Source organism: Neoarius graeffei, chromosome 23 (genome assembly GCF_027579695.1).
Source record: "Neoarius graeffei isolate fNeoGra1 chromosome 23, fNeoGra1.pri, whole genome shotgun sequence".
NCBI lineage: Eukaryota > Metazoa > Chordata > Actinopteri > Siluriformes > Ariidae > Neoarius > Neoarius graeffei.
The window spans coordinates 7,058,457-7,130,545 of NC_083591.1; the positions used below are offsets into that span (position 1 = coordinate 7,058,457).

At 41.5% G+C, this 72,089-nt stretch overlaps 1 protein-coding gene across 2 annotated transcripts; it reads left to right on the plus strand.

The window, feature by feature from the left end:
• The first annotated feature begins 2,427 nt into the window (after positions 1 to 2,427).
• atg5 (ATG5 autophagy related 5 homolog (S. cerevisiae)) lies at positions 2,428 to 58,531 on the plus strand. Of its 2 annotated transcripts, none has more exons than XM_060905240.1 (8): positions 2,428 to 2,653; positions 19,102 to 19,255; positions 19,588 to 19,715; positions 20,682 to 20,760; positions 20,875 to 21,037; positions 23,419 to 23,513; positions 43,911 to 44,028; positions 57,590 to 58,531. In XM_060905240.1, exons 2-8 carry the CDS (start codon positions 19,148 to 19,150, stop codon positions 57,724 to 57,726), a joined length of 828 nt encoding a protein of 275 aa, XP_060761223.1. In that variant the 5' UTR covers positions 2,428 to 2,653; positions 19,102 to 19,147; the 3' UTR covers positions 57,727 to 58,531. The 2 variants fall into 2 exon arrangements, with proteins under 2 accessions (XP_060761223.1, XP_060761224.1); XM_060905241.1 differs by having other exon boundaries at positions 2,431 to 2,540.
• Positions 58,532 to 72,089: the final 13,558 nt, after the last annotated feature.

Below are 72,089 nucleotides of genomic sequence, written 5' to 3' on the forward strand. Positions count from 1 at the left end.
CTTGCAGATGGAGTTTGTGCTCGTCGTAATCACTGTGTGAATCAGTGTGTAACTATGATAAAGGTTGAGAGACAAAAAGACAGATGGAATCTCCACGTAGATGCAGCTAGACATGACTCCATCAGCCAGAGGAAATATCCCGGGGTCATAATCACTGGAGGAGGAGAAAGATTTTGTTGAGTTACAGAATATAATGGCGTCTCTGAGCCAAAATGTGAACTGTCAAGTTTATGGCCAGAAGGTCTAAATATGTAACAAATGAAACACACACACATGCACAGGAAAGCTCATGTTATTTCCACAGCTGGAAAAAAAGGAGAAAATAAATAATTTAAATGAGCCATTATTATTATTATTATTATTATTATTATTATTATTAAAGTACTGCTCTTTTCTCTCATGGTGCCGAGTTCATCCCTCGAACCTGAGGCAGTCATAAGTCTGGTGAATTACTTGATGGCTCTCGTCCTCCTGAGTATGTGAGCAGTTCCAAGGAGAACAATCTTCTGAAGCTCTTCAATTCTGATGTTCCCAGGGATCTTGTTGGTGTATTTTTCAATTCCCTTTTTAACAAGCCCAAGGCACAGTGGTGTGGTTTGTGGTGTCGCCTCAAAGCAAGAAGGTCCTGGGTTCCAGCCCAGTGGCTGACGAGGGCCTTTCTGTATGGAGTTTACATGTTCTCCATGACTGTAGGTGTGAATGTGAGTGCGAATGGTTGTCTGTGTCTATGTGTCAGCCCTGTGATGACCTGGCGACTTGTCCAGGGTGTACCCCGCCTTTCACCCGTAGTCAGCTGGGATAGGCTCCAGCTTGCCTGCGACCCTGTAGAACAGGATAAGCGGCTATGGATGGATGGATGGATGGATGGACAAGCCCAAGGGCATCAATGACCACCGGAATTGTTGTTTTCATGCCCCATATTCTCTCTATTTCTATCTCTCGATCTTTATAATTTGATCATTTTTCTGTTGTCTTCAAAGAGGTGTTCCTTTCTGTGGGGACAGACATGTCAATGAGCAGACAGGTTCTCTCTTTCTTGTCTTTCACTACTGTATCTGGTCTGTTCACCTTGATTTCTTTGTCAGTTTGAATCGGCATATCCCAGAGTATAGAAACTACTTCGTTTTCGGTAACTATTGACGGCTTGTGTTCGTAATATTTGTCTTGCACTTTGATGTCATAGTGCTTACAAATTGCCCAGTGGAGATATGTTGCTACCTTGTTATGCCTTTGTATATACACTACTTTGGCAAGGTCCGGGTATCCTGAGACAAGGTGGTCTACTGTCTCTTGATATTATTATTATTTAATAAACGATGAGAAGAATCAAAGAGATTTACATTTTTTTATTAAATTAAAAAAACTAGGTTAAAACCACGGTGCAGTTTTTGCAGGCTTCTTCTTACAAGAAAAAAACAGCCAGAAGGTTCTGGGTTCAAGCCCAGCGATCGATGGGGGCCTTTCTGTGTGGAGTTTGCATGTTCTCCACGTGTCTGTGTGGGTTTTCTCTGGGTGCTCCGGTTTCTGCTATAGTTCAAAGACGTGTTTAGGTTAACATGGAGCGGCCTTGGGCTGAAGCACCCTTGAGAAAGCCGCCTAACCCCCAACTGCTCCCCGGGCACTGTAGCATAACTGCTCACTGCTCTGGGTATGTGTGTGTGCATGTGTGTGGTCACTGCTTCAGATGGGTTAAATGCAGAGGATGAATTTCACAGTGCTTGAGTGTGCATGTGACAAATAAAGGCTTCTTCTCAGTTTTAGTTTAAGCCTGAAGCGCCCTCTTGTGGACACGCGGTGTAAATGCACATATCATTATCAAGTTTATTTATTATTTGCCCAGCTCAAAATGGAGTAAAAAAAATAAGTACAATATAAATATTATAACCAAAATATAATATAAATTTGAATATGTGTTTTGTGTGGATGAATCAGCATGAAATAGAAGATCCTCTTATTGCATTTTGAAGATATACTGGAAGTGATGATTAGTATAAATATGTTACTAATCTTAATAATGTGCAGAAACAAATCACGTTAATTGCTGTATGCAGCTTTGCAGATTTAACGATTGGTTAAATACATTTTTAGAATTTTTTTTTAGTATTAAGACGTACAGTAAGAATTAATTCGACTATTTCACGCATAGAGCTGAAAGAGTCGACCTCTTGTTGTTGAACCGAGTCAAATGATGTGATTCACTGAATCGAGTCAGAATCACCATCACGACTAGTGGGTGCTGATTCGGACACCGACCTCTAGATGGCGGTATCGTAGCTATCCTTTTTACCGAAGAAGAAGAAGAAAAAAAAATGAAACTGAGGCTGAATCCAAAATCGCTCCTTAGTAGACTACGTAGTGTGTGGTGCACTACGTTCGAACTAGCCTATGTAGTGGACTTGTATAGGGAACGTGGAGCAATTTGGGCGTAATCTTGATCCCTTGCTGCCAATGTGTTATGCTAGCTTTCGTTGCATTCTTTTAGCTTAGCCGAGTTAAATCCTTCTCGATAAACACGGGCATGTTGAGTATTTGTTGTTGAGGTAATTATGTTGTAAATATTTCTAACGAGCTATGTTTCAAGATGGTTGTATTTTTTCGCGTTGTTTGTAATTAAAGCGTTTCCGGGCTCGCGGATAAGAAGAAACGGGTGCAGGTAAGCACGCGAACTAACCGGCCAACGCTAGCTAATTAGCCTAGCTTAGCTTTAATTTTGTTCCGGAGAATAGTGAACTCTAATTGAACAGTTCTAGTTTCCCACAGGATTATCATATATTTATTTAGAAGTTTTAGACAAATAATTAACATTTTACTGATAATTGTGCTTTTGTAATAAGAAATAAAAACACGGCTGTTTATTTATTTATTTATCTAGTTCTCGAGCTCGTAGACTCGGTTTTGTTGTGAGTAACTCGGCTAGCTAGGCTAGCAGTTTTAGCCGGACCTGGCTGTGGCACAGCAAGCTGTTTTACATTAAACAGGGGGGAAAAACTGATAACAATCAGTGTTTTATAAAACGTATAGCCAGATTTATTGTCTGTAATTTACTAGCCTCAGTTCCATGTCATTGTGTTTTAATTATTATTATTATTATTATTATTGAGTGTTTGCTTCGATGAAGCACTTTGTATCCTCTGGAAACTGTTCAACGTGTCTGTAAATCCTTTCATATCAATAATCTTCTGCACTCTTAAATGACTTAAAAGAAATAAGAGTCCAAACACATTAAGTATGTTTATATTAAACGAGTCTAAACTATAAACTAGTTTTCGTTTGCAACCACGTGACCAAAACTGCTTGCGTCATTGACCGCCGCCATATTGGAGGATATACAGTAGACCTGTAGCTGTAGAGTGGAAAGAGTGCACACTGGAAAGTAAAGAGAAGCTTGTAGTTATTTATCAAATCTATTTTAAAAACAATCATTTTGACTGCTTCAAAAAGATATGTAGCGCTCTTTTCCAAAATGCTATAAATCCATTTTGATTGTTTTCAGAAAAATGACATTTATTTACCCAGACCCACAGCCTGGCAAGCCAGACTTATGGCCCTTTTCCACTACCCTTTTTCAGCTCACTTCAGCCCGACACGGCTCGCGTTTTGACTACCAAAAAACAGCACGACTCAGCTCGCTTCAGCCCTGCTTAGCCCCTAAAACTCGCACCGTTTTGGAGTGGGGCTGAAGCGAGCCAAACCGAGCCGAGTGAGGCTGGGGGCGTGAGCAGACACTCCCCTGTGCACTGATTGGTGAGGAGGAGTGTCCTCACATGCCCACACACATGCCCCGCGAGCACGCTGGGATCTGTAAACACCGTAAACCCGGAAGAAGGAGAATTACGAGAATTATGAAGCCTTATGCGCCTCGCCTCATCTATACGCTCTTGCCAGTATCTGTTGGCGTTGTCGGTGACAACAAGCCACAGAACCAAGACCAGCAACACTAACGACTCCATGTCCTCCATGTTTATTGTTTACTATTCGGGTCGTGAGACTACCGCTTAAAAGCTCACTGATGTCACTGTTTGCGCTGCTTAACGACATCACGTGACGTCCACCCACTTTCGCTAACTCCACCCAATGTGTCCACCCACTTCCAGCCAGCACAGTTCAGCGCGGTTGTAGTCGAAATGCAACTCCAACAGCCCCGCTCAGCCCGACTCAGCACCGCACGGCTCAGCCCGACTCAGCCGCGTTTGTAGTGGAAAAGCGGCATAAGGCTACGTTCACACTGCAGGCTGAAGTGACTCAAATCCGATTTTTTCGCCCATATGTGACCTGTGTCCGATCTTTTATTGACAATATGAACGACACAGATCTGATTTTTTTCAAATCCGACCCAGGCCGTTTGGATACGTGGTCCTAATTCCGATTCCTATCCGCTCTTTTCATATGCGACTTCAGTCTGAACCGCCAGGTCGCATTCATCCGACTTACACGTCATCAACAAGCCACAAACGTCACTATTCTGTGCTGAAGTAGGCGGCGGGTCTCTCAAAAAAAGTTACAACAACATGGCGCATAATCACGGGCGCACCAGATTTAAATTCACCTCGTTCGGTCCCCCCTACTTATAGGGAGGAAAAAACGTCTATGCTGTCTTTCTTTGCATAAGGCAAACCTCACGGAAAAATCAAAAGACTAATTACCATTCGGTTTATTGAGGTGCACAGCAGTGTATACATAGTTGCAACAACTCACATAAAACAAAGACTGATATTCGGTTGGTTGAGCTGCGCAGACTGCACAGGTTGCGAGCTCGAGCTTGGTTGCTATGGTAACCCAAAACAAGTTTGACAGGCATATCGGGGTTGGGGTTGGTTTGCTGGCAGCTTTGTCCCCCCCAGTTCAAAAAACGTATCTGCGCCCCTGCGCATGACATCAATGTGAGGGACGCTTCGGGCTGTGAAGGTTCTGAATCTTCTCAATGGAAGGACGCAGAGGTTAGGGAGCTGATTTCCATTTGGGGGGATGCAGCTATTCAAGCTAGATTGGATGGGTCATACCGCAACCGGGCGGTTTTACTTCCGTAAACACTGGCCATGCTCACTGCGTGTGACGTCGTCGTATCCTGCAATGCGCATGCGGAACACTTTTAGGTCGCTTTTCGTTCATACTGAGGATCACATACAAGTCACATATATTTGTTAATGTGAACGACCTCACAAAAAAATCGGAATTGAGCATTAAGCCTTGCAGTGTGAACGTAGCGCAAATGTGAATATTTAGTCTGGCCTCGATCCGTAGACATTTCCGACGGGGGTGGGAGGAACAAACCCAGGGATCCCAGACGTCCGCTATTTAGCGGAACTCCGCTATTTTTCTAGCCAAAGTGGTGGTGTTTTTTTTTTTTTTTTTAAATCTCTTGTATATCCGTTAAAAATATGTTTAAGTAAAATGACCAGCAGAATATGTTCTGATTTGGTTTGCTTGTTTAGTGATGTTTTTGTCAGCTTCGTTTGTTCTCGTTGACATTCGGGAACACTCGGAAGTTAAATTGATGTAAATACCGCGAGACTGTACGCGATAGAACGAGAAAACAATATGGCTGCACCCATTTGCTAGAAAATGTGTTTTAACTCCGTTCGTGCTTTTGTTTCTAAGGCGTTGAACTTAATTTAATATGCAGGGCTGTGAAATTTCCACGGATTCTGTCGCGAAAAATATCATCTTCACAAAACGTCTGTTTTTGCATTAAAAATCATTGGGGGGGGTCTAGTCGGTTTTAATCATAGGTTTTAATCGCCTTGCATGAGACCGGCGGCTCAGCCGGACTCGCGGAGTTTTATGCCAGCTAAGCGTGGAACACGTCTTGACTGCGACTCAGGAGCAGTGTTGCCAGATTGGGCGGTTTCAGGTGCATTTTGGTGGGTTTTGAACATATTTTGGGCTGCAAGATCAGACATAGTTAAGATGCCATCAAAAAGGAAAGCTAAGGAGGTGTTTGAGAGAGATGCAAAGAGGGCTAGAAAAGAACACACAGGCAGACTGAAGGAAAAGATGAAAAAGAACAAGTTTGCAAAACTGAAAGAGATGGTGTTAAAGAAAAGAAAATGAAAAGACTTTCATTAGATGCTGTTTGACAGACTATGAACATTTTGTAAATAGCTTTAATAGAGGAATGCAAATACTATAGAACTAATAACTAATAGCCTTACTGAAAGATGAATTGAAAGAAATAGCCAGAAGTAAAAGAAAAGATGTAAATAATAGAAACATTAGTTTTTTTAACTTTTGCTCTGTAGACAAGAGACATTGTGGCAGATTCTTGGAAAAAGCCAGGACATAATACAAGAATTAAGTGTAATTTGGAAGACAACAGGTATCTCTCACTTAAATATTGAGCATGATTTTTCACAAAGTCATTTTGAAAGGCCTATCAAAGTTTTCTTTTATTAACATTTCTTTAAATTGTTATTTACACTTTTTTTTTTAACTTTTATTTTGATTAAGAGATAAAATACATAGGCACTTATTAGATATTTCAAGGTATTTTACATGGATCTTTCATTTTAAAAGAGAAAACTGTTGATGGGTATTTTATATGGCAAAATGAAGACCAAGACAAATATTTACTTGTTGAGATCAATTTTTTACTTGCAGGAAATGCTCAGAATACACCATATAACACCTAAAATGGCTTGGTGTCTGGCTTATGCTGGGGGGCTGTGCCCCCCAGACCCCCCTTTTCCTTTGATTTCTTATTTACAATTTCACAGCCCTGAATATGTCGTGGAAAAGAAGATATCGTCCATAAAAGAGATAGCGGAACAGTGTCTGGCTTAGAAGTATATTCTTCAAAGCTACATTTTCATCTAATTTTTATAAATAACAATTTTTTTTTGGCACTTATGTCATTGATTACAAAATACGGTATCAAATAGATACACATTATTGTTAAATTCTGTTGCTTTTCTATGATAAATCTATGTAAAAAATGTGTTCTATAGCATATTTAAATGTTAAAATCTCAACAGCTTCAGGGGGCTTGCAGCCCCCTTCACCCCTGCTGATAGTTTCTTACATTCCTCTATTTTTTTCAATTACTGCTGGGATCCCTGCAAACCGTTGTCTTTCAAACTGTCTCTGTGCGTATAGGCCAACGCTCTGACCAATCAGCGCAACAGTGACTGTGACGTAGTCAGAGCGACAGAAAGCAGTGGGGGAGACCTTGAAATAAATAATTTTTCAAAATGCGTATTAATTAATAAACAGGTTCTAGATATTAAGAAGTTTGGAGATAATGACCACAAGTTTGGAGTCTGTACCACATACTTAACATACACTCTTTATTTTTTTCAAGTGTTTTTCAAGGGTTTGCTTAAACTGTTTTTGAGAGTTTTTATTTAGTGGTGTTTGGTGAAATAATTTCCCTTAAATTTAAAATAACGGGAAAATAAGAAACAATCAAAAAGTAATGTTTCAAAGCTGTTTATTAATTCTTCGTACTGCACAAACTAGCCCCATCCTTTTGGCTACGAGCGGAGCCAGCTGGTAGATCAGACTTTTGCCATAGCCGGTCGGCAAAACAGCGAAAACGTCCTTCTTGAAAAGGAATGAGCGGAGAGCCTCTTCCTGCTCATGTTTCAACCAAAACTCCAAGTCTAATTCTTCTAAAACTGATTCCAAAGCGGAGTCAAACGCGCGCTGTTCACTAGCCGTAGCCATCTTTCCTGTTGCGCTTTCTCCAGCGTCGCGCAGCTTTGTCGTCACTCCTGCAAAAGCCCGCCCAAAGAATCCAAACAAAAACCTTGCGTTGTGATTGGCGGGCACGATTTGATGCCCGGGGTGCTTTTGTTTATATGGTGCGAGGCTAGGCAAAAATATTTTTGGCCGCTAGGCGGGTGGGTCTAGTTTACTAGGCTACCAGACCCATACATTTAGCAAATATTTAATTTATCCTGTTGTAACAGATAGTTGGTTCAGCCTGAACATTTTCAACAATAATTGACAAATCTAACAACAGTGTTATTGATTTTTTTTCTTTTCCGTTTCCGGTTGAGAGTACGTCGTGCGCGTTCTGGCTGCCGCTTCTCACCAGAGCTCTTATTTTATTTCTTTTTCTATTTTTTTTTCTGTGTGTTTGTGTAGTTTGATGTTTGAGTGTTTTGTCCGCCGGTTGTGGTGTAGCTCCGGACCCAGTTTTGGGCGTCGGTTCCCTCCAGGCCTTGGTTCGCCGTGGGCGATGCCTGCACTCCCAGCTGTGGACTGCAGTGAGCTCGTTGCTCATTTTACATCGTGGTTGTCCAGTCCTCTGCGCTTTAACGCTTGGCGTGATGTTCCGAGCGATGTTGCTCGGTGGCGTCGCGGCAGCTGTGCAGGCGGTTTGGGACACACCAGTGCTCTGCATGGCGGAGCTTCTCTGCTCACTATGTGGATCCATGGTGTGGTGTTCGAGCGATGTTGCTGACGGCGTCACAGCAGCGGTGCTGGAGATGTGGGACTTGTTTTCATGCGCCTTTTGGTGGGACTGTGGCTGCTACACCTCGGGAATTACATCCTGACCCCTACTTGGTGGACTTTTTATTTTTTATTATATATTTTTTTTCTTTCCTTGTCTATAATTGTAAAGCGTCCTTGGGTTTTTTGAAAGGCACTATATAAATGTAACTTATTATTATAAATCCAAAGTTTATTATATAATTTTTCAAAACGCTATAAATCCATTCATTTTTTCTGTCTTTCTGTTTTAAAACAACAGAACATGCTGTAGATCTATAATGTCAGGAACTTTCATCATACAATTTATCTCATCTCATTATCTGTAGCCGCTTTATCCTGTTCTACAGGGTCGCAGGCAAGCTGGAGCCTATCCCAGCTGACTACGGGCGAAAGGCGGGGTACACCCTGGACAAGTCGCCAGGTCATCACAGGGCTGACACATAGACAACCATTCACACTCACATTCACACCTACGGTCAATTTAGAGTCACCAGTTAACCTAACCTGCATGTCTTTGGACTGTGGGGGAAACCGGAGCACCCGGAGGAAACCCACGCGGACACGGGGAGAACATGCAAACTCCACACAGAAAGGCCCTCGCCGGCCACGGGGCTCGAACCCGGACCTTCTTGCTGTGAGGCGACAGCGCTAACCACTACGCCACCGTGCCGCTTCATACAATTTATAATAAAATTAAAAAAATTATATAAACACTTAAATAATTCATTCATTTATATTTAGTCTTACATTTTAAGACTGTCCACCACAGAAAACAACTAACTAAATAACAAATGGCCAGTTAGTTCAATTCTTCAGAACCATCAAAAGTATTCACAACCACCATTTGCAAAAGTTATTTGTGCTCAAGAAGCTACACAAGCAAACAAAACTCCTCGCTTCAGGGTGCCACCATGTGGGATAGTGTAGAACGCTGACCGAACTCTGATTGGTCTAGAGGAAATGTCGCACTCGGCCAAAAAACAGGTGTAGTGCCTATCGCGTTTTGGAGAGAAACTACAATTTGCAGCACATATAAACAAGGAAATATAGCGATTTGGCATGAAACATTAATGGAGCAGTGAACAGGCTCAGTACACAGCAGAATAGCGCAACAAACTTTTTTTTTTTAATTTGGCGTTTATCACGTTTTGGAAAAGAGCTCTTCATATATAACATCTTCTTTTGGCTGCTCCCTGTCTTCCGCATCCTTCTCTACCACTTTCGTGTCCTCTCTCACCACATCCATGCATCTCCTCGTTTTTGTTTGCCTGGCAGCTCCATCCTCAACATTCTCCTTCCAACATGCTCTGCATCTCTTCTCAGGATGTGCCCAGACCATCTCAGTCTCATCTCTCTTAGCTTCATTCCCAAGCTCTCCACATGTGCTGTCCCTCTGATGTGTTCGTTCCTTATCCTGTCCAACCTCCCATCGCAAACCTTAACATCCTCAACTCCGCCACCTCCAACTTTGCCTCCTGTCTCTTCGTTAAGCGTACGGTCTCCAATCCAAACATCACAGCTGGTCTTACTACCATCTTATACATCTTACCTTTCACTTTTGTTGGGACTTTCTGATCACAAATGACTCCCGAAATCCTTCTCCAACTGCTCCACTCTGCCTGCACACTCTTTCTCACCTCACTATCACAGCCCCCATTTTCCTGCACAGTTGACCCCAGGTACTTGAATTCACAACAAAATCAAAGATGAAAGAAATTGAAAGATATATAATGTATTTAGCTATAAAAGAGCACTGACCGGGCGACGAGGCTGCAGTATTTGGGGTCGGGGATCGACATGACTCTTGTTCGATCGACTCTGTGATTGTTTGGGAATATTCTTCAATCATTTTGCGTTTCTTTCTGTGCTCTGTAAGCCTCGCATTTCAAGCTACCGCTTTAATACCATCTTTGATTTTGTTGTGAGCCATATTTTGTGTTGGAGGCAAGTCTGGATCCATAAAATTCTAGTCAAGTCAAGTTTATTTGTATAGCGCTTTTAACAATAAACACTGTCGCAAAGTGGCTTTACAGAATTTGAACGACTTAAAACATGAGCTAATTTTATCCCTAATCTATGAGCGCGATGGTGGCAAGGCAAAACTCCCTCGGATGACATGATGAAGAAACCTCGAGAGGAACCAGACTCAAAAGGGAACCCGTCCTCATTTAGGCAACAACAGACATGGCTATAACATTAACAGTTTTAACATGAAGTCAGTTTCGTTGATGTTATAAACTCTTCATTGATGGAAACTTGAGTGCAAAACTACCGTAAAATACCAAATAATAGCCCGGGCGATTATTTGTCTCAATCACGTAAGAGACCCGGCGCGTATTAGAGACTAGGCGGCTATTTGGAACAGGCGATTAATTCCTTCTTCACAAATACCTTCCCCAAAATCTACCTCAAAACGGGGAAAAAAATCATTCTCAGATAGGCCTACTTTTAACCAGTATAACTTAGTTTGTTTAGAGTTAGATTACAGATAGCACGGTGCCGACTTCGGGGAATTTTGAAGACGCAGAATGCATCTTCGCATGGCACAGTCGGGGTGGATAAAGGATAAATCACACACCTTTTCCTGTTAATGACTAGTTAAGCGCATGCTTTACAAAATAATCAAGAAACCACACCATTGTCTGTGCGCAGCACTGTGATTTAATTACTCTGCAAAGTTATGGTCACTTGCTATCACCCTCACCCATGCAGCCTCCACCCTTTGCGCTTCGCGATGTCTGTCAATCTGAAATTGCATGGAGGGCGCGACGTTGAAGCAACATAATTAGGGTGCGAAGTGTCAAACCAAAGGGTTTTTTCTTATGCTGAAAAATAAGTGACCTGCAGTGGCTACATACTGTCATCTTGCATTCTCACGTTTCTCTCCAAGACGTCTCCCTATTTGGCCGATATGAGCCTATTCCCCGAGTGAGTTGGTACGGTGGCTCGACCCCGTAGAAAACTTAAAGTTCGGATGAAAGTTAGTTGAATAGGTTACTGACTTGTAGGCCTACATGTTGCCTGCCTGACGCGTGCTTCTGCCCAGCTTGCACGACAGATTACTTGTTGAAAAGGCCCCTTGGATTAGATTGGCCGCGAGCAGACTGAAATGCATGTTAGAACGCTCTCACCTTTTTTGTAAAGCGTCTTCCAGATCCGAATGGGTAAGGGCAAGTGAAATGGTATAAGGTCTTTAATAAAACTCAGTGTGTGCTTTGACGCATGCATTCGGCAATTTAGGTCGTTTAACAGAAGCAGCAGTCCAACCTTGGAAACCCGCAGTCCTCAATGTCCCCACACACGCTGGCTTTCGTTGGGTATACCCAAAGGGGTGGCTAAGACATCTGTCAAAAGTTACGGAGTTGCATTCCTCAAGAAATATTACGGTAGACCAAGATTATAACATTGAAATGGCATGTTTATTATCACGTAACAATGTTGTAAACAGTATTATAGAAATAATTTCATTCATTCATATTGTTTCGGTAGAAAACTATGCAATGCAAAATCGTTTAAACACCAGAAAACCAGAAAAGTGCTGGGCCTCAAGATTCTAGATAGAACGTTCGGACGCTTTTTTTTTTTTTTTTTTTTAGACCCCGGCGAGTATTCGGAACCGGCCTTTATTTGTCACAACACACGCGTACACCCGGCCGTTAAAGGGAACTCGGCGGTTAATTGGAACTCGGCTATTATTTGGTATTTTACGGTATTCATGACAACTGCAGTCCTCAGCCATAAAAGCGTTACTGTAAGAGTCCAGAGCATCTTCCTTCCATGTGCGACTTACGGGGCCGTCCTCCACAGGAGCGATGTGATGAGGCCATTATTAAAAAATGTTCCATTTCCGGTCCACCGGCTGGGTGAGTGCCATTTGTGCGGTTGAAATTTTTTTTTTTAATGCCGTTTTTTTTTTTCGACATTTTTTTTCGGGTTCGTAAATCTAAAATCGAACTTGACATTTACGCATTCCGCGCAGAATATAGAATCGAATCAGCTCTGCGCATGCGCCGTGCGGCACAAAAAAATGGCAGCCACCATGAAGGATGGAGATCCAGAGTTTTCAAACATTTGCTTAAGTGTGAAATCACAAAATGGTATTCTAGCGAACAACAAAATAGTAAAGATTCAGAAAAACAAATCATTCAGTGATCATTTTAGTAGTGTAATTTCATCCGAACTAGGCCTAACGGTCGATTTAGAACTACAGAAAGTCCGTGTGTCGGACCATCACAAACCGTTACTGGAAAATTCGTTTGATCTTGAGCCATCCGAGACGTTACAAACAGCTTTTGAGTTTTATGTGAAATTCATTTCTTATCCATCCATATATATAAAAATCCCTCCCTCCCTACTGAAAATTTTTTTGCTCACCCGGTGGACAGGAAACGGATCAGCTGGTTTCCCTAATGGAAAGAAAAAATAAAATAAAAGCAGCGTCATGAAAAATTGCATACAGCTCTTTTTTTTTTTAATGAAATAAACCTTAAAGTGCTGATGACACGAACATGACTCTATGCAATTTCTTAAATAAACTATACAACATGGCAAACATGTTAGATTTCTGTTATAATTACGTGAAAAGAAGCTGTTGTTACGCAAATATCCAACTTTTAATTGCACAGCGCAAGAAAACTGGGTCCGTGGCTCGCGGCCATGTTGTGACGTCAGCGGGAGAACACGCTGCGGTTCACTGGCTGTTCTACTCTGGTTCTACTCAATGGAAATGGCGCATGAAAACGCCGGTGAACTCTCTAGTGCTAGCTCTTCCTCTTCTGGGAGTCTAGAATTGTGTTGATCTCTTCCGAATAGAATCTATGATAGCCTACCCTCTTTACCCTTTGCCTCTCGTTGCTAGGCGGCAGTTACATGAAAGCCGCAAGCTTTCACAAGCAAATACATGACTGATATCACGCCGACTTTATGATTACATTTATGATTATCATGTAGAATCTATAGCTCTACGTACCTTTATCTTATGTCGTTTCACAACACATGTTCTGACAGGAGGACTGTCTTTGGATCCGGCATAGCTACTAGTAGACCCCCTCCGGAATACTGGCAGTGTTGCCAGATTGGGAGGAATCCCGCCCAGTGGAGCGGTTTCAAGTGCATTTTGGTGGGTTTTGAACATATTTTGGGCTGGAAAACTTCAGCAGTATCTGGCAACAGATACTGCTGACGTTTTCCAGCCCAAAATATGTTCAAAACCCACCAAAATGCACTTGAAACCGCTCAACAGGGCGGGAAACCTCCCAATCTGGCAACACTGTGTAGGCACTGCTGATGGTAGTAACACACGTTTGTGCTGAACTGAACACCCAAGAGATTCTTTTAAGCTGGGAAGGGTGTCAAAACGATCCAAATCGAAGTGTTCAGAGCACAGGACGGATGTTGGTGAGGGCTCCCACTTGTCACGAGTGCGCCTGACTTGCTTCACCCACTTCGCATGCAGCTCGGGATCTCTGGGAAACTTGAATAAACTTACCCCATCCTTGGAGCAAAAGCCGGCAACACAACGCGAAGGCATAATAACTAATATATGTATGTATGTATAATAATAATACTAATAATGACAAACTGAACACCTGTCGCATCAACAACAAACTGGTAAGTTAGGAGGAAGGTTCTTTCGCTGACGTCATATAGCTCCTCCTCCTCTTTCGTCTCCTGGGTGCTGCAGCCCCGTCAAATTTGCCCAAATAGCCGCGTTTTTTATCATAACTTGTAATATAGGCGCCTTCGTGAATTAATATATGGATCATCGGGATTTACTTTTTAAGTTATAAAACATCGCCAAAGATGTCAAAAACGTGTCATCAGCACTTTAAAGCCTTTGATTGTCGGTTCACGTGCTCGATGATCACGGCGAGTTTCTGCACAACCAGGCTCTTCAACCATCCAATGTTTCTTATACAGTGGGCTGCAAAAGTAGGTATACAGTAATGGAAAAACAAAATGTTATTTTACTGATTATACAAATATATCAATCATAAACATATTAATCCCTCAAATGTTCAAACTGTTTGCCCCCGGCATTCTCACACTCCACTAGTCGAGTGTGATCACCCATGCGCACTCTGGCACAAAGGTATTTATCAGCATCAATTTCCTGGCAAGCCGCCCATATGAACTGAATCATGGCATCAACAGAACGTGGCTTGTGTGTGTAAACCCTATCTTTTAATGAATTCTAGTATTAAATGAAACCTAGCACCACTATTATAATACTGGAATAATCCTTACTGTATACCTACTTTTTAGCCCCCTGTATATTGCGATCTTTCATTAATCACTAGTTCGTAGCACTTACCGTTGATAAAATGTTCACTGCAGACTCGTGCGGTTTTTACTTTCTCGTCGCTTAGATCGGCCCGGTTTATGTTGAACAGCCAGTGACGTCTACGCTCCTTGGACAACTCTCTTGTTTCTTCTCCTTGATTATTTATAATTTCTGGAATTCTAAAGAACTTCTAAGTCCCCTTGTCTGGAATAGAGTTGTGCGCACATCCAATTACAGCACAAACAGTAGGCATAGCGAAGAAACAAACGGAATTCTTGACCGTAACAACCTCTCGAGCGTATCTTCTATAGTAAACGTGCGCCACGTGAGTTTGTGTATATCCTCCAACATGGCCCACTTCCGGTTCAAAGCCTCATGCGTAATTAGCTATGACGTCACACGCAAACGAAGAATTGGGATGTGTTCAGTGATTCAGGTGCAGGTTGATGTTGTATTTTTTTGTTGTTGCTGTGAGAAGTGAAGGCTTGTGTGTCGCTTTGACACCAGTGATCTTTAATAAGAGGAAAATTTCTCTCCTAAAACAAAACAAACAAGTTTCGTTTCTCACTTGCCGTTTTCCAGTGATGTCACACTAACAAGAAATCTAACGTAAAAATAGTAGTGGAGACGTCTGACTGAAAGTTTGAGAATGTAATGCAGTTATATGATGTGGTTTCGCTCAGCATGTTTTGTTTCCACTTTGCAGCTTGAACACGCTCAAAAATGACACGCAATCCCCATTTTTTGAGTTTTGTCAAATGTGGCATAAGACTATTTAAAATGGAAATGCTGTGTAGTCAGTTTATCGAATTTTTTTTTTTTTACCTCTAGCGACTAAAATTCGTATCTTTTGGCAAATTTCATGACTTCTTGCAGCTCTTGTTGTCTTGCAAAAATCACAGATTTGTGAATGACACAATCCAGCAACTTTTCACATCATTTCAGAGCCAATAGACCCTTACTTGTACTTGTACTTGGTAAGGTCATCTATAGTCTGCCTGCTCGTGTCGGTTAGAAGGTTCCTCCATTGGATCCTGTTGGAGGCGACTCCCAGAGTGGAACCGATGTCCCAGTGTTCACCCAGTAGATGCTTTATGTCGGAAGCAATAGAACGTAAAACGCTCTGATGAGGTCGTCCAACACTTCGGGCACCGTGTGAGGGAGTCCAGTTAAGAAGGTACTTTGGTAGTCAAGATGGTTCCATTCTTGCGACGCGGCCAAAGTATCGTAGCCTATTTAACTGAGCACGGGTACCAAGTTTGATGCAGGAAGATCTTGCGCGGACCTCTTTATTGGGAATGTAATCATCCCAATGAATATCTAAGATCCGCTGAAGGCAAGACTGTTGGAAGCTTTCCAAACGTTGCACTTGTTTATCTGTTAGGGCCCAGGCCAATAGACCCCTTGCACTGATACCTCTTTTCCACCAAATCAGTTCCAGGGCTGGTGCTGGTTCACAACTCGTTCAACTTGCGAGCCAGCTGAGAACCAGTTTGCTTTTCCATACCTCACGGTGCTAAGGGAACACACGTCAGTTACGTCGCTGTATACGTCAGTTACGTCGCTACGTTTGCATAAACCTTGGCGCGAATATCGAAGCAAAAACAACACGGAAGAAGCATCAGCAGCAACAACAATAATAATAATAATGGATGACTTCGCGTTTGTACAGCTGCTGCTTCTCGTCGCTTAAAAATGGCGATCTTTCGCGGTCTTGTTATTGTTGTTGGTCTTAACAACTCCGCGCCCCCGCTGACGTAAGCGGTTCTTTCCTCTGGCCCAGCAGAGAGTTGGTGCTAGCCTGGAACTGGTTTTTCTGGCCCCAGAGCCAGTTCTTTGTCAGTGGAAACAGAAAACCCGGTTCCAAACTAAGCACTGGCCCCGAACCAGCCCTGGAACTGCTTTGGTGGAAAAGGGGCATGATATCACACTGATGTTAGTAACCGTTGCTACCCTCGTCCTGGGGGACAAACGAACTTTGTTTACATACTGAACACAAGCAATATTGAAGATGGCTGATGTTTGTAGTTCAAAAAAAGTTACAGCCAAAAAAAAAGCTTTACTTCCAGATTACTTGGATAATCTAAGTCAGAAAGAAGCAAAGGACGGATATACGAGAAAATTAGAGTTTATTATTGGTTATGATCCGTACAAAATTCCTCCAAACAAATGGAGTGATGTAGATTAGTGGCTTAGCGTTACCTACATAGATGTTGTACCTTCTCGTTACATTTTTTAAAATTAAAACAGAGGCAACTTATTGTTTGCTGGAAGAGAAGAGCAGGGAGGATCGAGACTCGAGCAGCTACCATTTGTTTACACTTGATATCAATTCTTGTAGTGTCATAGCAACCACCACAAAGACGCATACAAAAAGCCCTCCTTTCCCCGGCAAAAGCGAGCAGGATTTATCTTGTAGTGTCCCGATCACCAGATCTTTAACCCAGCCACATATAAAAAGTTGCACTCCTCCATGCTCTTCCAGGTTTTCATCTGTTAGTCCGTGTAGAGCGATGTCTGCAGCACCAGGTGGTTTGAGATGTCGGGGAACTCACCGAATGGATAATTTTTCAACTCGTAGGAAAAATCCTTCTTGAGTAGCGTGTAAGGATCTACCCCGTCACAAAGACCAATTTTCTGAAGGTATCTTGACCGTGCATTGGCCTCGAAACTACGAAAATAGTCAGAGGCTGTTTCATGAGCGCTTTGAATAACGGCAGCCAAATCGGTTTGTCTGACCACCATTTCATTCACCGGAAGTAAACTCGCAAGCAAAAGTCGCACGACTTCTGGTGAGAATTTTTTGTCAACACTCTACATCCCATATGCAAATCAGATGTGATGTCATCAAACAATCTAGTGAGACTTTGCGTCATTTCAGAGAACCAACAGCGATGACAACTGGTGAGGGTTTTGGTTTTTTTTTTTCCCTTTCCCCCTTTGCAACACTGGAAGCATCTCCAGTCTGACACAGTTCTTTCCCTGGCCGTTATCTGCACACCAAAACATGTTTGGCTCATATTTTTTGACTCTAACATCAGCTTTGGCAAAAACTTAGTGAGAGTTGAAGAAAATGTCCAGTAACCATTAGGGATGTTAACTGATGACCGTTTGACCGGTGGTTGACCGAATCAACGTCAACCGGTTAATTTTTTTTTGGTTGTCGGTTAAAAAAAAAATCAATCGTTTTGAAGCTGCCGATTTTGGAGCGGAGGACTTGGAATTCCATGTTGTAAACGCTTGGGGCATGCCATGCGGTGTAAGGACGACAGCTGACAAATCAGAAACACCCATTCAGTCATGTCCCGCCCCAGTTAAAGACAGCTGACAAATCAGAAACACCCATTCAGTCATGCCCCGCCCTCCCGCTGCTACTCTGCGAAAGTGTAGACACAGGCTTTTTAGCTTACAAATTACTATTTTGGTTTTTTTTTTTAATTATTATTAGAAGGCACATGGAGTTTAGTCCTGCCTTGGCCACTGCATTCTGAAAGTATGTTTCGGTCTGTAGCCAACAATTCATGTTATTGCAGATCACATCTCTCCACACAAACTAAAGGCGCAGATGCCGACTTTTTTTTTTTGAATCGCGCAGATCCTTTTTTTGGGGGGGGGTGTTGGAGTGTCTGAATGTAATTTCAAGGTGGATTCTGTATTAAAATTACTAAATAGGCGGGTGCCGTTGTAGTCCATGAGGTGTGGGGGGTGTGGGAGGAAGGCAGTGGATCGGGGGGCTGCACGCGTTTGCGCGGAAGCTGCGCACATTAAATTTTGCACTGCTTCGGCGCGGGCATGCGCGGCTTTCTGATTTGCTGTTTTCTTCTCGTGCTTGTACTTCCTGTGCTTCGTGGACTGTGGCAGCATTTGCTTATATGCAGAATTTGCTTTGATGAAGTTGTGGTCAGACGCTCCAACACCCCCCCTTGGGAAAGGAAGGTCGGATCTGCGCGATTCAGCCGTGGAGAGGGCGGCATCCACCAAAAGGCGCGCCATTTACATCCCTGTAATAATTCCAATTCTAGAATTTTAAACTCATAGGTTAACCGACTTTAACCGGCTAATGAGGCTCGGTGGTCGGTCAAGATTTTTTTTAGTTTTCGCCATCCCTAGTAACCATGTGTTACAGAATTCACATAACGGTAAAATGAATTATTGAAAGGTTCAGCTGTACACACTTTCCTCTGCGTAAAACTTGAAATATTTGCTGAGTAGCTGTTCATCTGGACTGTTTTACCTTTGTCATTGTGCTGCACTTGTGGAGGAAATTAATCACAGGAAATGGATATGTTTGGATAAGTAGGATATGAACCAATGACCCATGTTTTACTGGTAATTTTTATTTATTTTTTTTTTTAACATAAAGGTTTTTATTTTTTCAACAGTGTTAAACCTGAACGTGTCATATGTGTCACCTGGAGGGCTGCGATAATGGCAGATGACAAAGATGTACTTCGAGATGTGTGGTTCGGCCGGATACCGGCGTGCTTCATGCTTTATCCAGATGAAGTTACAGAGAGAGAAGCAGAACCGTTTTATGTAAGAAGCACAAGCACGGTGTAGAAGTGTATTGTAAGATGTTACAGAAGTGGTGATGTCCAAACCCTGAAAGATAGATAGATAGTTGTCTTGCTTTCACATGTTTAGATTTTGAAATTGTAATATCTTCTGAACATTGCAGTCTAAAGTAATTTTATAGCTAGTTAGTTTTATACAAATGAATTGTGCAAATATTACTATCTGGTGGTGGTGTTTTTTTTTTTTTTTCTTTTCCCTGATTCATCATTAGCTGCTGCTATTATTATTTTTTCTCCCCTGAAATGATCCTCTAGCTAGTATAACTTTTTTTTTTTGTTCCACCCTTTCTGCAGCTTCTCCTTCCGAGGGTCAGTTATCTGACGCTAGTGACCGACAAGGTCAAGAAGCACTTTCTGAAAGTCGTAAAAGCCGAAGAAGTAGAGGAAATGTGGTTTGAATATGAAGGCACACCTCTGAAATGGTAGGAAATCAGAGTTTCTGATTCACTGCATGATATGTTTCGTTTGCTTAGAGGAGTCAGGAAGATATTTGTCAGTTATATGATTATAGATTTATTATAAACACTTTCATACTTGAGTGTGTTATAAAATAGATTTACATAGGCGTATTATATTATTCCATATAACACTCTTTGCAGCATTGTTTTATTATTTAATATTATTTTTCTGTACTGTTGTATTTCGATATTTGTGTGTGCACGTTTTTTTTTTGGTTTTTTTTGGGGGGGGGGGTTCCCCCTATTTAGCATAAGCAACAATTTTCAATTGGGGCGCAAGCCCTGTTATTGTCCCTTGCCACCATGTTTGTTTTGTATTTGGTTATTTAATTCTGGGTTTTTTTGTTTGTTTGTTTGTTTGTTTTGGTTTTTTTTAATCTTTTTGTGGCGAACCATAATAAACGGGCGGCACGGTGGTGTAGTGGTTAGCGCTGTCGCCTCACAGCAAGAAGGTCCGGGTTCGAGCCCCGTGGCCGGCGAGGGCCTTTCTGTGCGGAGTTTGCATGTTCTCCCCGTGTCCGCGTGGGTTTCCTCCGGGTGCTCCGGTTTCCCCCACAGTCCAAAGACATGCAGGTTAGGTTAACTGGTGACTCTAAATTGAGCGTAGGTGTGAATGTGAGTGTGAATGGTTGTCTGTGTCTGTCAGCCCTGTGATGACCTGGCGACTTGTCCAGGGTGTACCCCGCCTTTCGCCCGTAGTCAGCTGGGATAGGCTCCAGCTTGCCTGCGACCCTGTAGAACAGGATAAAGCGGCTACAGATAATGAAATGAGATGAGACCATAATAAACTAAACTGACCTTCCATAAGTCTACCACAAGGTGGCAGCACAGACCAAGTTTTATAATGTTAATGTAATGACTTGTTACACTAATTACATTAATTTTATTCTGGTTATCTTTGTGTGGATTTTTGTTTTTGTTTTTTGGAAGGCACTATCCAATCGGAGTGTTGTTCGATCTCCATGCTTCAAATACGGCTCTCCCCTGGAGTATCACTGTGCACTTTAAGGTACATGATCTGTTAATAGTAGTTAGTAATTGTTTGGGGGTTTTTTTGTTTGTTTTTGTGGGGTTTTTTTTAAGCAATTGCCAAATAACATTTGAACGTTATGATGTCTTGCAGCATTTTCCGGATCGTGACTTGCTCCGCTGCCCCTCGAGTGCAGTGATCGAAGCCCATTTTATGTCCACCATTAAAGAAGCAGACGCATTTAAGCACAAGGGTCAGGTCATCAACGACATGCAGAAAAAAGATCACAAGCAGCTGTGGATGGGCCTGCAGAACGGTGAGTCATGAGCTTTAGTAGTAACATCAGTCACGTTGACTCTGATAGCGTTCAGAGTAGTAATCTGTGTCTTAAAAAGAAGAACAAATAATGAAACAAAGACATGCACGCAGCTGAAACTCCAGTCTGAGACCGGGGGAGCTAAAGCGAGACACGCGAGGGAAAACGGAAACAGCTTGCTATCTAATTTAAGGTGAAAATACCTACTGTGGAAAGTGAAAGGGCTGAATAGAGTTTCAGGATACAACTGTCTTTGTGATGGTTAGCTAGGCAGCATGTCGTAAACACGCTGGCCTTGCACGGCTCCAAAGAACAGGAAGAATAGATAGGGAGGGAAACCGGGACAGGAAAAGGAGTGAAGGCAGGCCTGGGATTGGAGCTTATTTCACCAGCTGAGACCTATCTCCTATATCTTATTTCCTGCATTCACCAGCTGCAGTTTAAAAAATCAGCAAGTTTTAAAAACAAAACCAACAATCAACACATTGTTCTTGATTTCTGGCGTACACCAGTTTTATATCTCTCTAGTATTTTAGACTACAATGTTGACCTTTCAGTTCTGATTGGTCAGGAGGTGCTGTGTGTATATATATTTTTTAAAGGTTTCTGACGCTAGTGCAAGCTGTGTCTACGGTCTACATATATGATGATAACTTTCATAGTATCAATTAATTTATACAGGGATTTATTTAGTGGATGCTCCACATTAACAGGTTTAAGAAAGTGTCATTTTCAGTATGGTGAAAAGACATGTATTGAGGGCCCATTTACACGAGGACGCTGTCGGGTAAAAACGACTAAATATTTTATCGGAAGTGCCTTTCGTCTACACGGGGACGGCGTTTCCGGGGCTGAAAAACGGAAAAAATTGAAAACGCCTTCCAGAGTGGATAAGTTAAAAACAGCCCCCGTTGCATATCCGTCTAAACTACTCAATACGCGAAACTCTGCTCGGATCTGCTCACGTCGGGTACGCGTTTACGTCATATATATGTCATATACTGTACATGCCAGCCCGGGAAGTAAGAAAGTAAGTAAAAAAGTAAGAGCATGTCTGATTACATCGATCCAACGGACCTTCAAGCTGCTCTGGCAGCTTTAATAAACGTCCAGGAGTCCTTCGAACATCTATGCCGTTAATGAACAGAGGCGGGTATAGTATGCTCTTACTTTTTTACTTACTTTCTTACTTACCATAACCAGAGTAGTCAAAGTTTTCACGGCACAGATGTGCAGATCAGACAAGACGGAAGACGTTGCGCATGTGTGCAGACATAGCGGAGGTCTTTCACAGCACCACCTAGCCGCCTGGCATGCACATCCAATTGAATTCCACACATTTATGCGTCACCGTATAGACGCAGATTTCCTCCTTGAAAACGGTCGTGTAGACGCGGAAAAAAGTGAGAACGAAAACGGACTTTTGCGTTTTTGTTTCAGACCGTCCCCGTGTAAAGTGGGCCTTAATCATAATTGAAGGAGTCTCCAGTATCAGTCCGAGGTAAAGTTGTAACTTATGACTTTAGGCGGGTTGGGCATCAACATGACATTTTCTGTCTTAGTAACATTACAAGAGGGGCTGGTGCCGGAAGGCCTGTGTGTAGCTGCTATAACGTAAGCGATAATTAGCTTCGTGGAAATTCCACGGTATTAAACATAACTAAATGGATAAATGCATGCAATTTTTTTTTTTTTTTTCCTTAAAGTTCTCATTATACACAACTGAAAAAAATTTTCCTTCCTTATGCCATTTCGATGTCTTTCTTAGCTGACATCTTGGTCACATCTAACACTTGGCGTCTCTGGCCACCGCCGGATGGTCCACGTGACCTAGAAATCAGCTGATGTATGGCTGAGTTGGTATGTCCTTATGTCCCGATTCATGCAGCCGTCTGTTGCGAACGTTAGATGTGATCAAGATGTCAGCTCAGAAAGACATCGAAACGTCATAAGTAAGGAAAACATTTTTCAGTTGTGTATAATAAGAACTTTTGTAAGCTTAGTGATCAACCAACCGGATGAAACTTTTCAAGATTATGCAATGTAAGGTTTTTTTTTTTTTTAAATTAAAAAAAAAAAAAAAATCAGTCATTGGCAAGTTGCTGTGGTGTCAGGCAAATACAATGCCTCAGGACATGCTGTTATTGGGGAGAAAATGGCCAACTTCGGGGTGGTACGAGTAGATTGGAGGAAACCGTCGGTCATGAACATGAGATGCATCCACATGAACACACATGCAGATGTTCTTTATCCCTGGAATTCTGTGAAATTAAGGCTTTAGGGATTTCTGTTTTTGTTGGTTGGTCGGATTGTTTTTGTTCTTTGCTTTATTGTTTTAGTTCAGCAGCTATATAAATCTGATTACTGTTTTTCTTTTGCAGATAAATTTGACCAGTTCTGGGCCATGAACCGCAAACTGATGGAATATCCACCTGAAGAATGCGGCTTTCGCTATATTCCTTTCAGGATATACCAGGTAATTTGTCTTGTGTGCTGTAGTGTAGGGATCGACCGATATGTTTTTTTTTCAGGGCCGATACCGATTATTATGGAATTGAGAAGCCGATAACCGATATGTGCAACCGATAAATGTAAACATTATAATTCACATGAAATTAAACATAGCACACACTGACACAGACCTTCATATCCATGAAATGTATGTTTAATTGTAAAATTGAACATGAAATTTTGTGCAGGGAGATGCCAGCAGCATTTGTACAATAAAGTCAAACATTAGTTAGAATAAAATGAGAAATAAAAAAATAATAAAATAAATATTCACCAATAAAAAAAATAAATCACTCCCTACTATATTACAGCTCACCATTTTCAGTGGAAAATAAATGAAAATACACTCTGGATTCTTTTACACTAAGAACTAAGTAAGACTTACCAACTTCAAGTAGTTTTTAAATAACAAATCAAGTGTCGGGAGCTGCCTGCAGCATTTTTTAAAAAGTAAAATCAAACAAAGTAGGCTATCACTCCCTATTATGTAACAACTTAACAAGTAACCATCTACATTCTAATGCTTTTAATGCCCAAGCCTAATATTCCCAGGTTAGGGGGATTATATTGTAGTGAAGGAAGCACAGTTGCTCTGCATGTTAAAAGCTCTGGTTAAAAGAAGCGGCTGCTCCTTTAAGAGTATATCGCTTTCCGAATCAGAAGCGCTAGCGAGGAGAATCACTTGCGCAAGAATTATAAATAATAGTGGAGTACATTACAGCGCAATGTGAAGTAGCATAAGAACATTTAAGTCAAGAGTTTAATTGATGTATTTCGTTCATTAGCGTTTATCCAAGCAAGTGTGCATCCACGACACAATTAATTACTGAGCCCATAACAAGCGTCCTGACAAACTCCCTACAGTATTCCATAGCCTACTAGCGCCATATCACACCTGGCTTGTTTAAATGTTCAAATAGCGCTTTATAAAGTTACCTAACATATACAAGTGCAATGCGCTTTTTGAGCACGAGTCTGCTTCTGCCCGGGTGCCCGTATGGCCGCCTTGAAACAGTTCACAGCGGTTAGCTACACGTGTTGATTGGCTACATCTCTTGTGCCAAACAAATCAGATGTTGTGGTGGGCGGGACTGTGTTCTTGAACTCAGAGAGGCGAGTGCAGGAAAGGACGTGCAGTGACAGTCGCGTTAGGAACGAAATGGCTGCAAAAAGGCATGTTATCGGCATATCGGTGGAAATTATGGCCGATACCGATAACCCTAAAAATGCAGAATATCGGCCCGATATATCGGTCAGGCCGATTATCGGTCGACCCCTACTGTAGTGCGTTTTGGGTTGTTTTACAATCAGGGTACGCAAGCTAAAAATCACATTTAACACTTATTATCTTCAATATCAAAAGGCTTGACTAAATAAACTTGGTTGTTTATTGTAGCCCTGTGATAGCTCTATTTACCATGCAAAAAAAAAAAATTTGGTGATAACGTTATTTTTGGTGAATGTATGGCAATATATGTCATATTTAGCAAAATTACTCATGTCATTTAGAAAAAGTGCTTTTTTGACCACAGGTAGCTCCAAAAGGGATGCACTTAAATCATTCTTTATACCATAAAACAAATATTTGGTTCCATATCATTGGAAACATAGTTAAGTTTTAATGTTGAATGCCAGTAAGTTTTCAGACTATTTTGATCAAATGAGTATGTAATTGTGTCAAAAAAAATGTCCTCTCCGAGACAGCTAATTTTTCAATATAAAATAACATGATAATCTAAAATGATTATTTTCATCTGAAAACGTGGTCAAGATATTGGGACATAAATATTAGAGACAACTAACACAAAGCTTACAGCCTTATATTTAAAAGCACTCTGGAAGTAGTGGATTCTGAATTGTCAAAAAAAAAAAGTCCTCTCCGAGAATCACTTCATTTGTTTCTCCCAGCCCTGCTTAAAGCTACACTTAATCTTGTTATAATACAAACTATTACACATGCCTATTTGTTCTTTAAATTGTCCTTCACTTAAAAACTGGTACAAGAACCAGTTTGAATCAATTTGAATTTTGGACCCCTGTGAGACAAATTTTGTACCCTGATTGTAAAACAACCCTTTTAGAACCAGCCTGACGGATTAGCACAGGATTTGCAAACTGCAGTACAAACTTTACCAGTAGATGGGGCTCTCGTTTGTGTTTTTGCAGTTTGCCATGGGGGGGGGGGGGGGAGAGAGAGAAGGAAACTTTTAGTGTTTATTGAACAGGAAATCATCACTGGTGGAATTATTTAGGCCCGGAGTAGACTTCTCTGTCTATAGAAAGCTGGTGTTTTGATTAAAGACTTCTGGTCTGCGTTTATTCTTTGGCGTTTAGGAGTCCCTGGAGAAAACACTAGATGATTGAAGAGCAAATTGCAAACTGCCCTCTCACAATCCTGGAAAGCCTTTAAGATAGCCTTGTGCTTCGGTTATTCATTTCTCAACTTGCGCATAGAGTAGGACCAGAGCACTTGTCCTTGCAGGTGTAGTAGACCAGATGTTTCGGGGTTTAAAATACTTTTCACAGTGATGTTTTATTACAAAGCATCTCATCTCATTATCTCTAGCCGCTTTATCCTGTTCTACAGGGTCGCAGGCAAGCTGGAGCCTATCCCAGTTGACTACGGGCGAAAGGCGGGGTACACCCTGGACAAGTCGCCAGGTCATCACAGGGCTGACACATAGACACAGACAACCATTCACACTCACATTCACACCTACGGTCAATTTAGAGTCACCAGTTAACCTAACCTGCATGTCTTTGGACTGTGGGGGAAACCGGAGCACCCGGAGGAAACCCACACGGACACGGGGAGAACATGCAAACTCCGCACAGAAAGGCCCTCGCCGGCCACGGGGCTCGAACCCAGGACCTTCTTGCTGTGAGGTGACAGCGCTAACCACTACACCACCGTGCCACCCTATTACAAAGTATATGCTAGAATTTTCACAAGGATTATAAATCCACTGATCATTGTCTGTCTTTTTTAAAATAATAAAGTAAATGTGCAGACTTTGTGTTTCTATGAAGCCGACATCATTTAGGTTACCAGTAATCAGTCACTCACTCGCGTAGATGCCTGTAGGTCAAGTTGGTAACTGACAAGCCAACTCTTACGAGGCTGTGTGCGTCTGTCGCGATATCTTGATTACGCTTCATCCACTTCCAGCTCGCTAGGCCTGTCAAACAACCATTCACACACACATCGACACCTTTTAGAGTAGCCAGCTGACATAGTCTGCATGTCTTTGAACTGTTGGAAGAAACCAGAGCACCTGGAGGAAACCCACACAGGCGCAAGAAGAGGTTCGAACCCGGAACCTTCTTGCTGTGAGGCGACAGTGCTAACTCCTGCACCACTGTGCCGCCCCCAATAAAAACGCTCACTGAAAGACCAAAAGCTAAAATGTGGCATCTTGAGTGTTTTCGATCCGAGGAGCTGGTGTTCATTAATGTTTCTATAATTCAAATGGGTTGCCAGTTTACCCATAATCCTCCATATTGTTATGTCCATAATTTTTTTTTTTTTTAACCTGAGATATACAGGTTAAAATAAAAAAATAAAATAAAATTTGATTGGGGTGGCACGGTGGTGTAGTGGTTAGCGCTGTCGCCTCACAGCAAGAAGGTCCTGGGTTCGAGCCCCGGGGCCGGCGAGGGCCTTTCTGTGTGGAGTTTGCATGTTCTCCCCGTGTCCGCGTGGGTTTCCTCTGGGTGCTCCGGTTTCCCCCACAGTCCAAAGACATGCAGGTTAGGCTAACTGGTGACTCTAAATTGACCGTAGGTGTGAATGTGAGTGTGAATGGTTGTCTGTGTCTATGTGTCAGCCCTGTGATGACCTGGCGACTTGTCCAGGGTGTACCCCGCCTTTCGCCCGTAGTCAGCTGGGATAGGCTCCAGCTTGCCTGCGACCCTGTAGAACAGGATAAAGCGGCTACAGATAATGAGATGAGAAAATTTGATTGGACAAACGCGGTCATACAAACGTCCTGATTAATGTCTCTGACTGAATTTGCATCTGTACTGGATCTAGTGGCTGTCTGCCAGCCAAAATTTGTTTACATCACATTACATGGCACTTAGCAGACGCTTTTATCCAGAGTGACGGCCAACGAGTGCAAAAGTCAGGTACGCGAACTGCTGAACTTCTAGACGAGAAAGTTCTAGTACTGACTGAACAACTGATAATACTGAGTGTAATATTCTGTTGAAGTATGAATACTCAAACAGCCAAGGAACCAAACCAACCATATAAAATACAACTAAATAGAGAACTCGAACTCAAACGGCTAGCCCAGGTCTAGACAGTACACAGCCTGGGTTGGTCTAGACCGAAATGCGTTTAAACAAGACACCACCACAGTTTTAATCTGCTATCTTGTTGCGTAAACTGGCTTCCTGTTTGCACCCTGTGTAGGATATAATACATTGGAGCTGAACACCGTAACCGAACGAGTGCACTTATTCATAGTACAGAAATACATTTGAGATTGAGCCACAGGTGCGCGACTCCAAGCGGTTTTGTTTTTGGTGTCTGGATGGGCTTGCACTCAAAACGAGTCTGTATTTTCACCAACAAGCGACGAGTCACACGTCACGTCCAGGTTCTGGATGTCTACCGTATGGCTTTTTTTGATAGTTCATACAGGATGGTAATAGCCAAAATGTATAGAGGATGTGCAGTCACGTGACCCGCACGTGTGTACTCCGCCATATTGGACAGCATCAGGATTGTTTACCTTGCGCGAGCATAATGGATCCAGGCAGTAATCCCCAAGAAAATTCGGAAAATACCCCATCGACATTGCGCGATAACTTGTCTAAGTTTGTTCAGCATCTTGAAGGTGACGTACGTGGAAAAGTGTTCCAGGTTGGGGACTGCAGATCCGTACAACTTGCCGCAATCCTTGTTCAGGGAAATTCGGAGCTGCGGTGCCGGCGATTTGCCCGATAGTTCACGACATTCACGACATTTGCAATTTTCTTGTTAATCGTGAATCGTGTTACACTGGCAAAGCCCTCAAAGCTTACAAGAGCCTGGAAGCTTATAAATATTTTGTTGCGGGATGGGTATCCCAACTGTATCTCTGGAAGGTTCCGAAGAAGAATGTCTACTTGATAACCTCATGGGTAAGTGGCATTGACGTTTATCATAAAGAGACTATGCAGGACGTTTTATCGTAAGAATGTTCGAAATCTAAACTCGGTTCCAGATTAGCCTGGGAAATCCCATGCTGCTTTGCACAATCGTTCCGATCTGAAAAGACAGCATGGAAACTATGGTCTAAAGGCTCGCCTGAGTTAGGGAGCCAATCAGAGGGTGGGGAGGGGTGGAAAGACGGTGACGCGTACTACTCGACAAACGGAAGCTCGTAGTTTATTTGGGACTGTTTACGGATCACATTTAACATGGCGGCGAGCGATACGAACCAAACTTTCGATCAAACTTTAGACACTGTTCTGAATAGTTTAGAGCGAAAGTTTGTTTTAAAAAAAGAACAGTGTTTGGCGTTACAGTCTTTCTTCGTCGCTCTAACTACGTCACCAGGTACAACTGCCATGATTGGCCATGGGCTACGTATACGCCAAATGATAGACATTCGCAACGTCCAATAAACGGCCGCTGACAATCGTAAACCACACCTCCCCTACGAGAAATTCAATAGGCGGATTCCAGACCACGTTTCACTTGTGATATGGTCTGGTGTTAACCAGACTAGTTCCAGATAATGACAGGGTTGTAAATATATATGTTTTTGTCTGAAAAACAGTAAATCAGAAAGCTGCGCATGTTTGCGCAGAAGCTGCGCAAATGTGCGCAGCTTTCTGATTTACTGTTTTCTTCTCATACTTCCTGTTTCATGGACTGTAACGGCATTTGCTCATTTAGTAATTTTAATACAGAATTTACTCTGATGAAATTATTCAGACACTCCAACGCCCCCCCCCCCCCCCCCCCCCCCCCCAAAAAAATCGGATCTGCACGATTCAGCCGTGAAAAAGGCGGCATCCGCCGTTTGCATCCCTGTTTAAACTCATAGGTTAACCGACTTTAACCGGCTAATGAGGCTCGGTGGTCAGTCAAGATTTTTTTTTTAGTTTTCGCCATCCCTACTATGGATTGGCCTTTCAAAGGCATGTATGAGCCAAAAAGATAAAACATTGTCATAGACTAGGCCAAGGTAGTAAGGCTAGGCATAGCCATTTTAAACGTTAGAGATCAAGCGGACTAACGGCCACAAACACTGTTCTGTCTAGTTTCTAAGGCTCCATCCACACGACAACGGCAACGAGATGTTATTTAAAAAAATATCGCGTCCACATGGGCAACGATCAGTAAAATATCAGGTCCATATGGCAACGCAACGCTTGCTGAAAACGATGCAATACACATGCCACACCTCTAGGGGCGCTGTAAGACGGTCCCTTCGGAGACACCAGAACAATAGAAGTAGTAAGGATGCATGCGCATAAACTATTATGCGCGAGACTTCATATTGGCCACAAAGTCAGGAAAATCTGTTCGTAAAATTACATTATAACGACCAAATACAATGAAAAGTATTTTTCCAGTCTCACCTGTGAAAGGTAATCCCATGTGATCTCGTTTGGACGGTAAACCTGTTGGTACAGTTAAACGCAGCACATGAATGAGGCATCTCTATTCTCCGCTTTGACCCATCCAATATGGCGGCGAGGATGACGTATGATTCTACGCGGAAGGCGGGGTCTTTAATGGTCCGGAATAAATTGAGTGCTACACGTTGATGGATTAATTTGCTCTTCTACGCCCTTTTTGAGGAATGTATTGTAGGACTTAAACCAACATCTGAAGAGGTGAGATCGCTCCTTTTTTTCCCTATTTTTGCTGGCGGGATTGACTCTGCCCTAAGGGCTATTCTCTCTCTCTCTCACTTTGCACCATTACACAATAAATATTCACAGTAAAAATATTTTGTAAGCGCGTTTCATGAACCAAGTTATAGGATTTGTTGACAACTCGCATCGAGTTCGTTACACTTCTACCCGGCGTGAAGCACTCAGTCATGTGGTTGTGACGTCATCGTAAACAAATCCGTTCTACTCATCCAGACGACTTCGCAACGGCAACGTTGCCAGATCTTTCCACTCTGGAACCCGTTCTCAAAAGATTTCGTTTTGGGGCACCCAAAACGCCGATGCCGTGTGGACGCCAGGCCGAAACGATAAACAATTGTATCGGATTCACCTGAATCCGTTGCCGTGTGGACAGGGCCCAAGTATGCAGTTATCATTCAATCCGAAAATCAACTTAACAGATGTACTAGGAGTATTGAATTAGAAGATTACACCTACCTGATATGAAGTGTTCACTACAAATTCGGCTGGTAGAACTGGGGTTCCAGTTTTCTCTTCGCACAGCGGACACCCATTTTGCGCGTCTCTCCTCGTCTGCGGGGAATCTATAAAATGACAGGCCCTCCTTTTGGCCCTGTCTATTGGTACAACCAAATGCTGAACAAGATATAACCATTCTCGAAAGATCTGCTCCCACACACTTGATAATTAGAACGGGTTCGTCTAAGTTCTATGCGCGGCCTTGCCGTCCAAGATGGCAGATAAACAAATATCACGTGACCTCATGACGTCACATGCACGCTCTTTATACACCGTATTGTAAAGATGTACGTGACATGAACTCTGTCACTGTACTGAGTCATATGTGATTTGCATAGAATTAAGAGAATTTCAAGTCAGATTTTGCTTGGTAATCTGTGGCTTTGTTGTTGCCAGTATCGTGGCACATTTGCAAAGAAAATGAATGTGTGAATGCAGGGTAACTTTTTTTTTTTTTCCAAACAAAATTGATTATCAACAGTAATTAAATTTTCATCAATTTATATATTGAATAGACTTATAATTGATGATAAAATTCATTTCGGTTGTTGGCAGCGCATCGATCTAAATTGGATCGTTACAACCCATAGTTTACCTTCAGATAAATTAAAAAAAGCTTGTTGCATTTGAAATTTTGTTGAATCAATATTAAAAAAAATTAGACAAATCAGTATTGATACAATTAATACTTTTCTGTTATTTACCTTTTTATAACTTAAAACAATTTTTGCTGGTTTATTTACCCAAACCTTCTGATCTGGTGAGCTTTTCCAAATTGTGACGATATTTATTATATTTAATGATCTGAAACGGCTTCCAGATCTGATTCAAGGTCCACTTCTTATTCTGAGCAGAAAGTTTGTGTGTAGACTAATTGCATGTTGCACATCCAGATTTAGTGTGTGTTTTAAAAAAAAAAATAAAGTGTTTACTGCACTAAGTGGTAACCATCTTGATGTTTACACTACAACCTGGGATCACATGATCAGGGTGCACGAGGTCACAATGTGACTCTCGTTCCACTTCCCTAAGTAAATTTCTACATTCAGACCTCCAAGCCAAACATTGAATCTTGATTTAGGAACAAAAGGTCAGTTTGAAGCGTACCGTTTCCTGCACTGTGCGTTCTGATACGGACAAACAGTGCTTCATTGCCCATGCGGTCCCTTGCCAGCTTATGTGTCTGGGAACTGAAAAGAAAGTGTCTGCACACACAGTATCACACTTCTCATCAGTATTAATAGGCCTCTACGCCGGTATCGGCCTTAATAATTGATCATGGCGTTAAAAATGCATAAAAGTAGCGGTCACTTATCACACTCTCTCTGCTCAGGCCCTACAGTTAATCGCACGCAAGTTGCTGCTAACGCACATGGTGAGTCAGGTTTTCTGGTAAGGCGATCTTGCAACAACTCATCCCGAGCAACCTTCTCTTCCTGGAGCTCGGGGAATTTAGTTACAGCTGCAACACCTGAGCCATCCATGTCGCCGGTTTCCTTTTCACACTATTTCACACCGTTGGCTTGTATTGTTAGTCAGCCTGCTGTTTGACATTGTCGGTCGCTGACTGCATGTGAAACCGGGGCGAAAAACTGAACCTCGTCCAGCACTCGACACCTCAAAGATCAAAAGGCAAAGCCTTGCACGGAATGAGCTTTTTCTTTCCAGCCAGGCTTCTCAATTCATGTTTGATTGCACAGAGTTGTTTTTAATGCAAATAAATACAGGCTGTAATTTGAGCCAGCTGTCAAAGTTCGGTTTAATAACTAGTCCCTCTAACTGAAAAACTAATCAATATGAAAACGTATCCTCTGCCCTCCTGTGTATGCAAATCATCCTTCGAGCTATCATACAAATTTTTATAACTGATGTAAAATTTCCTGACACAGGCTTTTGAAAAGCTCTATTAATTTTTGCTTACGTTTCTGTTCTATGAACTGAAAGTGCACTTCGGGCAGCATTGCATGTTTTTTTATCATATTGTTGCTGTGTGTGTGGGGGGGGGGGGGGTTGTTTTTTTTTTTTTTTTTTCCCACCGTAAAGACATTTCCTTTGAGGATCCCCAATTTGGTTGCAACACAGGATGAATCCGGTTCTCAGACAAATATTGCTAGACACTGTTTAGTCATTGCACATTGCTAGCAAGAAGCTGGATAGCACACACCCAGTCATGATGGTGTGGGGATCCCCGGCTTCCCGCTCAGCCTGCAGCCGGGGGTGGATCTGGCACGTCTGTACATTTACAAATCCACAAATAGTTAATCATTTTCTCCTATAACTTCTTGCCAGATAATGCGGAGCAGCGCACTGTGAAATGGATTTACTGATTTGGAAACTAAATCTAAAGGTGTGAATATGAAACAAAAACAAAAAAAGCATCTGAAGGGTTTCCCCCCCCCTTTTGAAGTGAGAAAGCACTTTTGTATTACATCTGATTAAATGCTACTTAAAGCTGACATTATCAAATATTTGGCAACAAGACCAAAAAGCTCAGAGAACCTCCAGTCTCTCCGGCACCTCAGGCTCTGTCAGGAGTAAACTATTGCCGCTTTTCCACTGCCAACGCGGCTGAGTCGAGCTGAGCGGGGCTGTTGGAGTTGCATTTCGACTACAACCGCGCTGAACCGTGCTGGCTGGAAGTGGGTGGACACATTGGGTGGAGTTAGTGAAAGTGGGTGGACATCACGTGATGTCGTTAGGCGGCGCAAACAGTGACATCAGTGACCTTTTAAGCGGTAGTCTCACGACCCAGATAGTAAACAATAAACATGGAGGACATGGAGTCGTTAGTGTTGCTGGTCTTGGAGCTGTGGCTTGTTGTCACCGACAACGCCAACAGATACTGGCAAGAGCGTATAGATGAGGCGAGGCGCATAAGGCTTCATAATTCTCGTAATTCTTCCGGGTTTACAGATCCCAGCGTGCTCGTGGGGCGTGTGTGGGCATGTGAGGACACTCCTCCTCACCAATCAGTGCACAGGGGAGTGTCTCCTCACGCCCCTAGCCCCACTCGGCTCGGTTTGGCTCGCTTCAGCCCTACTCCAAAACCGTGCGAGTTTTGGGTGCTGAGTAGGGCTGAAGCGAGCTGAGTCGTGCTGCTCTGAGGTAGTCGAAACGCGAGCCGTGTCAGGCTGAAGTGAGCTGAAAAAGGGTAGTGGAAAAGGGCCATATCTGGACTGCCGACATCTATTCAATCAGGACAAAGACGCGTCTTTACTCTACTCTCCTGTCAGTCACGTTGCTCCTTCTGTATTTCTCATTTTGAGTTTCAAACCGGTTAGGGTTAATTAACTTGCGACAAAGTCAACAAAACACCATCGTGAACGGTCTGTATTTCCACTGAGTGATGTGATGTGATTTGATTCGAAGCTGGGTTTTCTCCTCTCAAGATAGTCATTCCAATTAAACATGGCAACGGATCTCCAAGATCTGATAAATGTTGGTACGGTGGTTTCGATTGCAACCACTGCATGGTAGTGTTTAATCGAAGCCGATGACGGGATGTGATTCACGCAGTGACGGAAAGATAAATCTTTTATACCCGGCAGTGGTCACGTATCAGGGATTTCTGGGCGGTCGTTATCCACAATGATTTTACAGAGCTCGTGTGGATACAAAAAAAAAATCAGAATGGCCTGTTTAAACTTGACCCCTTGTGGTGCCTGTTGTGTCATGCCCAAGGGAGCCAGTTCCTACTTAAAAGCGCATAGTCATTGGTGTTTTTTTGTTTTTGTTTTTTTAAATATATATGTAGATGACTGCCTGGCTTGATTACAGAGTGGTAGCTGAGACTTCTGGTGTGAGCAAAACCATTGGTCATGTCATGTGACTTAAATGCGAAAAATGTATTTCCATTTCAATTCTTTTTTTTTTTTAATTTAAAAAAAATGTACTTATACTCTCTCATAAGGCAATACTCTTCTTGCTACTTTTATTTAATTGATTAGATTAGTTTTCACATGCGAACAGCTTCTACAACATCAACTGCTTTGATAGCATTTGAACAACATAAATGAGCAAACATAAATAAAGAACAGGACTGTGTTAAGTTTTAAGGGATTAAACAGTTATAGATGAGTCTTCCGGATTTACCCGGAAATCCGAATATTTGACAAAACTCTTGAAAATCTCCGGTTTCCCAAATGGAGAAATTTATTTTTCGGATTTTTCGCGTTCCTAGATGCGGCATAATACTTCGCATCATCCTTGCCTGGGCGCAGTCCTTAAATAGCCCAAACATAGTTCATTGATTAAAGACAGGTGTTCTTTGTTAACGCCGCGCGTGCTGGAGCTTATTAGGCGCGCACGCCCAAGGCGCGCCTTCAGGTGCACGAGCTAAGGTGCGTAGGACTGACACCGTTCTGCGCAAGCACAACACAATCGCACTAGAAAGCATGTTCAAGCTGCCAGTGTAGCTGCAGTCTTTTTAGTATTTCCTCTTGTTAATAATTGGCCATGTCAAAACAAGCAAAACTTTCCTCCTTCTTTTGATGTGAAGAGAGGTAAGCAATTTATTATATATTTTTTTTCCATCAAAGTTGCATTTTGTGGCTTGGAAGCTAAGTTTTAGTGCCGTTTCTAGAACACAACATCAAGAAAACGTGGAAGAAACAGCAATAATGGAAGAGCCGGTTTCTAAGCTACCTAAAACTAGCAATGGGAATTTATTTTTTGTTACATAATGCACTCAGGCTGCCAGTCAGTGTGTGACACACACACACACACACCCTGAAAAATCCTCGCTACGCCCCTGATTTACATGAGAAATTTGGTATTCATTGCTGCGTTTAAATTTACAGACAACACGAACTAATGTAAACTATAGAGATCTTGCAGTCACGTGACCGGAAAGTACACAACCGCCATCTTGTCGGTCAAAAACACCGCTGAATACTGCTGCACTCGTGTACAGAATGGATCAATTTCAACCGACGGACTACACGGCTCATTTTTCTAATGAACAGATAACTAGATATATGTCTAAAATAAACGATCTACAGATTTGTGACCCTTATGGCTTACCGGACGGAGTTTTCACGACCGGATTTTGAACTGCCAGCGGAATACCCGGACGTGTATAATTACCTCATTAACTTTCCCTCGCTGTTCAGTGGTGAAGCACTGCGTGCTTATAAATCTCTGGACAGTTATCTTTACAGAAATTCAGGATTTGTCAGCGACTCATGTGGCATCTTGTAAACAAGAATCCTCATTGGACGGGTAAGTCACTTAAGTATTGAGTATAGCACTGACCAGCTGATAATAGAATAAAGTAATTCCAGCTATAATTCCAAATCGTCCGTGTTGTTTACATGGATCTGGCGTTGGAGAGGTAGAGGCTTAGCAGTGGAGGTTTGAGTGGCTGTTTTCTGAGCTTAGTCAACAGGCCGGCTCTGCAGCCTTGCTTTTGCTTCCGTTCCCGGCGCCGCCTCCTTCGCTTTGCTTCCAATAACAATCCACGGAGACCCCGCTGGTCTCGCTATCTCGTCCGGGAATGTTGTTTTTTTTTTTTCTCGTCCGGAATGTTGTGCATGCGATGGAAATCGCTACAAACCGTCATTTTCTGCTGGAAACCAATGTCCAGTAAGTCCATACGGTTGTAGTGGATATTGAAGTCCGGTACAGACAAACAACACGCAAAAATACACACAAAAAACATAAAAACCGTGCACAGGTAGGGAGAGCTTGTAGCCGCAGCCGTTGTAGTAGAATTGTATATAGTAGGGTTTTCCAGAAGAAAAGGTAGAAGTAAAAGCAGAAGTAGAACCAGAAGTAGAAGGCGGAATATGGCGTTTGACCGACAAGATGGCGTCTGTCACAATCTGGATCGGCTGTGACGTCACATGCAAGTGCTCCATTGGCTTCAACTCGCATAAATCTGAATTGGAAATGTTTTTAGTTCACTGTAGCTTCTGCAAACGCACAACTCTACTAAAAGATTGATAAACGAGGCTCAACGTCCCCAACATTGAAACCTGAAAGCTTTAGAAACTCTAAAGCCCCATCTACACGATCATACATTTGTCCATGGACACAAATGTATGATGTTGTTCATGGACAAATGTATAATCGTGTGGACAGTTTTCCCAACAAACTTGAACAACGTCATACTTGTATGACGTTGTAGTATGATGTTCAAATTTTTAGAATCGTGTTTCTACTTTCCAACAAATGTTCACAACATCTTACAACATTTTGGGTCATCCACCAATCAGATTGTTAATTCGGGTCATGTGATCTACACTGCCTGTCATGTGACATACAAAATGTATGATCGTGTGGACAGAAATCCACAACATGATCATACAAACTTGAACATCATCATACATTTGTATGATAATGTTTTGGACAAATGTATGATCGTGTAGACAGTGCTTAAAGTGCCATTCCACCATTGGATGTATTTTTTTGGCATAAAATACAATATATTTTATGACAACATGACTAGACAGAGAAATCTTTTAGCTTCAAAATGATATATGAAACATAATTTTTTGACAACGACAAGTATATTAATTTTGCGACCAAAGTCACCTACCCTTTTAATTTCCGCGCGGTAGTGAAACGTGATGTCATCGGCAGGTTCCCTTTCTTGTGTACCACGTCACGTGTGATGTGGCACAGATTATCAGCAATGGCGGATAGAACGCGATTGTCAGCTTCGGAAAAGAAGCGAAGGAAAATAGCAAGTGATGCCCAAAGGAGACGGTCGATGGTGAATATCGGCACAGCAATCGACAAGTGGAAATCGCGTTCTATCCGCCATTGCTGATAATCTGTGCCACGTCACACGTGACGTGGTACACAAGAAGGGGAGCCTGCCGATGACATCACGTTTCACTACCGCGCGGAAATTGAAAGGGTAGGTGACTTTGGTCGCAAAATTAATATACTTGTCGTTGTCAAAAAATTATGTTTGATATATCATTTTGAAGCTAAAAGATTTCTCTATCTAGTCATGTTGTCATAAAATGTATTGTATTTTATGCCAAAGAATACATCCAATGGTGGAATGGCACTTTAACAGACCTTTACTTTTTAACAGGACTGTTTTGGGATTTTGCTGAGTTTACCTTCAACTGTCTGATTTTTTTTTCAAAGTAATGAACTGTGTAGGCATTTGATTAAATTTGATATTTTTGGCATGTTAATCATTAATGTACATGAAAGAAAAAGGCTTAAAAGTTATAACTTGTTTTAGTGAAAATAAGTACTAAAACGCACTAGAATGCAGAGTTTTGCGTGTTATGTTATTAACATTTTTTCGGAGGACGTTGCCCCCCCCATCTTAGTTTGACTTTCAAAAGTTCAGGAATTTTTTCTTTGCTCCACTTTCATCTCTAAACAGTGATGGGACTTTTTTTTTTTTTTTTAAAGATGCACTTTATTTTCACTCACTTTCACTTTTCAGCTATTTTTAGTTTGTTCAGCATACACGGGTCTGTGTTGCTCAGATTTCTCTCTTTATCCTGGAAGAATTATGAAATTAACCAGTGGTAAAATCGCCTGAAAGCTAGACGGCCTTTCGATTTCATAAAATCAGTGAAATTTAGTTCCTTCTGAAATTTGGTCATTGTGAGATGTTTATTTCTGTAATATCTCACAAAATATCAGGCTGGGAAGTTATTTATTTTGATGGGATTCCCGAGCAAATAATGCACGTGAAAGGGCTCGCTTCGTGCAGTCAAGCAGACAGAGAAAGTCTGTGTGCGCATGCGCAGGTTTACTTTCTTCTTTTGGGTTTTACGGCAGCTGGCATCCACAGTGTTGCATTACTGCCATCTACAGGTTTACCTTTGAGCGTGCGCTGACAGTTCCATCATTCTGTCGCTAAACAAACAGCTGATCACACCGAGGTGCTCGCTGAGCGCCCATATTTATGAGTTTGATATTTCCTGCGTTTCCTTTCCTTCGTATATAACATAACATCATCTTCTCGCTTTCCGTTACTGTCGTCGGTCTTTCACGTTTCATTCGCACACTCGCGTCCTTTATTTTTCTCTCCTGTTTCAAATTTGTATCCCACAATGCCTTGTGCGAATGGGGAAAGTCCACCATGATGTAGTATCTTGAACTGCGTCATGGTGAAGCAGGAAAAAATAGTGGAGAATTTAGGGCCGCATGGCTTTAAATTTATTAATTATTCTTTTTTTTTTAATAATAATAAAATTGGGAGTCTGTGAATTCAAATTCAGTAGCTTTCAGTCTACTAAACAAAAATAACTGGGTGTCGGGGGGGGTTCTTTTTATGACTTAGATTTGAAAAATCTGAAAGGCAGTCTAGCTTTAATTTGTGCTGTTTGGTAGTTATTGAAATTTTTTTTTTTTTTTTTTAATTGGGAGTCGTACTTGAATGAGCAAATTTTGTTGCATTTATTAGACGAGCACTTTAAATTTTTATTTTGGGCATAACAGATTCTGATACATTTGAATGTAATAATACAGTATCCAGCCGTCCATTACCTACACTATTTATCTGTCATGAAGCTGGAGCCAATCTCAGCTGACTTTGGGCGAGAGGCGGAGTTCACCTTGGGCAGGCGAATCTATCGCAGGGTTAACACAGAGACGAACAACCATTCACACTCACGTTTACACCTATGGGCAGTTTAGAGTAGTCAGGTGACATAATCTGCATGTCTTTGGACTGTTGGAGGAAACCGGAGCACCCAGAGGAACACCATACAGGCACGAGAAGAATATGGAAAGGCCCCAGTCGGGGCTCAGGTGCAGGGGTTAAATTGGGCCAGGGCTGAGCCCCGGCACATAAGCTCGGAGCAGATGGCATATGATCACGCACACATCAAAAGCAGCAAACCCTTTTCACGATTTTCAGTTCTGAATAATTAAATATCGTTTTATTAATCAATAAACCCATGACTTTTATGAGATAGATCATAGTTTTCCTGATAACAAGACGACCTGTCAAAGCTATTTAGAACAGAACTTGCGATCAGAGATTCTGGTTTCTGGAACACTGCGTGGGTTGTCAATTCCGCTTTTTATAAGCGACTTTGGGGTTTCTTTTTTGTGAGCTCGCTTTAAAAAAAAATCAGAAGTCGTGGTTTGCGGGTTTTTGGGCTTGTGTTTCAGCGTTGTGACTTGTTTATAATTTTCTCCGTACACCGTCTCCCCTTTTACCTGCATACGATCCTAATCCATCAGAGGTGCTTGAACAAACTGTCTGTGCATTTGGCGAGTTCAATTTCCATAGTCCCCAGTTATCGACAGAAATTAGCCAGGGGGAAGGGGGAGATAATCATTATCATGTTTTTTATTATTAAAAACAAAATATCAAATAATACTGAAGAGGGGAAAAAATAATACTGATCTAAATATGTTGTGTTTTTATTTTTAGACAGCATGTGTTTAGCAAAACACATACTGTCTAAAAATAAAAACACAACATATTTAGATCAGTATTATTTTTTCCCCTCTTCAGTATTATTTGATATTTTGTTTTTAATAATAAAAAAATGATTATGTTCACTGTATTGTTAATATTATTAGTGTTTTATTATTTATTGTTAATATTTAATTTAATGTTAATTTATTATTATTATTTATTGTTAATATTATTAGTGTATTATTAGTGTAATTATTATTGTTATTATGTATTCAATTATTTATTTGGCATGTGGTGCTTTTTGTATTGTCTAGAACATACATAAGATGAGCATATTATAGCAGCAAAATAGAAGCACAATCATTTGAATGCAGCAAAAGTTTTGCTGCATTCAAATGATTGTGCTTCTATTTTGCTGCTATGCTCATCTTATGTATGTTCTAGACAATACAAAAAGCACCACATGCCAAATAAATAATTGAATACATAATAATAACAATAATAATAAATGCTTCCAATGTTATAGTGTTGTTTGTATTTGGTTGCATTCACTGCATGAATATATTTGATTGACAATTTGACTGACAGTGTTTTGGCATATTTAACATTTATCCTCCAAAATAAATCAACTGTTTTGGTTTAAGATTGTGCAAGCCTTCAAATTTTCTCACTGAACATTTCTCCTTCACATTTTTCACCTGTAGGCATGTGACAAGATTTAACATGATATTGCTCAACCTACCTCTGTAAAGTCAGCTAACAACTTATTAAAATGCACCAGAATTCAGCAAATAACATGTATGATAATAAAAAACTTCTGGGGGAGGACCCCCAGACCCCCCACTAATCATTTCCTTCAAACCAATGTACAACAACCTGTACAATCTGTTACATTGGCCAACCAATCTACATTCAAACTGCCATAATGTGTAGAGGGGCACTACAAGACACACATAGGCCTACAACACACAGATAAGGTGTATATCTCTGTGCAATATGATATGGTTATCAAATTAGAGGGTTATTTTCCAAAAAGTATATTGGGGCAGGGCGGCGGGGGCAGGGGCGGGTACGAGGCAGAGCCCCCCCACATAACCAATCCCAATTTAACCCCTGCTCAGGTGGATAAGGCGCCATACCATAAACCCGGGGACCCGGGTTTGATTCCGACCCGAGGTCATTTCCCGATCCCTCCCCGTCTCTCTCCTGCTCATTTCCTGTCTCTACACTGTCCTATCCAATAAAGGTGGAAAAAGCCCAAAAAAAACTTAAAAAAAAAAAAAAAAAGAATACATTATAGATGTAAAAAATCATATGAAATTACTCAATACTTGAGTGGTCATTTTATGAAATAATTTTTTTGCTCATACTCATTATTTTTGCTTCAACTGTTATAAAATAATATTTTTTTAATTTGAGTCCAGGGTGGGTTTTTTTTTTTTTTTTTTTTTTTTTGCTGGCTCACCGCACCTCGAGGAGGTTAATGGAAACCTGCCTAGTGAGAGCTCTTTGACTTCTATTTGTTTAATTTTCAAAACTGTCACTTTATCCCTGACATTCATGTGAACAAGAAAAGTACAGCAAATTTGCAAATGCATGAATAGGAATGCACAAGCTCTGGGCTGTTGCCTGAGGTACTGATACACACGGAACCCATATCAGGGCTCACTTAACAACCCGCTATTTTTGGCCAGTTTATTTTGTTTGGTTATTATTATAGGATAATCAGAAATACCTGTTCAGACTTAAACTTGGGGGTGAACTTTTAGTGTTTTTTGGTCAATTTCAGCCCTCAAAACAAAATTGTCAGCCTTTTTTTCGAATATGTCCAAATCTAAAGTCTTTCCCGCACCGTATGGCGCATTAGGTGGCGACGATCTCCGTTTCTGTAGCCCTCAGTCTCTCGCCTATTACATAGCTAGGGTTACAGTGGGGGGCTGGTCCTCTGGTAACCGCGAGAGTTTGATTCCCCACTCGCATCTGCAAGACAGCAGTAGGAACCATTTTTATGATGGTCTTTGGTATGACCTGACCGCGAGTAGAACTTGCAATCTCCTGATCGAGAGGCGGACACGCTAACCACTAGGCTAACTCGCGGTTGTCGGCCTTTTTTGCGAATATGTGAACACCTGCAAGTGACCTCGGGGGGGCCCTCCTAACTCAACCAGACTAGTGTCAAAGACAGTCTGGTAATAACGTTTTGTGTCGAATGTTTTCTTGGACAAAACCAAGCTAAAATTCCGTCCACATTCTAAACGTTTTGTTGTTCATGCTAGTTGCCAATCAGTTGTAAATTACAGAGTGTATTGACAACACATCAGTTTCATCTTTGTCAAACCATTGTGCCGTGGGCATGGTCAATCTAGCTGAGGCTACTCCCTTCAGGATAGTAATGTGGGTTTTTTTTGTTTGTTTTTTTTAATCGGACAAATGTGATCAGTCAGAATTGATTTGCAGTGACTGTTCACACTGAGTTAAATCATGTGAGTAAAAATAATTAAATAGGAAAACCACCAAGTGTGCGTTGTTTTTTTTTGTTTTGTTTTTTCCTTTAATTTGTCCCTCATCTATATACTAGTGCTGTCAAAAATGTCGCGTTATTAACGCGTTAACTTGACTCAATTTTAACGGTGATAATTTTTTTATCGCGAGATTAACGCTCTGTGACATGATGTAGGTTTTTCATAAGCTTTTGAAACTGCCAGGAACTTGGAACAGAGACTTTGCTTAGAAAACCGATAGCAGCTAGACTGTAATGCCACGCCCCGCACAGCCAGAGTCCTCTGCCCTCCCCCCAAAGAACCAGCGCGGGCAGGGCGCACTAGTAGAGATGGGATTTATGGCTCTTTGATGGGATCCGCATCTTTGTGATCCGTTCTTTGAAAAGAGCCGTTCAAAAGACTGGCTAATTTGGGTCTTTTTAAATATTTATTCAGTTTTAAGAAGACAGCGTCTAAAGAAGCCAGATCCCTCTGAACTGTAAACTCAATGCTATCCCAGAAATCCTTCCTGTAATATGCAAATTTGGCCGCCTCTGATTGGACAGCGCAACGCATCAACAGGCAGAAAGTGTAAAAGTACAAAATGTGTTAAGTGAGCTGAAACAGTAAAGATCAGATTCAATGCAATATTTATCAACGAACAACTTAAACTTAATATAATAGTGTACTTTATATTATAATCAAGCATGTCAAGCCTACCGTCACTGTGTAACCTATCTCTCTGATTAGAGTTGTAGACTAACTCAAACAGTAGATCATTTCACTCATGGTTCTCTTGCTAGCCCCGCGCCGGTGCTCGGCTTAGGTTTCACTTTGCAGTGGCTGTGTCAAGACGTGTTATGCTTTGCAATAAAAAAAAAAAAAAACATTGGTACAAAGCAAGCCCGTTCACTTTTTTATGCTGATAAGAGAATTACAATGTTTTTTTTATGTGACAAAAATGTGCGATTAATCACGAGTTAACTATGACTGTCGCGACATTAATCGCGATTAAATATTTTAATCACTTGACAGCACTACTATATACATTTCTGTTTATTTCTAATAGGACATCGAAAGGCATTAAAGTCTGTTAGACTGTAAAGAGCTACTGGATGCACTTGTAGTTCACAACCGCCGATTTATATCTCTGCTGTAGACGCTGAGCGACAGGCCGTTCATCCAGAAGCTGTTCCGGGCTGTTTCTTCCGAAGGCCACGCTCTCACCCTGGGAGATCTGCTCAAAGAGATGTTCCCTGCTGCCGTATGCCAGGATGGTACGTCATCAAAGTTTTACACACACACACTTTGATGTTTGATGGTAAACAGCCTATTTTCTAAGATGTTTTGTTTGACATGAAGTTCAAAGACTCGGCATAAAGCATCATCATTTTTATTGTGCAGCAGCCCTCCTCAGATTTAATCCAAACATTAAAGATATGCGTGACAAAGAGGGTGAGAGAAGTAGAAAACAGAAGAAACGAGAAAAAGAAGGCAGGAGATATGAATAAGGGTCAAAGCCAAAACAGGAGCTGTGTGGCTTTCTCCTCAGAGGAAGTCAGATGTGTTCCACCATGCAGGCTGTCCCACCTGCGGGCGTGGCGTTCTTCGCTGCCATTGTCCTCTTATCTGAGACGGCACATGAAAGAAAAGGGCCACTACACACGCGCTCGCAGAAAGACAAAAACACACACACACTCCATTTCTCCCAGTAGTGACATTAAAGTGAAAGTGCCTTTGCTGTTTGTTTGGGTTCCTTCACTTCCATGTTGAGGAGATGGAGGACGCAGATAAATGATGTTTAGATCACAAGAAAAGAGGTCTGGCTTTCACACACGCTTTACAAATGCACTCCATGTTCTGTGAGTCTACTCGGTGTTCTGTCTAGTGGATGTAACGGCCGAGGGGTAATGCTGTAGTTTCTGGTGATAAGTGGTCAACCGATCCTTTCCCGTACGTTTTTATATATAGTTCATGGAAAAGCTTTGATGTCAGCAAAACCTCAAGGATGACTTGGTACAGCACACTGGGCTAATTTAGCTGGGGATTCCCACGAAGAACACAGCAAGACAGGGCCAAGAATGCTCTTCGCCCACCAATGCTAAGATCAACAATTGCTGTTAATTAGCATCTGGCTTCAGACACAACAGAGCACTCTATTCATTTGGTTGTAAGCAGTTTCAAGTGGATAAGCAGAGACACGCAGCCGAGCACACCATCGTCTCCTACGCTTTTCCGCACGTCAGATTTCAGAACATCAACAAGCCGATCTTTGAGACTTGAGAAATCCCCACACTTTGTAAGTCAGTCGGAAGAGTGAAAGATCATTTTATTTTTAAATATTTTTAACCATCGTCTTAGAAACTGAGCATCGGTGGTATTATTTCAAATAAATGATTTGCTCAGAAAAGCCCCCACCCATTGAGCCTTCACATCAGCCCACACTGTTAGTGGGGAAACCTACAGCTGGCCCACCCACCTATCCCCAGTCTGCATCACTACTGAGCTGTCAATCATCACAGCACACTAAGAGCGTGCTAACTTTCAGATCTCTCGGGCTGAGTGTGTGTGTGTGTGTGAGACAGAGATGGGGCATTCCAGTTCGCCACGCAGAGCATTTCACCGATCGTCTCAGACCATAACAGTGGAAAGGGGTCACTCATAGAAAAGTATTACGGGCCTGGAACAAACAAGTCAGGTTTATACAGAAATTCTGTGGGTTCCACAGCATCCCGTCATGGACGCTGGGTTTGTGTTCGTCTCTTACAGCTCGGGCCGTGTAAAACGGGCAGAAATGAGGAGTTGTGGTTTGAACAAATAAAGTGCCGGCCATGCTTGAGCAAGAACATCGAGTAATGTTTGGACTCTCGGCTCTGCAGCACTCGACCGCAGTGTGCTGTGTGTATCAACAGCAACCTCAAGGCATAGCGAGAGAAAGCAGTTAAAAGTTCTGCTCTTCTGAGGCCTTTTTTTTTTTTTTTTTCCTTTGGCTTTTATGATGAGCATCTGGATTTAATGATTGTCTGATTGTCTGTTGAAGTGAAGAGCCTGTCTGAGAGAATTCTTCAGCCTAAGAAATAACTTCAAATGACAGTATATGGGGGGATATATATATATATATATATATATATATATATATTTATTTATTTATTTATTTATTTATATATTCATTCAGTAACTAGTTTTCTTTCTGAACTTGTAAACTAAATCTCATCATAAATTACGTCCACTTTTTTGAGATCTTTGTATAACATTTTGAATTTTTCAGTTGAAATGGTCCAAAAATCGCCCCCAGCACTTTCAAAAGAAAATAAAAGATGAAATTTTGACCATAAAAACAAAGAATAATAAATAGGCCCGACTCCTTATGAATAAATGTAACGGCAGTCATAATTAGAAAGTGATTAATACTCGTGTTTGTTACAGTATTCAGTTTAATTGTGTGTGTGGAAAATTTTTGGTCATCTGGAACCTTTTTGCGGTCCTGGTTTCAGACATCCGAAGTAGTTTTTTTTTTTTTTTTCTCCCCCTCGTTGTTTACAGCGTTTTTGCTTTTCACAACTTCCTCCACTTCCCCCTTTTCTTAGGGTTGGTAAGTCGATAACCATTTATCAATCGCTGTGATGGTGTCGTGTAGGAATGGGAACAAAATTATAAGGTCGAAACTTTCTATACCCTCGTGACCGAGTGACATTAACGATAATCTTTTGCTACGGTTCCGGTAGGAATTGAAACCGTTGGATTTGCGTGTTGTAACGTTGATGATGATGCAGTGATATTGTGACTGAACTGCTAACACCTACAGTACATAATCCAGATACTCGTACTGTAAAGCGACAGGCGATAAATTCAAAACAGCAAGGAAAGAAAACATTGGCAGATACGGCTGGAAATTGGAATGACTTGTACGTCATTTTGGGTCTCGCGTGTTTTGCACGTTTGATAAAGATCCATGCTCCATCGCATCCTGTTCGATACAGTCGTGTGGGGATATGCGACACTCATTAGTTTGCGGTTATGGAAGCCTGATTGGTAATGAATGTGTTATCCAGGGATCCCAGACGTCCGCTATTTTCTAGCGAAAGTTTTTTTTTTTTTTTTTTTTTTTTTTTTTTAAATCTCTTGTATATCCATTAAAAATATGTTTAAGTAAAATGACCAGCAGAATACGTTCTGATTTGGTTTGCTTGTTTAGCGATGTTTTCGTCGGCTTCGTTTGTTCTCGTTGACATTCGGGAACACTCTTCTTCTTCTGTCGATTTATTGGCGGTTAACAATCGATGTGTATTACCGCCATCTACCGGGCTGATCGGGAACACTCGGAAGTTAAATTGATGTAAATACCGCGAGACTGTACGCAATAGAACGCGAAAACAATATGGCTGCGCCCATTTGCTAAAAAACATGTTTTAACTCCGTTCGTGCTTTTGTTTCTAATGTGTTGAACTTAATTCAGAGCGCTGCAGGAACATCAGAAAAGCAGAAGGAAAGATCAGAGAAACAAAAGCAGAGAAAACTGGAGGAAAGACAGAATGCACCCCAGAAAAGAGCATTAAATTCCTTTGCAGTGAAACCTTTCAAAAAGAGAAAGGTCTAAATCAAATATCTCCAGTATTTGCTGTACATATGTATATACCTAATATTACTGAATCATTGATTTCTGCTCATATTCATGATTTTTGAAAAATGAATGTGGCTTATATTAGACTAGTTTTGACATTAACTTGAAACAAAAAAATAAACAAATGAGATGAACTATGGATACTATTGTTATAACAGTGGGATATTTAGGCAAGTATATTCTTCAAAGCTACATTTTCGTCTAATTTTTATAAAAAAAATTTGCCACTTATGTCATTGATTGATTACAAAATATGGTATCAAATAGATACACATTATTGTTAAATTCTGTTGCTTTTCTATGTTAAATCTATGTAAAAAATGTGTTCTATAGCATCTTTAAATGTTAAAATCTCAACAGCTTCAGGCAGCCCCCTTCACCCCTGCTGATAGTTTCTTACATTCCTCTATTTTTTTCAATTACTGCTGGGATCCCTGGTTATCGGCCTCGTGTTGTTTTTACCTGGGTTTCGTATGTGAAAGGGGCTTCTGGAAACTGACCCTGGACATTGTAGCTTTTGCCTTTTAGGTCTCATTTCCATAGTTGTGCTATTCATTGCTACGTGCTACCCGTCTTAGCCGTCTATAGGTCCAAGAGAAGGTGATGGTTGTGACCAGGCAGAAAACATGTTTGTGTTTTTACTGCAATTGTGATCATAGGAGGGCGGAAGCTCAAAATGACAAACTGCTCCATTGAAGACTCAAAACCAATAATGCTTACACGTCCAAAAAAGTAAGCTTTCAGCTTTCTGTGGCCCTGTTTGCGATAGTATTGAACCAGAGTCCAAGTCTGCTGCTTCACCCCAAGCTGTAGGTTTGAACAGACAGATGTTATCTGTAAATAGATGCAAACCCAACTCCTGCTCATACAAGTGCTCGTAAGATAAAAATATCCACATTTCTTCAGAGACGAAATGACTGTTTGCTCCAAAACGGCCATGTTCTCCCAGCAAATCACTGAAGGCGTAACCATGACGTACTCACTTCCAGATTATCTGCTTTTGTGTTGCCGGCTCATCTCTGTACTCTGTACTCCATGACTTCAGGTTTCAGTTCTGTTATGCCTCTTCTGCTTGTAAGCAAGAAAACTTTGATAAATAAGTAGTAAAGCTGTTCAGTAGAACCGGAGGTGTTTGTTCATGCCGATGCATTCCAGGTATAAGCCTGACAGAAGACGATCTTTGTATCGTTTTAGTTATGTTGTAATTCGATGGAATGTATCGAAAAGTTCTTAATGGAAGAAAGTCCATGTGGTTCAGTTCAAGTGTAAGCGTATTTACGGCTGTGTGACGATTGTCCTCCGTTTGTACAGTAAATGGAGCGCCGATGTCAAATCTCCCCCACTGCATTCAGACTTGGTTTTCAGATTTCCTGTTTGGGAGGTGTCACCAGTGACTTGCCGCGTAAACGCAATCAACAGGTGTTGTGAAATCTCAAACCAGCTTCATCCACCCACACAGCACAATGGTTTCGAATACTGAGAAACTGTTACCCAATCAAGTTTTACTTGTACCAGTAGACCCGTTTTCATTGAGTTTAATGTTACCAGTTTCAGAATGTATAGAAAAGAAACTGGTGGGTAGAAAACAAGCTCTGATGACTTTAATTAGCTTTGACCTAATTGTCTTCAGACTGTGCGGTATAGATTTACGTGCATAAATAAGACGGAAATTAAAAAAAAAAAAAAAAAGGAGACTCCTACGTTGAGCCTTTTTTCAGACCAAGTGCATGTTGCTGAGTCTGAAATAAATAACCTACTTAGTATTAATCAGTCTGGGAGATAAAACATTTTATTTAGCTCTTTCTTTGGTTTACAGATTGGCCATGAAAAGCGCTGGTTGATTTTAAATGGAGTGTATTCACTAGTTACATTATTTCCATTGGATTAAGTGCAGTTGTAGTTTGTTCCATCTTGGCAAAGCGTTTCTGTACAGCAGTATGCGGAGTACATTTTGATATTTTCATAAAGTGGATTTTGCAGTCGACTTTGCTATCATTAATTGTAAAATAAAATATGTCCAGATCACTGTCATTTTTTTTTTTTTTTCATCTGTTATTAGCATGACAAAGTACACTAGACTTGTAGCCTGGGCCCGCCCATCCTAAGCGTGACGCAACACGAGGGCCTGTTGCGAGCTTAGTCTGGCCAGGCAAGCTATCTACAGCTCTTCCAAGCTCCCGAAAAATCGGGAACCAATCAACTTTGAGCATCTCCAACGGCCCTGGGTAGAGGCGTGTTCAAGGCACTGACGTAGTAGAACTGCGACCGGAAGCCATAGATTGTTTACAGAATCTATGCCGGAAGCGCTTCATTCACGCTTCCGCATCTATTACGCATAGATGCTGTATTGAAAGCATTCAACGGGAAGTTCTCATTGAAAACGGAGCAAAGAGCAGCCCTGGAGGGATTTATTGAAAGGAAGGACGTTTTCGCCTTGCTCCCGACCGGCTTCGGTAAGAGTTTAATCTACCAGTTAGCCCCGTCGCGTCGCATACGTCAGAGGAAAGAGTGATGTGATTGGTTTAAGCTTCGTCACAGCCTTTTCTGGCTTCGACCAGTAGCAAACTGAGGCATTTCAGGGAGGCGGGTCAACCACGAGCTCTGGGAAACGGTTGGGCCAGACCAATAGCTCGGAGAGCTTTGAAGTCGCGTTAGCCAGGCTACTAGACTTGCGCCATGAGCACAGTAGCAGACCAGTGCCCAATATCGTTAGTGGTACTGGTGCACCCTTGCTTGGTGGAACAACACCATTATAAAAATTAGGAGGTGCAGGTAGCATTGTCTCCTCGCAGCACCATGGTCTCCTGTTCGATTATGATTATTATTTTTATTATTATTTAGCTTTGTCATAGTGAGATGTGTATATATAGTTGTGGTCGGAAGTTTCCATACAGTGACATGAATGTCATCTTGGATATGAATGTCATGGCAATATTTGGGCTTTCAGTAATTTCTTTGAACTGTTCTTTTTCTGTGGCAGAATGATTGTACAGCATCCATCTTTAATTTAAAAAAAACCCACTACAGTTTGGTGCACAAGTTTTCATTTTCTTTGGGTTTTCTGAACCCAACACAGGGTCAAAATTAAACATACAGGGTCAAAAATTTACATACATTCACTGAGGCTACGTTTACACTAGACCGTATCTATCTCGTTTTCTTCGCGGATGCACTGTCCGTTTACAGTAAACCGCCTGGAAATGGGAATCCGCCAGCGTCCACGTATTCAATCCAGATCGTGTCAGCTCCGGTGCTGTGTAAACATTCAGAATACGCGGATACGCTGTGCTGAGCTCTAGCTGGCGTCTCATTGGACAACGTCACTGTGACATCCACCTTCCTGATTCGCTGGCGTTGGTCATGTGACACGACTGCTGAAAAACGGCGCGGACTTCCGCCTTGTATCACCTTTCATTAAAGAGTATAAAAGTATGAAAATACTGCAAATACTGATGCAAATACTGCCCATTGTGTAGTTATGATTGTCTTTAGGCTTGCCATCCTTCCACTTGCAAGTGGTAAGTGATATGCGCTGGGATCACACACACAGCGGCTCAGTCCCGAATCGTGGCTTGTGCACTTCACTCGCGCGCTCTGTGAGCTGCGCAGGGCCGGAGTGCGCACCCTCCAGAGGGCACTCGCTGTTCAGGGCGGAGTGATTTGGAGCGCAGGATGCCTGCGGAGCCGAGCGTATCCGCGTATTGGCGTTGCTGTGTGCACGGCTAACGGTTTTAGTGTAAACGCGAATCGTTTTAAGAACGTTAATCTGATGATCCGCTGATTCGACGTAATGTAAACGTAGCCTTAGATTAATTCAGTGGTGCTCAAACTTCCAAAATGCCTCTCATCTTGCCAAGGCCGAGGTCTCTAAACTTCCTGTTAGTGACCATGATTGACTACAGCTGGTAGCTTCTCTGTGCCTTCATAAAAAGGGTTTGTTTACAGCACTCATTGGATCGACCAACATGCAGTACTATGGGAAAGTCCAAGGAGCTCGGTGCAGATCTGAGAAAGAGGATCGCAAATATACACAACTCCGGAATGTCTCTTGGAGCCATTTATAAATAACTGCAGATCCCAAGATCAGTTCAAACAATTGTATGCAAGTTATTGTAAGGTGTAGTCACTTTGCCAAGCGGTTTTGCTTCAGGAAAGCCCAAACTGTCACCCTCAGCTGAAAGGAAATTGGTTTGGATGGCCAGGAACAACCTGGGAACCACCATGGCACAGCCCTGCCATGAACTGGAAGCTGATAGATCATTGTCTACAGTTCAGATCACCATGGACTAAAAGGCTGCTATCCAAGAAATAACCCCCTGCTCCAAAACTGACACCTTCAAGCTTAACTAAAGTTTGAAGCTGACCACAGGGACAAAGAAAAAGCCTTCTGGAGGAAAGCTGTATGGTCAGATGAGACAAAGATTGAGTTATTTGGCCACAGTGACCACCATGTACAGAGGGTGGTGGTGGTAGTTGGATCATCATGCTCTGGGGCTGTTTTGCTGCCAGTGGAACTGGTTCATTGCACAAAGTGAATGGAATAGTGAAGAAGGAAGACTTCTTCAGCATAAACCATCAGAAATTTGAATATGACTTGGGAGTTACAACAGGACAATGAACCCAAACACGCATCAGAGCTGGTTGTGGAGAATAAAGCAGGCTAACATTAAGGCCCTGTCCACACGGCAACGGATTCAGGTGAATCTGATAAAATTGTTTATCGTTTCGGCCTGGCGTCCACACGGCACCGGCGTTTTGGGTGCCCCAAAACGATATTTTTTTGAGAACGGGTTCCAGAGTGGAAAAATCTGGCAACGGCGCCATTGCGAAGTCGTCTGGATGAGTAGAACGGATTTGTTTACGATGACGTCACAGCCACATGACTAGAACAAGCAGCACTCTCTCTGTTTTGTATGAACCACTGCATTGCATTCACTTTTGTATACAGCTTTTATTTTAAATAAACAAGTAACTGAACCATTTCTTGAATTTCTTTTTTTTATTGGATAAGACTGCTTTTCAAAATGTTCACACACAATAAGAAAATTAAGTTATATAAAACTATGCACACTAATAAAACTAATTTGTACACACAGAAGGCACGATTTCCTCGCGTAGTCGCAGCCATCTTCTTGTTGTTGTGTGTGTGTTCCTGTGAGTGCTTCACACCGGGTAGAAGAAGGGGTTTATGCGCATGTGTCCTACTTCTATTGTTCTGGTGTCTCCGATGGGACCGTCTTACAGCGCACGTAGAGGTGTGGCATGTGTATTGCATCGTTTTCAGCAAGCGTTGCGTTGCCATATGTACCTGATATTTTACTGATCCGTTGCCCATGTGGACGCGATATTTTTTTAAATAAAATCTCGTTGCCGTTGTCGTGTGGATGTAGCCTAAGCTTCAAACAAGTCCTGAGTTCAACCCTGTTGAAAATATATGGACCGTGCTTATAAGCCGAGTCCATGCCAAGGGAAAAAAAATTTTATTGAACTCGACCAATTCTACCATGAAGAGTCGCGAAATATCCAACCAGAATTCTGCCAGAATTTTGTTCATGATGAACAAAAATGTTTGGTCAAGGTGAATCTTGCGAAGAGACGTGTTACCCAAATATTAGGTGTTGTGTGTGTACTCTGGACTATAAGCCGCTACTTTTTTCCTAGGTTTTGAACCATGCGGCTTATACAAAGGTGCGGCTATTCTGTGGATTTTTCTTCCACCGCTAGGGGCGCTCTAACCGGAAGTAGAATCAAAAATAAGACGAAAAATCAATGCAAAGAAGAATTAGCAGATCTTTAGCAGATAGAACACGCACGACAAATTACTAACTGGTAATTATTTTCAAATCCAGCGAAGATGATTAAAGTGACTTGTGGTTTCAAACACAGGAGAAATGAAGGTAAATAAATACCGGTTATTTTCTCTTGGTTCTGTTCCGTTTTAATCAGCAAAGTTGCTGCCGTGTTAAAAGGCACTGTTCGGAAAAAATCTGTTCAGGTACATACATGTACATTTACAGTACAAAATCGTTCTGTACATGCAGTAAATATCTAATTTTTCAACATAGATATCTGCGGCTTATAGCCCGGTGCGGCTTGTATATCTTTTTTTTTTTTTTTTTTTTAAATAGAGCGGATGCGGCTTATATACAGGTGCGCTCTATAGTCCAGAAAATACGGTATATCTTTGACCCTATATGTATAATTTTGATCCTGTGTTGATTTCAGAAAAGCCAAAGAAAATTAAAAACTTGTGCACCAAATTCTAGTGTTTTTTTTTAATTAAAGATGTATACTGTACAATCATTCTGCCACAGAAAAAGAACAGTTCAGAGAAATTAATGAAAGCCCAAATATTGCCATGACGTTCATATCCAAGATGACATTCATATCACTGTATGTAAACTTCTGACCACAACTGTACATAATGGCTGGGAAACCACTACAGCTTGCACCAATTACAGTGGGCCCATCATATGTAACCTGCATGTCTTTGGACCGTGGGGGAAACCGGAGCACCCGGAGGAAACCCGCACAGGTGCGGAGAGACCCTGCAAACTCCACACAGAAAGCCCAGAACCTTCTTGCTGTGAAGCGACCGTGCTGACCGCTACACCACTGTGCCACCCAAGTTACAGTCTGGGTGGAGTTTCTGTGCATGCTCTCTAGGTTTCTATTACCCCTTTTCCACCAAATCAGTTCCAGGGCTGGTTCGGGGCCAGTGCTGGTTCACAACTCGTTCAACTTGCGAGCCAGCTGAGAACCAGTTTGCTTTTCCATAGCTCACGGTGCTAAGGGAAGCCACATCAGTTACGTCGCTACGTTTGCATAAACCTTGGCGCAAATATCGAAGCAAAAGCAACAATAATAATGGATGACTTCGCGTTTGTACAGCTGCTGCTTCTCGTCGCTTAAAAATGGCGATCTTTCGCGGTCTTGTTGTTGCTGTTGGTCTTAACAACTCCGCCCCCCCGCTGACGTAAGCGGTTCTTTCCTCTGGCCCAGCAGAGAGTTGGTGCTAGCCTGGAACCGTTTTTTTTCTGGCCCCAGAGCCAGTTCTTTGTCAATGGAAACAGAAAACCCGGTTCCAAACTAAGCACTGGCCCCGAACCAGCCCTGGAACTGCTTTGGTGGAAAAGGGGCAATAGCTTGGTTCCACATGACTAAATTTCCCCTCGGTGTTAATGTGATAAACTGGCGTCCCATCCAGGGCGAATTCTCGCCGTGGATCCATCACAACCCAGGCAAGGATAAAGCTGAAGGTGAACGAATCATTTGCTATGAATATAATCAATATTGATACAAAATAGACACCAAAAACCCAACACTTGGCAGGTGGGGGTGAGCGATGGGAATTTGACGATGACTTAAATCACAGTTTGGTTTCATATTTACAAAGACCAGTCATTTTAAACACTTTTATATTTCACTTTGCAACTCTGGCCAGGTTTCACATTGGAAATATCATCCTAATACAAGTCCACAATAAAAAATTGTAAATGGTCCATGAAGAAAATAGTGATGGAATTGGTATGTGTAGGAACATACGTGGGAGTCTGCGTTCACTTTAGGATCCACTGTATGACCATGCTGTTTCTTTACTGCCACTGAATTCCCCCTTTGTGTCATACTGAGAGTGATTGAGGGGAAGGCACCCACCCTCCGAGAGAGAAAATACGAAGGTTAGTTAGCTACAAGAGAAAAGCTGTTAGAACGCCCTTCAACTTTTACTCTCTGTTTTCAGGTATTGTGGTTTTTGGCGATTGCTGAACATTACACGAATCTTCCTGTTACTTTCTCTGTCTGAAAAGGAGTCTGTTTGGGATCAGTTATTGAACCTGTTCAGCTTGGTTAAGATAGATTGATTTATTTGACATGCCATAAATGACTTCTTTTCAGATAACATCTGTAGAGGTTATCATGAAGAGTCGTTAAATAGTTGTGTATTGTTTTGGCTCTCTGTTTTACTTCCGTTTAACCTTTCTGTCTCAGTGTTGGGCCATGTTTAACGGCCAAACCGCCCTTCTAACGGTTATCTTGTTATGAGGTGTACATGCATTTTACTTTTGCACTAAGGTCTGGATTAAAACAGTCAAGCTGTTAGTCATAAAGAGTCGCTAGAGCTCCGCCCCTCACTTTACACCAAATTGAATTTTGGTATGAATAGACGATAGGGTGTGGCCTCCAGGAGTTTGACGCCAACTTTTGTCCTGTGTGTCTCCTTCGTCGTTCTGTCTCTCTGCGTCCTAGCAGTAACCCCGGGCCCAACGCTCTGCCTTCGCTAAAAGTTGTCACAGGTTGATTGATGGAGTCTGATAACCACAGCATGGTGTGTGCGTTAATTATAAGCTGCTTCAGTGGAACACTCGAATGAGAATCGGCCAGGAAAGCGTCAATTGCCAACATGTTCAACATCGTGGATGAAACTATGATATTCGGCTTTCATCATATAGACAGAAGTTTGTGATATAATAGCAATATCGTAATAAATAACGTCAGTACGTTGGTGGTGGTTTTTTTTTTTTTAAATGATTATTTCATTTGTACTATTTTATTTTTTTTTTAATAGCTTGTTATAATTACAAACTGAATGGAAGCCACTTGATTTGCAGAAATTGTAAAACTGTTCAAATTAATTCCCCGTTCTTCACCGTGAAATTATTTCTTTCTCGAGGTCATGATACGTATTGTGTATTGTGAAATTGTCTTCTGAGAATCGTGAGATATAATCTTGTCATAATTCCCACTCCTACTGATTACACTGAACATGGTTTTGTAGGTGGCATTCACTTATCTTGCCAAATCAGATAAGGTCAAAATAAGTCAGAAAAATTGTATTACGGAACATTTAAGAAAAGTAAGGACAGATTTAGTATTTAAAGATGCTTGATTTATTGTTGAAGCTCTAATTTTATCCTACTTTTGGGGGGGAAAAAAACTAAATATTAACAGTAGTAGTGTACCATGTGTTGACTGAACATTTAAAAAAAAAAAAGAGCTTTGTTTCAGATGTGATTTTATTGAAATTACCAACAGTAATGTGAGTTTCTAGTTGATATTCAGCTTCATTTTAAATTTCGACGCTGTCCAGGATGCACAGAAATTTAACCCCATAAAACGGCCTCATTCAACACAACAAAATGGCAGGAGCAACAATAAAATGAAATTCAAGAACACAACCGCATTTCCATTGGAGGAACCGAAACCGATCTTTAGTTCCTGGGCTACATTTTCAAGAATCTTTTCTCGCGTCTAGTCCAAAGGCCGTGCTTTTCTGTGGATCATGAATCACGAGGTTGGTGTCATGTTTGGTGGTCGGGTTTTCTCGGAAATGTGTTTACTAACTGTGCAGTGAAAAGCTACGAAGCCTTAAGCCCCTTCAGATTGCGAAATGTCATGTCAGTCGTACAAGTTTGACTGGAACTCGTACCAAAACTGTGTAGGATTGTAATGAAGCTGTTCAGTTTCCCAGACCTCAGTGGAAACTATAGAGGAGTACGTACAGGATGTAGACCTCAGGCTATTGGAATTGTCCGAGTCGGTTCAAGCCGGAGCAGATCGTAATTCAGGTCAGCAGTAGGAGAAGGTCATCCAGCGTGCGCGTCGGTGGCTGAGCCGGCGTTTTGCTCTCCCCCGGCTGCATTAGCTACTTAACCTCACCTCCTTCCCGTAGGTCAGCAGGCTAATGTTCCTGCCTCCAGCATTCGCCCTCAATTTTCCAGTGTGAGTTCAGCGCTGATTATCCCGAGTAAAAGATGGAGAGACAGTGGCTGCTGTGCACTTTCCAGCACAAACAGTAGAGCTATTCATGACCTTATCCATGATACAGCAGGCTAGATTTTTGGGCACAAGATGTGGTAATGTGGTTGAGGGCTGATGGTCCACCAGCTAAAAGCACCGAAAGCATGGAAACTGAAATATTACATTTAGTTTTTTTTTTTTTCTTAAAGAAATTAAAATAGCTTGCGTTCAATATTTAAAAAATGAACATGTATAGACTCAGTGGAGCAGAGCGGGACTTATTAGTCCTTGTCTGTGACCATTAGAACCCCTGAGTACGCTCTTGTTTTTCAGACAAAATGATGGATAGGGGACTCGAAGGCACATTTTAGAAAAGGAGGCAAATGGACATTTCACTGACCAACAGGCTGATAAGTCACTCACAGTTCATCTGTTCATCCAACATCTCTCTCTCTCTCTCTCTCTCTCTCTCTCAATAGATGAGCCAAAGAAATACCAAGTGGTGATTCACGGCATTGAGCCGCTGTTCGAGACGCCCATCCAGTGGCTCAGTGAGCACTTGAGCCATCCAGACAACTTCCTCCACATCTGCATCATTCCAGCGTCAAGCGACTGAACCCCGAACTGCCCAGGTGGCCCGAGAACAACTCTGCTGCTCCTGCCATCCATGAGGGACCTTCCAGAAGAGTGTATCCACTTTTTTTTTCCTCACACTTCCTGCATTAACATTTTGCCTACCTGGCCTGCCATGCCGACTACTACGAAATTTGGCGGAATGGAAATATGGTACTTTTCTTATGCATGCCATAGGGATGTAAATGGCATCTTTTACCATCTCACGTATTACCTTGGTATTTTTATGTAACAAATTGGCTTACTAGTGACTACAATGCTGCCATTGTCTCTTCAGATATGTTCTCCACACTAAGTTTAGTAAGCTGATTAATCTTTTTACATCCCTGGTATGCATCTCTCTCTCTCTCTCTCTCTCTCTCTCTCTCTCTCTGATGAGTTCTTTCTTTACATGTTGCCTTAGACCTCGTTCATCTACACACCACCATAATGAGTTGACCCGTTCCTAATTTTGTCCTGGTTCTGCTGAGTGACGGGTGTCCCTGGGTCAGAAAGGCCCGAGCTTAAGTTTTGATCAGCCATTCACCACTAGCTTTTTTCATTCCGTCAGCTTAATACGGTTCTCTAAATAAAATGACGATTAAACCGAGCACTACACTAATTTTAATTTGAATTTCTAACATTTATAAAAGCAGAGGCGGCACGGTGGTGTAGTGGTTAGCGCTGTCGCCTCACAGCAAGAAGGTCCGGGTTCAAGCCCCGGGGCCGGCGAGGGCCTTTCTGTGCGGAGTTTGCATGTTCTCCCCGTGTCCGCGTGGGTTTCCTCCGGGTGCTCCGGTTTCCCCCACAGTCCAAAGACATGCAGGTTAGGTTAACTGGTGACTCTAAATTGACCGTAGGTGTGAATGTGAGTGTGAATGGTTGTCTGTGTCTATGTGTCAGCCCTGTGATGACCTGGCGACTTGTCCAGGGTGTACCCTGCCTCTCGCCCGTAGTCAGCTGGGATAGGCTCCAGCTTGCCTGCGACCCTGTAGAACAGGATAAAGCGGCTAGAGATAATGAGATGAGATGAGACATTTATAAAAGCAAACCTAGCTACTTAATGTGTAATCAAAACTAGTGACACATATCTAGCACGCATGAGGTGACGGTGATGAATTTATTTGCTAGCCTACCAGGCAAGTGAAAGCTCCAGCGCGCTTGCCCAGTACCGTGTATTTGTTTCCTCGAAACCGAACCGTGAGCTAGTGAAAGTTAGCCTTTTTTGATAGTGTTCAATACTCGTATCATAAATAAATAATAAATAAAAAAAATAATTTTTGTGTCAGGCTAACGTGTTTACTTTTAGTTTGAAATGTTTACTCATGAGGTGCTAGCTAGAAAGGTGTATGACAGTTTTGTGCTGGCGTTTCAGCAGGATTTCCACATACCTACATGCTGCTGATTCACAAAGCGCAGTCCGTCATCTGTGCGCACCAATTAACGTGAAGAAACGCACTGTAGTTAGTTGCATGAAGTGTTAAGAATTGCATTTAAACATGGTTATGAATTGAAAAATTTGGCAATGTCAATAGAGAATAAGGTTTTTTTGTTTGTTTGTTGGTTTTTTTTTTTAACCCTCCAGGTTGTTGAACTTGCACGTCTTCCAGGCAACTATTAATAAAAATCTGTTTGTCCCAGGCGCTCTGATTACTCGTATATCCATCCACTACGGTATTATAGTAATGCCATACGGTCATCTTAGTGATCGGCTGATCAAATATGCCTCAAGCTCCGCCCTCGTTTCCCCAAGGACACCCGTGATTGTGCAGAATGAGGATGCACGTCAGCGTACATATTGCAGTACATACTCACAGCAGCTAACTAACACGTGAATTATTCACTTAGATCTTCCCTTGGAACTTGGCTCATTATCAGGAACGACTCAACTGGGCGTCCCTGGCGCGGAAAGTCATTACCAATGTTTCAGATGCATGCAGAGGGTCGAAAGAGGTGTGAAAATCGCAAATGAAATTGTCTGAGTTGTGGTAGCAACATGTTATTGCTCAATTCCTGTGTGTAGGTTCAATCTGAGAACTGGAAATGTCACACAAACCGATGATTGACTTAAATTATTAGCTGTATTCCAAACTGTTATTTCGTACAGATATAAAAGCATATGGGTGTTCTTTTGGCTTTTTTTTTTCCAATGTAAATACAGACACGACAGCCTGTTATTCATCTCTTGCGGTTAATTCCGGATGTCTTTTGTCTATCCGAAGAGACCTACAGCAATTTCTAGATCGGAAGCTCAGTACATAGAGAGATTTACAAAAACCTGACACATTATAGCAGATACAGCACAATCCCTAAACAGCTCTGATTATCCAGCCACTAGACAGAACTGTTTATGCTGGCAACGTTTGTTTGTGTTTATTTTGTTCGGAGGGGACATGACTGAGGAGGTTGGAGCGGGGAGCAGACGATTAGCAGCTGAGAGTGATTATTCGCTTATAGGAATAAGTGAGTGTACACTCTCCAACAGATGGGGAGCGTGAATACTGAAACCACACCAGATCTCTTCTCAGCAAACTGACTGGAAGACCTGGGGCTTCAAAATTTTGGAAATGTGCATGTTCGGGGAAATTTTTTATTGTATTGAATTCGGACTCCAGATGTGTCCATTGCATTGAGTGTAATTAATCTGCAGGAATGTTGATACTGAAACCGAGACATTCTTTCAGAACAAATGAATTTTTCTTTCTTTTTTCTTTCATGCAGTGATTTTGCTTGTCTGTCTTTTGCTACTTAACTTAAATGCTTAATATATAATTAAATCAATATTTTGTAACAAAGTTAAAGTTGTGTTCCGTTTTAATGGTGTGTGTGTGTGTGTGTGTGTGTGTGTGGTGAGGATACAAAAGATACCATGCCCAATATCTATAAAATATTATTTTGGGGGTCAATATTGTACAGAGCAATTAGCCCAAGAGCATTAGCTCAAAATTGAGTCCAACCCAGAACGAATTATGGTGCGTTCATGTGCTATGGGAATTATGGTACATACCAAATGCCGACATGGAAAGCACACATGAACGCCCCCTCTTGTGGTATTTTCCACTGGGCAACTCGTAGAAAATTTTGATACGCGAGTTGCCGAGATGAGATGAACTTTAACCTTTTCAACATGGCGGCGAGCGGTACAAGACTAGCTTATGAACCAAGAAAGAAGTGGTTTTCACCTACGGAAAGCTGACTCTCACCTTCTAAACGAGTCATGTTATGTATATTATATTATTATAATACGTATATTATAGCCTAATACAAAATATTCTGTGGCTGTCCAAAGAACGCCAACAATGATCTAGATACTGGCTACTCTCATTGTGGCTACAGCCAAATTTCCAAAAACTGCGTGGCATTCAATGTGTTAAGAAAATCTCTACTTGTCATGATCAGGAAATATTCAGCATTTTTTGACTTTTGATAACTCATTCCTGCTGCAGCTGATGAACAAGGCAATCTATAATTGTTTTAGCCAAATAACAGGCCTGATTCTGAATCTGGTCCACCATCTTTAATTTGTCAACAACAACAAAAGCATGTGAACTCAACACACTGGTAAATACCACTTCCCAACTGGAAAACATCTTCCCATAGCACATGAACGCAGCATTAGTAACAAGCTGAATTTTTCAGAATATTTTCAGAATACCCTTAGGAATAACATACTAAAAGTCCCCGGGAATCCATCTTGTGCTCTCTGAGAAATTCAAGATGGCGTCCAAAATGGCTGCCGATTGGAGATTTTTCAATATCTCAGGGATAAAACATAATATAAATGCAATTAAAATGTTAAATTATCTGTTCTCTCATACAAGCAATGCAAATTCACCATTGTCACACTGTTAAAATTAAAATTAACCAAGATTACAAGGTCATTAATGTGGAAATTACATGGAATTTGATGGTTGACATGATTGACAGATTAGCTTAGTAGGCTACCTACATACATGAACATAATGTAAGACAACAATTAGACATCAATTTCCTTAATATTTAGTGCATCTTTAAGCTTTGATAAAATATTAAAGGGAAATTAAATTTGAGAACTCTATCTTCTAAAACTACAATGGCAAGCTGTTTCAGTACACTTCTTCAACATTCCAGCGACTTTCATGACAAAAAGGTCTGCCTCAGTAAAAGCTCTTGCTTATAAACAATGAGTAGACTTAAACACTTCTCAGTGCCTCAGTTGTAATGCTTGGACCTTTGTTGTACCATCAGTGAAGTAGGGAATTTATTCAAGCTTGTTTAAGGGTGGAAAAAAATTAATCATTGAGTTTCTAGCGCCAGTCTTTACTACTAGCAATGCCAGTGTGTTCGGGCAAAAAATGACTAAACTCAGCATGACCTTTTAACATGCCATTTTTCATTTTACTACATCAATTTACTTTAATATTAATGAAAATAAGTGCTCCAACCCCTAGTAATTGTGTTTGTTGTTTTGTGAACAGAATAGGATGAGACGGAGTGAACGAGTAACCAATGGATCCACACTATACACAAATATACTGTTATAATAATGTGTACATAGTTATTATATAATGTTAATACACACATGTTGGAATTTACTCTCCTACCCTACAAAACATATATTCTGACCTTTTAATTGCATTAATATTTTGTTTTGGGCCTGAGATATGGGCAGATCTCCATTTGGTGGCCATTTTGGACGCCATCCTGAATTTCTCAGAGAGCACAAGGGAGATTCCCGGGGACTTTTAGTATGTTATTCCTAAAGGTATTCTGAACATATTCTGAAATTTTCAGCTTGTTACTAATTTGTTCTAGGTATAACCCTATTACTCCTGGGCTAAATTGGCAATCTATAAAGCGGTTAGAGATAATGAGATGAGAATTAGCAATCTACGCAATCATAATTGCGTAATAAAGTTATAAAATTACAACATATTCCCCCCTGACCTTAAAAAGATGTTCCATCTACGCCATTTCATGTTTAGCACGTGACGTTTGCTGCTTTAGTTTTGCTCTTCGATGAAGTAAATCTCGCTAACAACAAAGTTTAGAAAGTCTGTTTCACCCAAAACCTGTTCTATAAATATCTACCTCAAACCACATCCAGTCCTCAGTGATGTCTCTCAGACTTGTTGCTGTGGTTTAAGACAGTCACTGTATTACCTGTAAGTGTTTTTACAGGGTTGTTGGCCTGAGTGTGTCGCAGGGGGAAAAAATTCTTTGGTCCTCGGTTGAGATCGGCAGTCTTGTCATAGAACGCGTAATGATTCCGTGGCATTGTGACCAAAGACAGCCAAGAAAAAGTAAGTTCTGGCCATGTCAGAAAATTTAGATTAAAATCTGTAGGGCTTAAAAATGGTTATAGATAGACAGGCTTGTATAATATAAAATCAGTCGGTTTAGAGGATGGTATAGGATTATGGTAAACTCACAGGACGGTTAATATAAATACAGTACTGGCAATGATGAGGGCATTAAAAGAAATGCTAATGGAGCGAGAAATATCATTACAACCTGATACTGGTTTTCTTTAATCGCTGGTCAGTCGTTAGAGGATCATGAGCACATTGTCATACAGTCTGTTATACAGTTGGTTTCAGCCAAGATTTTATTGGGATCTCATACGTAGCAGTTATTCCACGAAATCGAGTCGTACGTGAGCTGATAGGTGACGAGGCGCGTAGCACCGAGTCAGCTATAATCCATGTACGACGAGATTGAGTGGAATAACTGTTTTATTCTATCCACATTCACTGGATTTTGAGAAACGGAGCATTTTTATTTTTTGCAAATTCGATAAATAAAAAGTTTATACAAAACGTCCGACAAAATCATTTCTGCTTAGAATGTAAACAAAATGACAGGAGCAATTTGTGAAAAATGCGATAATAGTTGAAAAAAAAAAGATGCTTTCATTCCATATTGTTGCTTGTTTGTTTTTTGTATTTTTTTGGGTTTTCTTCTTCTTTAGGGTTTTTTGGCAGTTGGCAAACCACCTGAAAGGTGCATTACCGCCACCAACTGGACTAGAATGTGGAACAGGAGATGGGGGGGGGACTATATTCTTTTAGCTATTTCTGTTTCTTTGAAATACTTGATAATGATTTTTGAGGTTTTGTTTTCGAGTAGTTTTTATGTCGTCCTCGGTTGTTTCAGCAACACGCGCCGCCATTTTGTTTTCCTCTACTCACAGTATATGAGCTGATATCCTAGTAGTAGAGTAGCCGATCAGAGCGCGCAATTGCTCATATCCAGTGAATGTGGATAGAATAGAGTGAGATATGCAATAATTGTAACATACAGTTGAAATCTGTAATAAATCATCTGAAAGCTGGAGATTCAGTGTTTTTTTTTTTTTTTATATCAATAAACCTGACTTAAATGTGTAAATGCAGTCGATTTTACAAAATGTATTGAAACAATGGTGCTTTATATTGTTATCTTTCATATCATCAAATACTTGTGTAAGATTTTCGCTGAGTTAGACTGTGGTATGAGTAGAGACAGGCCACTGTGTCAATTGTGACTGCATGGAGACTCTTACACAAGTCCCACCTCTCAGTCTTGACTTGTTGGTAAAGTTGTGCAGGAAACACCCAACACTGACTCATTCGGAGATGTATACACACATGTACGGCACTTTTGTTCCATTATTTATGGAGAATTATTTGTGTATTTTAGTCAGAAAGACCTTTTTTGTGTGTGCTCTTGGGGCCCAAAGAGTTTAGTACAAGGACTTTTTGGTTATTTCAGGCCCACTTTACACGGGGACGGTCTGAAACAAAAACGCAAAAGTCCGTTTTCGTTCTCACTTTTTTTTCCGCGTCTACACGACCGTTTTCAAGGAGGAAATTTGCGTCTATACGGTGACGCATAAATGTGTGGAATTCAATTGGATGTGCATGCCAGGCGGCTAGGTGGTGCTGTGAAAGACCTCCGCTATGTCTGCACGCATGCGCAACGTCTTCCGTCTTGTCTGATCTGCGCTGCGAAAACTTTGACTACTCTGGCTATGGTAAGTAAAAAAGTAAGAGCATACTATACCCGCCTCTGTTCATTAACGGTATATGTGCAGATTCGGTATAGATGTTCGAAGGACTCCTGGACGTTTATTAAAGCTGCCAGAGCAGCTTGAAGGTCCGTTGGATCGATGTAATCAGATATGCTCTTACTTTTTTACTTACTTTCTTACTTCCCGGGCTGGCATGGACAGTATATGACATATGTATGACGTAAACGCGTACCCGACGTGAGCAGATCCGAGCAGAGTTTCACGTATTGGGTAGTTTAGACGGATATGCAACGGGGGCTGTTTTTAACTTATCCACTCTGGAAGGCGTTTTCAATTTTTTCCGTTTTTCAGCCTCGGAAACGCCGTCCCCGTGTAGACGAAAGGCACTTCCGATAAAATATTTAGTCGTTTTTACCCGACAGCGTCCTCGTGTAAACGGGCCCTCAGTTATACTTTTTGGTTTTAATCTCCTCCGAGCTCAAGCATAAAAATCAACAATGGCTGGTTTACTGGTAATGTTTAAATAATTTTGTGCTTTTGATTAACAAAAATACTTAATCTACCTGTAGTAGAAGCTGGTGCAAAATCGGGGGGGGGGATAAAAAGTAAAATGGTTCGTGTCATTCAGTTGGAATGAGAGTCAACTCTGTACCACCCGCCATATTTTAATCATCGCTCACTTGTTTTCTCATTCTGTGGGAGACCATGAGAATGGTTCACTCTTCCAACTACAGAAGATGTGTGTGAGAAAGGAGTGGGGGTGTTGTTCTTTTTCTTTCCTTTTTTTTTGTTGTAGTGGACATCAAAGGTCCTCGTCATGAGTTCATTAAGTAACGCTGTCCTGGCCTTGCTCTCTCGTTCCTGTAAAGCCGTCACTAAAGGAGATCAGAGGGCGCCGTCTCCTCCTTCTCTTCCTCTGTCTGTCATTCCTCTTTGCTCTCGTAGGTGTCCGTACGTTTTGCGCCGTACATTTTCTCGACCCTCCTCGCTCCTTCCTGCGTGAGCAAGGAGACTTATGGCGCTTTTATCCCGGAAGCACTCTTTGAAGTTCACATAATGATTAAATGGGTAGGCCTCGGGTCACTGTGTGTGTGTGTGCGTGCGCTCTCTCGCTCGTTGTCATCCACCAATTTCGGAGTGTAAAAGCAAAACAGAGATGGTTGGAAGCACATAACCCAGTCATGGCCTGTGAACTTATATGAGGTGTTAGGAGAAGAACTTTCCCCTCTGTCCTCCCTTGTATATGTCTCCCTCCCTTCATATACACCTACATTGGAGTAGCGTGGTGGGATTGGACAACCTAAGGTATGAACAACAAAACTCTCTCTATTACTCCATTTTGAGGCGCCCTCTTCTTCTTTTCAACCCCCCTCCTGACCACTTTGCCAGAGCTAACCTGTCATTAACCCGGGCCCCTAATTGGCAGGTGCTGAGGGGCTCTGAGACACTGTGATCACTTCGACGAGAGGACAGACCAAGAGACCTCTTCATTCACGTCCTTGCAATTTGCTTTGCTCTTTGTTTAGGCCCCTTCTCCTGCTTGGGAGTAGTCATCACTCTCATTCCCTGGGCAAGAAGTCTATCTGTTCCCACTGTGCAGCTGGAAGACAAAAAAAAAAAAAACACTTCTATGGCCTCTGGTCAAAATAAACACTTTATACATTCATTGTGTGTGAGAGAAAGCGTGTGTGTGTGTACTTGTTTGCCTTTTTAGCGGGCTGGATGTGTGGTTTGTGGCTCCTGGCTGGCTGTGAAAAAAGGAAGACTATAATTTGTTGTACAGCGAAATGACACAAGTCTTGGCATCGATGAAAATGGAAGAATTTGAATTCTCCCCCAGCCAAAAAGAAAAAAAAAACAACCAACCAACAACTGGAATCTTTTAAAGGGTAATTGAAAGTCATTTTTGAGCTAAACGTGAAACCGCTACGTGTTTTGAACCATCGGAATAATTACGTCTGTCAGTGGCATTCTCTTGCATCAAACCCAGCCGTGCTTTACCAGCCATTAGAGAATTCAAAACATGCTCGAGGACTTCATTACAGTAAATAACACTCGTCTTATTTAGAAAGAAATGCTCATATTTGAAAGGGCATGTGTTTCTTGTCGAGTTTGGTGGTTTTACTGACTCATGCTGCTGCTGCTGCTGCTGCTGCTGCTGGTGGTGGGACCTGGCAGGAAATGAGGAAAGCCGATTATCTCACACAATTCATAACCTGACACATGTGGTCTAAAAATGTACATGGAATTTGAATCGGAAGTCACGTTCCTACACGTTTTCTACAAAGTTGTCATGTACATGGGCTTTGATTTCAAATTCAAGGTGATCATTACATTTAGAACAATCAGTCAGGCAAGATATATGTTGGCTATACAGTGGGGCAAAAAAGTATTTAGTCAGCCACCAATTGTGCAAGTTCTCCCACTTAAAAAGATGAGAGAGGCCTGTAATTTTCATCATAGGTACACTTCAACTATGAGAGACAGAATGGGGGGAAAGAATCCAGGAAATCACATTGTAGGATTTTTAATGAATTAATTGGTAAATTCCTTGGTATTTGGTCACCTACAAACAAGCAAGATTTCTGGCTCTCACAGACCTGTAACAACTTCTTTAAGAGGCTCCTCTGTCCTCCACTCGTTACCTGTATTAATGGCACCTGTCTCGATCTGGGGCTCCAAGCAAGATCTCACCCCGTGGGGTCAAAATGATCACAAGAACGGTGAGCAAAAATCCCAGAACCACACGGGGGGACCTAGTGAATGACCTGCAGAGAGCTGGGACCAAAGTAATAAAGGCTACCATCAGTAACACACTACGCCGCCAGGGACTCAAATCCTGCAGTGCCAGACGTGTCCCCCTGCTTAAGCCAGTACATGTCCAGGCCCGTCTGAAGTTTGCTAGAGAGCATTTGGATGATCCAGAAGAGGATTGGGAGAATGTCATATGGTCAGACGAAACCAAAATAGAACTTTTTGGTAAAAACTCAACTTGTCGTGTTTGGAGGAGAAAGAATGCTGAGTTGCATCCAAAGAACACCATACCTACTGTGAAGCATGGGGGTGGAAACATCAAGCTTTGGGGCTGCTTTTCTGCAAAGGGACCAGGACGACTGATCCGTGTAAAGGAAAGAATGAATGGGGCCATGTATCGTGAGATTTTGAGTGAAAACCTCCTTCCATCAGCAAGGGCATTGAAGATGAAACGTGGCTGGGTCTTTCAGCATGACAGTGATCCCAAACACACCGCCCGGGCAACGAAGGAGTGGCTTCGTAAGAAGCATTTCAAGGTCCTGGAGTGGCCTAGCCGGTCTCCAGATCTCAACCCCACAGAAAATCTTTGGAGGGAGTTGAAAGTCCGTGTTGCCCAGCGACAGCCCCAAAACATCACTGCTCTAGAGGAGATCTGCATGGAGGAATGGGACAAAATACCAGCAACAGTGTGTGAAAACCTTGTGAAGACTTACAGAAAACGTTTGACCTCTGTCATTGCCAACAAAGGGTATGTAACAAAGTATTGAGATGAACTTTTGTTATTGACCAAATACTTATTTTCCACCATAATTTGCAAATAAATTCTTTAAAAATCAGACAATGTGATTTTCTGGATTTTTTTTTCTCATTCTGTCTCTCATAGTTGAAGTGTACCTATGATGAAAATTACAGGCCTCTCTCATCTTTTTAAGTGGGAGAACTTGCACAATTGGTGACTGACTAAATACTTTTTTGCCCCACTGTACATGTTTTCTTTTCTTTAGTTTGCGCTTGTACTGTGAAGCTAACGTAGCTACCAAGTGCTGGAACCTTCCTGGAGCCGTGCCACAAATGCTGCTTATTCAGACATGGCATTTTCTACCACATGACCTCATGCACACACCTGAAGCTCAACAAGTCAAGAGAAAAAAAAGGGAGGGGGGGAGAATGACGTTGTGAAACTGTAAGTGAATTTTAAATGAGCCGAACGCCCACTTGTAGTGAGAACGAACTAGTGTACACTAAACGCATTTTTAGCATTATGTAATGAATATTAAATTCCTAAACAAATGACTAAAGGTATGAAATGAACAAATGGGGCGTCTGAGTCATGGATGTATGTCCCATCTCACTCAAAACTCGCCAGTGACACGTTACACCTAGACCGCATTTATCAGCATCAATCGCTGATGAAATGGGCTCTGCAGAAAAGCAGAAATATCGTCATTACTAATGATTTAACCAGTTGTTAATATCGCTGCTTTTAACTTTACGAGGACACATTTGTGTTCTTGCATCCTAAAGTTTATAGTAAATTGCTCTAGTTAGTTACTTTTGCTCAGGATTACAGCTATTGCTCTATAATGTGCAGTAAATTAATTATTTCAAATGCTGGCAAGCCGTCAGTCATGAACATCTGCGAGGAAAATCGAGCGAATACTGTATTAATAATTATTATCCATACAGGACACTTTTTCAATGGAATAAAAACGTATGTTCTATTCCCTTCTAGCGGGTTTCATTTGTTTGGCCTGATAGCATGCAATATTGTTAGCATATCGCTTATCCTACGTGTATCACGTCACTCGAGTCTACCCAAAGGAGAATGAGCTAGCTTCGCGCTAGTAAGTGAGCGACTGTGATAATTTAGCAAAAACATGGCTGCCAGGTTTGCTTCATTAGATACGGAAGATTTTTTTGAAAGAGAAAGATGTCTTGAACACCCAAAAGGAATGTGTATGTATGATTATTATTATTATAATGGGCTCACTTTTTTTCATGGTATATCAGATATATTTATTCCATTCAGCTAGCATGCTATTGAACGATTCGATATCATGCTAGCTGAATGGAATAAATATATCTGATATACCATGAAAAAAAGCCAGCCGATATTATTTCAATCATAACTGAGATGAAGTTGAGGTTATTATTCACGGATATTCACTGAGCCTGAGGTGGATAATTGTTTTAGTACAAATACACAGGTGATTATTATTTTAAAATCATCTTAAAAAATGATTTCAAACTTCCAAAGCGTCATGCAAATGTATTAAAAGCACACGCAGGCTTGTCACTTATCTACGCCGAAACCCATAAAATACTTTGTTCTGAAATCGATAAAACAAATCACAATTCCACTTTACCTTTGAATAGTTTTAGGCCAAACTTTGTAGCACCTTTAGTGCTTTTAGGAACAGCATTTTCTTTCATCATTTATACAGTGGTGCTTGAAAGTCTGTGAACCCTTTAGAATTTTCTATATTTCTGCATAAATATGAGCTAAAACATCATCAGATTTTCACACAAGTCCTAAAAGTAGATAAAGAGAACCCAGTTCAACAAATGAGACAAAAATATTATACTTGGTCATTTATTTATTGAGGAAAATGATCCAATATTACATATCTGTGAGTGGCAAAAGTATATGAACCTTTGCTTTCAGTATCTGGCGTGACCCCCTTGTGCAGCAATAACTGCAACTAAACGTTTCCGGTAACTGTTGATCAGTCCTGCACACCGGCTTGGAGGAATTTTAGCCCATTCCTCCATACAGAACAGCTTCAACTCTGGGATGTTGGTGGGTTTCCTCGCATGAACTGCTCGCTTCAGGTCCTTCCACAACATTTTGATTGGATTAAGGTCAGGACTTTGACTTGGCCATTCCAAAACATTAACTTTATTCTTCTTTAACCATTCTTTGGTAGAATGACTTGTGTGCTTAGGGTCGTTGTCTTGCTGCATGACCCACCTTCTCTTGAGATTCAGTTCATGGACAGATGTCCTGACATTTTCCTTTAGAATTCGCTGGTATAATTCAGAATTCATTGTTCCATCAATGATGGCAAGCTGTCTTGGCCCAGAAGCAGCAAAACAGGCCCAAACCATGATACTACCACCACCATGTTTCACAGATGGGATAAGGTTCTTGTGCTGGAATACAGTGTTTTCCTTTCTCCAAACATAACGCTTCTCATTTAAACCAAAAAGTTCTATTTTGGTCTCATCTGTCCACAAAACATTTTTCCAATAGCCTTCTGGCTTGTCCACGTGATCTTTAGCAAACCGCAGACGAGCAGTAATGTTCTTTTTGGAGAGCAGTGACTTTCTCCTTGCAACCCTGCCATGCACACCATTGTTGCTCAGTGTTCTCCTGATGGTGCCCTCATGAACATTAACCAATGTGAGAGAAGCCTTCAGTTGCTTAGAAGTTATCCTGGGGTCCTTTGATACCTCGCCGACTGTTACTCGCCTTGCTCTTGGAGTGATCTTTGTTGGTCGACCACTCCTGGGGAGGGTAACAATGGTCTTGAATTTCCTCCATTTGTACACAATCTGTCTGACTGTGGATTGGTGGAGTCCAAACTCTTTAGAGATGGTTTTGTAACCTTTTCCAGCCTGATGAGCATCAACAACGCTTTTTCTGAGGTCCTCAGAAATCTCCTTTGTTTGTGCCATGATACACTTCCACAAACATGTGTTGTGAAGATCAGACTTTGATAGATCCCTGTTCTTTAAATAAAACAGGGTGCCCGCCCACTCACACCAGATTGTCGTCCCATTGATTGAAAGCACCTGACTCTAATTTCACCTTCAAATTAACTGCTAATCCTACAGGTTCACATACTTTTGCCACTAACATTGGATCATTTTCCTCAATAAATAAATGACCAAGTATAATATTTTTGTCTCATTTGTTTAACTGGGTTCTCTTTATCTACTTTTAGGACTTGTGTGAAAATCTGATGATGTTTTAGGTCATTTATGCAGAAATATAGAAACTTCTAAAGGGTTCACAAACTTTCAAGCACCACTGTAATTCTTCGGTCGGTGTTTTGTCGAGTCGCTTGAGGTGATTAGCGAGAAATAGTCTGAATCTCTCGACCAATTAGCGTGCGTATTTTCCTATAACCACCTCAGTATTTATACTACTAATAAATATAAATATTGTTCCTTACACAATTTGCGAAAGAATCGTGAATGAGAATCAAGGAATCATGATTCATCCTGAAGATAGAAATTATGTTTAATAGACTCATTCTGTAAATTTATGCAGAAATTGATTCTACATTCATGCTTGATTTGTTACACAGGTGCACGGCTAAAGTGGTAGCTGTTGATTTGACTTATCAGGAACATTAGCATAACATGTACACTATGTCTTAGTTGGTTGAGGTAAATGGGTTTATAATAAAAACCCATTTGATTGAACTGTTCCTTTCAGAAGAAGCACCATGGAAGGAAATGCATGTTCGAATTGGTTTTTCAACCACAGCCTTTTTAATACACTTATACTGGCCTATATAAACGTAAGGCCTTTGTTGGGGACGGATGTCCTGAAATCCCCTCCCCACCCTCCATGTCTGGGCCTGGTTCCCATCTGTTTCTTCTTTAATGCGTAT

Coding starts and splice junctions, on each gene's coding strand:
- atg5 (XM_060905240.1), top strand. CDS start 19,148: ATGGCAGATGACAAAGATGTACTTCGAGATGTGTGGTTCGGCCGGATA. Junction 19,716..20,681: donor GAAGGCACACCTCTGAAATG/GTAGGAAATCAG, acceptor GTTTTTTGGAAG/GCACTATCCAATCGGAGTGT. Junction 23,514..43,910: donor TTCCTTTCAGGATATACCAG/GTAATTTGTCTT, acceptor TCTCTGCTGTAG/ACGCTGAGCGACAGGCCGTT.